Source organism: Mobula birostris, chromosome 27 (assembly GCF_030028105.1).
Source record: "Mobula birostris isolate sMobBir1 chromosome 27, sMobBir1.hap1, whole genome shotgun sequence".
In the NCBI taxonomy this organism is placed as follows: domain Eukaryota; kingdom Metazoa; phylum Chordata; class Chondrichthyes; order Myliobatiformes; family Myliobatidae; genus Mobula; species Mobula birostris.
In genome coordinates, this window is record NC_092396.1 from 31,426,596 (window position 1) to 31,492,655 (window position 66,060).

The 66,060-nt window shown below is 42.9% G+C and overlaps 3 protein-coding genes across 4 annotated transcripts; 1 reads left to right on the forward strand and 2 right to left on the reverse strand.

The window, feature by feature from the left end:
• Positions 1–4,482: 4,482 nt before the first annotated feature.
• Positions 4,483–23,397, forward strand: ap5b1 (adaptor related protein complex 5 subunit beta 1). 2 transcript variants are annotated; one of them, XM_072245116.1, is made up of 3 exons: positions 4,483–4,548; positions 15,644–15,805; positions 18,528–23,397. In XM_072245116.1, exons 2-3 carry the CDS (start codon positions 15,656–15,658, stop codon positions 21,156–21,158), a joined length of 2,781 nt encoding a protein of 926 aa, XP_072101217.1. In that variant the 5' UTR covers positions 4,483–4,548; positions 15,644–15,655; the 3' UTR covers positions 21,159–23,397. The 2 variants fall into 2 exon arrangements, with proteins under 2 accessions (XP_072101217.1, XP_072101218.1); XM_072245117.1 differs by lacking the exon at positions 4,483–4,548 and adding an exon at positions 11,546–11,721.
• Positions 23,398–29,973: 6,576 nt separating this feature from the next.
• On the reverse strand, positions 29,974–32,130 carry LOC140188512 (uncharacterized protein C1orf50 homolog). The gene is made up of 3 exons (XM_072244854.1): positions 32,095–32,130; positions 31,619–31,750; positions 29,974–30,825 (listed from the first exon to the last, which is right to left on the reverse strand). Exons 1-3 carry the CDS (start codon positions 32,113–32,115, stop codon positions 30,634–30,636), a joined length of 345 nt encoding a protein of 114 aa, XP_072100955.1. The 5' UTR covers positions 32,116–32,130; the 3' UTR covers positions 29,974–30,633.
• A 3,694-nt stretch (positions 32,131–35,824) lies between these two features.
• c27h1orf50 (chromosome 27 C1orf50 homolog) lies at positions 35,825–56,206 on the reverse strand. Its single transcript, XM_072244732.1, has 5 exons — positions 56,074–56,206; positions 50,670–50,785; positions 40,648–40,734; positions 37,470–37,601; positions 35,825–36,676 (listed from the first exon to the last, which is right to left on the reverse strand). Exons 1-5 carry the CDS (start codon positions 56,117–56,119, stop codon positions 36,485–36,487), a joined length of 573 nt encoding a protein of 190 aa, XP_072100833.1. The 5' UTR covers positions 56,120–56,206; the 3' UTR covers positions 35,825–36,484.
• Between the last annotated feature and the right edge of the window lie 9,854 nt (positions 56,207–66,060).

A 66,060-nucleotide genomic window follows, 5' to 3' on the forward strand; every position in this document is an offset into this window, starting at 1 on the left:
CACACTCAAACTGTCGGACATGTAAGTACTTGTACAATAACAGAATGTACTATTAAAGTTGAAATGAATCAATGCTTCCCATGAAATTCCAGCAAAATTAGTGTGCAACTTTGTACTTATTTGAATTAACTTGCAATGAGATTAAACACTTATCGTCACTCTTCCAATGGGTTAGCATTGTTTTAAATTGATTGAAGAAGCAAATGTTTCTAAGTTAGTTTAGCTTTACAATTATGAAACATCAATTGGTTAACTTCTCGTTTAAATATATGACTGCATTCTCTGTTATCTATTTTTTTCCGGCTGAACTGTTAATGGATCATTATCTCTGCGGGCAATTGAGCGTGGTATGGACTAACTTAGGCTGCAATTTAACCAGAAGGAAATATTTCGAGGTACAACACAGCAATGTGAAAACAGTGAAAAATTAGAGTAATCAGATCAATTTGCAAAATGAGCCTTTGCAACGGGAACCATAGAACCATAGAACACTACAGCACAGAAAACAGGCCATTTGCTCCTTCTAGTCTGTGCTGAAACTTTTAGTACAAATGTTTAGCCCGAAAATACATTAATCTGAATTAGTTTGCGTTAGAGCTCAAATGAGAAAAGTCCACTGAAATTAAATGATCACATTAAAAGAAAACACGAGGAATTCTGCTGATGCTGGAAATTCAAGCAATACACATCAAAGTTGCTGGTGAACGCAGCAGGCCAGGCAGCATCTCTAGGAAGAGGTACAGTCGACATTTCTGGCCCAGACCCTTCGTCAGGACTAACTGAAAGAAGAGCTAGTAAGGGCTAGTAAAAGAAATACCTGTAAAGAGAGATGTCAACCATGATTAGGCTATTCCTGATATCACTGTGGTGTCATCTATTATTGTTCAAGAGTCACAGAATAGCAGCAAGTTAAGAGGCTGCAAATTCTTCTGTACCAGGAGTGGGTACAATGACTTCAACAAGTTTGGAATTTAGGTCAAGCCAATTAAGGAACCTAACTGTTGTTCCTTTGGTGCATCAGGAGGCAACTTTGCATTTTTTTGCCTTTTTTTTTACAGGGCGGAGTCCCTCATTCTACGCTCAACCAACATGGATGGAAAGTGTGTAAGGAGCTGGCCAGACTCAAATCTGGGACCACTCTTCTCAAAGTCTGGTGCAGATGTCAATACATTACACCACTACCCAGCTACGGAACCTAATAAAAAGACCAAATCTATGATGTCTGTGTATAACCACAGTAAGTGTTCACAGACAATTCCTTCAAAGAGAAAAAGCAACGTAGTGTTGATATTTATGTAAATAAGGCACAATTAGCACAGCAATAATCCTCATTAGCATAAAAAGGGTAGTACGTACTAAGTGTGGCAAATTCCTTATTGTTTCAATTATAATCAACACGCTGATTCAAAGACCTTGTGTTCTGCAACTGCTTTGCTATAAACACCAAAGGTTGTGCAGATACTAGAAACCTTCAGAGACACACAAAACCTGTTGTAGGAACTCAGCAAGTCAGGCAGCACCTATCGAGGGAATTAAACAGTCGACATTCCGGGCCGAGACCCTTTATCAGGAATGGCAAGGAAGGGATTTGTATTTCAGAATGCGAAATCACTGGCAAGGACAGTATTTACTGCCAACCCTAATTTCCCTTGATGTGACCCCTCTGGATCATATCAGAGTATATTTACAAGTAAACTACTTTTGTGCCTGGAGTTACATATAGTACAGCAGATTTCTACCCCCTGGAGATCACTAGTGAACTAAATAGGATGATACAACGATTAGTATTATTACTAAAGACTTTTTTGAAAACTAATTGTATTTACACCGCTGTATAATGACCTTGAACTCTGATCCCTACAACAGGATGTAACATAGAAACATAGAAAACCTACAGCACAATACAGGCCCTTTGGCCCACAAAGCTGTGCCCAACGTGTCCTTACTTTAGAAATTACCTAGGGTTACCCATAGCCCTCTATTTTTCCAAGCTCCATGTACCTATCCAGGAGTCTCTTAAAAGACCCTATTGTATCCGCCTCCACCATAACTAACTAACCATCCCGCCGTGCCCTCTTCTCAATAGACGCCTCCACTAATACTGTGGGTAGTATTGCCTTAAATGTGTTTACAGCTGCTCTTCCTACAGATGCAGCAAACTCACTGAATAATTCCAGAACTTGCTTTTAGTTGCAGAGTTGTCTGATACTTTTTTGCCTCAACTACTATCATAGGCTACTCAATTGTATCAAAATCAGTAGGAATAAAATCCAACAGACCACCAGGCTCTGGCCTAAAGCACAATAAAGGCTCACACAGCCCAATCAATCACACAAAGTCCTCCTCATTAACATCTAGGGAAATTGGTGCCAGTACTGGGGGAGTTGTCTCACAAATCAGACAAGTAAATGACATACAGTCATACTCAGAAAGTGCTGGGAATAGGAGTATGTCAACACAGAAACAGTTCTCAGGCTCTCAAAAGTGCAATAACTATAGTCATGAAGAAATAGTTTGAGGAAACTTTTGAAGGTAGCAATTCAATTCAGGGGTGCAATTAAGTGAAGTACAAATACTGAAAGGTTGGAAGGACATCAAGGTGCATGCACTAAAGGCCAGAGTCAAGAACTCACCTATGGTTTTAATGTTTAAACTACTGTTGGTGTTGATATTGAGAAAGATAGTCTTAGATTACAGATTGATCAGTTGGTAAAAAGGGTAGAGGAATGGCAGTTGGAATTTAACCCTGAGAAGTGCAAGATAGTGCACTTTGGTAAGACTATTAAGACCATAAAGCCATAGGAGCAGAATTAGACCATTTGGCCCATTGAGTCTGCTCCACCATTCAATCATGCCTGATTTATTTTCCCTCTCAACTCCATTCTTCTGCCTTCTCCGCATAACCTTTGATACCCTTGCTCATCAGGAACCCATCAACCTCTGCTTCAAACATACTCACATACCTGGCCTCCACAGCCACCTGTGGCAATGAATCCCACAGATTCCCCACCTCTGGCTAAATCAATTCCTCCTACTCTCTGTTCTAAAGGGGTGTCCTTTTATTCTGAGGCTATGGTGAAAACCTTTCTCCATAAAAGAGGTGTCAAAAGCCAGAGGGTGCTTGCTTAGCTAAGGAGGAAGTTTAAAGGGGATCTGAGGAAGAATTTTTTTCATCCAGAGGGTATTGGAATCTGGATCCTAGTACTTGAGTGAGTTCTTCAAGCAAGTATTCTCTCAATATTTAAGTACCTGAAATGCCAAGGCAGAGAAGGGAATGTACCAATATAAATGTGATTAGTATAGTTGGATTAACAGTAGCAATTTACTGACAGGAGTACTGGTTAGCAAAACTGCAGTACTTCTCAGTGAGGAGTATATGGTTAGTAAAGGATGGTGTTGGAATTTAACGGATAAAATCTCCAAAGTCTCAGTTACAAGAGATGAAGGTAAAGGTTCTTGGCCCAAAACATTACCTGTACTCTTTTTTCCATAGATACTGCCTGGCCTGCTGAGTTACTCCAGTATTGTGTATGTACATATGTACTACTAGGGAGAGGGTTGAGTGTGTGAGAGTAGGTACTATTGGCAGAATTGGGGAAATCTGGAGTTAGGAAATCATGCGCCAGGCACAAAGGTGAATATAGGGGGACCCAAAAGGCTACACAAGACAAATCATAAATTAAAAAAGATTCTGCTGATACTGGAAATCTTGAACTAAAGAACACTGGCTTTAAGAACCCACAGGAAGTCCTCTACATTGGGTGCATGCAGTTTTCAGATTTGGAAACAAACTTACTGCCAGCATCAAGGTGGGCATATCTAAATTTAGCATGTCAATAGCCAGCACAGACTTGATGAGTCAAAGGGCCTGTTTCTGCAATGTGTGACTAACAATCGCATCAGACATCCTAAATTTCTCATCAAATGGAAATGGTAATGCACTACAGAAACAAGCCCTTAGGCCCATCTCGCCTATGCCGACCTGATTGTTGCCTAGTCCCATCTACCGCAACCAGGCGATAGCCGTCTCGTCCACGTACCCATTCAAACTTCTCTTAAATGTTGCAGTTCAACCCCGCCCACCAGTTCTGCTCGCAACTCGTTTCACACCCGAGGAGCGAGTGGATGAATAGCTCTCATTAAGAGTTTAAATAGATTATTCCCAGCTGGGTTTCAGTTCTGCTGATCAAGAAACTGCGGTAAAGATTGCAAATCTATCGTCCTTTCTCTGCAGGTAAACACATATTCCAAATAGATTAGACTAAGGTTTTTAAAAATCACGATAATTCTGACTACCAAGAAAGACCGGTGGGAGTTCGTTGCCAACTCGTATCATATTGAACTCCAGGCAAATCACTCCACCAGAGGCGATAATTCGAAATTAAGTGCTCACTTAACATCACCACCCTGAAGATGCCGCGCTGCAACACCCTCCTGGTTACCGAGGGAGCAACTTGCCCTGATGACATCATTTCCGCGAACCACCCTCGCGTCATGTGACCGCAGCGGAGTCACGTGATTCGGGTCTGCCTTGAGCTACTTTTCCGGGTGAGCAAAGAAGCTTGGGGAGATAAGTTTTGGGGGGAAGGGGTAAAGGGAATCGTCTTCAGGTGGCCAGAACTGGGCGGCAGTGATAAGTGGTGGTCGGGAGGGGGCCTCAAATTATTCTGCATTATGTCCGGGAGGTCCTGGGGAAACGAGTTCTAGTCCATGGTCATGGGGTCACTTGGGTTGAGGTTCTTGAGGTGATCAGGAGGGAGGAGTCGGTTAAGTTCCGGCTGAAAGGTCTCGGCCCAAAACATCGTCTGTACTCTTTTGCATAGATGCTGCCTGGCCTGCTGAGTTCCTCCAGCATTTTGTGTCTGTTAGTAGGTTCTAATCCACTGGCCTGGAACAACGGCAGAGCCATCGAGTCATTAAGCACTGACCCTCAGAAAAAAGTCCTTCGGCCCGTCTCGCCTATGCCGACCTGATTTTTGCCTAGCCCCATCTACCCGCACACCCGTCTCATCCACGTACCTATCCAAACTTATCTTAAATGTTGTAGTTGAACCCCGTCCACCATTTCTGCTCGCAACTCGTGGAGCGAGTTGATAGAGTGGATGGTATCGATCATTAAGCGTTTATTTTGATTATTCCTAGCTGGGGTTTCAGTTGTGTTGATCCTTCAGTGACAGGTTACTGTGTTGCATTTTTGCAGGAACTAACAGGAAGAGGTTAGTTTTCTTGCAACGAGTTGGAAGTTTTTGAGTTTTACACCTTACGTCCTTGGAGGTGGAGTGTGTCATACGGGTCCACATTCTGACAAGTATCCGTTTGGCTTATTCAGTAACATTGATAAAGCCATTCTGGAGCCTATAATTAAGACGGAGATCCCCGCTGAGGGGGATGGGAGGGAGGTGAAGCACATAAGGAAATACAGATTCTTGTTGCAAAAAAAATCTGTTGTGTTTTCGTGACCGTGACTAAGTACTGCTCCAACAATGTATTCAAGTTTGCTGTGATGCCTCTGTTGTGGGTTGTATCAAAGGTGGTGATGAATCAGCATTCAAGAGGGAAATAGAAAATTTCGCTGACTGGTACCGTAACAACAACTTCTTACTCAATGTCAGCAAGACCAAGGAAATGATTGTAGACTTCAGGAGAGGGAAACCAGAGGTCCATGAGCCAGTCATTATCAGAGGTAGAGAGGATCAATAATTTTAAATTCCTGGGTGTTACTATCTCAGAGGACTTGTCCTAGACCCATTATATAAATGTAATTGCAAAGAAAGCACAACAGTATCATTATTTCACTAGGAGTCTACAGAGATTTGGAATGACATCAAAAACTTACGCAAACTTCTATAGATGTGTAGTGGAGAGTGTATTGACTGGCTGTATCGTGGCCTGGTAATGGGAACATCAATACCTTTGAAGGGAAGAGGTGGTGGATTCAGCTCAGTACACCACGAGTAAAGCCTCCTAATCTTTGAGCACATATACATGAAATGCTGTCATAGTGAAAACAGCATCCATCGTCAAAGATCCTCACCACCCAGGCCATGTTCTCTTCTCACTGCTGCCATCAGGTAGAAGGTACAAGTGCCTCAGGAATCACACCACTGGGTTCAGGAGCCTCAGCCATCAGGCTCTTGAATAAAAGAGGATAACTACACTCATCAGTTGGGATGTTCCCACAACCAATGATCTCACTTTAAGCACTTTATCTTGTTATATCATGCTCTCATTTGTTTATTGCTATTTATTTATATTTACATTTGCACAATTGGTTGGCTTCTATGCTCTAGTTGATCTTTCATTGATCCTGTAACTATTCTATAGATTTGCTGAATATGCCACAGGAAAATGAATTTCAGGGTTGTATGTGGTGACATAATGTACTCTGATAATAAAATTTACTTTGAACTTTGAACCTTGAGATCCATCCACCAGTTGCAGGCCACATTCCCTGCAAGAGAGTCTTCTGAAAGTGAATTAGGAAAGGTACTGGATGATGCTGTAGAAGGGTTCAGGGACTGCATTGGAAAACTCAAACATATCAAGGGCAAAATAGTGTTAAATGAAAATGTCACACTCAAGTTTTATAGAACCCATCTCGTTTCTTATAGTATCTATGATAAAGCCGCCAGTGAGCTAGATCGCACGGAAGTTAAAGGAATTCTCCCCAAGGTTGAGTGGAGCCCATGGGCAACACCAGTGGCTCCAGTAGCCAAGAGGAAAGGGACTGTTAGGATCAGTGGTGAGTGTTAGGTCACCATCAGACCAGTACTGGAAGTAGATCAATACCCTGTGTTCAGTATAGAAGATATCTTTGCAAATCTTTCTGGAGGAAAACACTTCAGTAAAGTCTACCTACAGATGGAGATGGAAGAAGGACTCTAAGCACTCACAAAGGACTTTATCATTATAATAGGCTTATTTTTGGAGTAGCTTCTGCAACTGCACTCTGGCAGAAAGCTATAGACCAGCTGCTGCAAAGTTGCCCAGGCACTCAGTGTTACCTGGATGACATCCTTGTTATTGGTAAGGATGACAGGGAACATCTCCAAAATCTCAAGACAGTGTTAAAAATATTAGAAGATTACGGGCTCAGAGCCCAAAGCAACAAGTGTGAATTCTTTTAGCAAGCGTCACTTACTGTGGTAACACCATTGATGCACCAGCATTACACAAGTGTGCTGAGAAAATTCAAGCAGTGATGGATGCCCCAAGCTCTAAGGTCATGCCACAGTTGTCCTTTCTAGGATCTGTTAATTACTATAACAGATTCTTGCTCCACCCCTTGAACTGATCACTACAGATCGGAAAGAAATGGCAATGGACAAAGCAGTGTGAGGTGGCTTTCCAAAAGGCAAAGGAAATGGTGATGTCAGACACTGCACTCTCACATTATGATCCACATTGTCCAGTGAATCTTGCCTGTGACGCCTCGCCTTATGGTGTAGTTATGCCACATGTTATGAATGATGGGAGGTGAATGCCCCGTAGCCCTTACCACTGCAGAGAAAAATCGCACACAGATTTACAGAGAGGCCTTGAATCTGGTTTGGGGTGTAAAATGTTTCAACCAGTGCTTGCATGAGGGAGAGTTTACCCTCTATTGATCATCAACTACTAGTGGCCATTTTAAGAAGGGCGCTCGACTCACAGCAGCAGCACAATTGTAGAGATGGGCTCTGTTTCTTGGAGGACACAATTCCAAAATCAAATTCAAGAGGGCAACTAATCATGGAAATGCTGATGGATTGTCCTGTTTACCCTTGGTAAAGGAAATGCCTGAAAAATCTACAAAAGAGGACACTCATTTTGATGTGTTCTCCCTAATGCAAAGTGAAAGTATCCCTATTACGGCAGAGATATTACGACAAAGGGAAACCTAAAAAGTCCCCACACTGCTTTAGGTCTACATGACAACAAAATGACTGAGATGTGCAGCGGAAATTCCAGTTTCCCCTTTTTTTTTTACCAGCATCACAATGAACTTGCCCTTGACAGGGGTTGCCACGTGGGGATTGAGCGTTGTTGTACCATCTAAGCTGAGAGCCATGTGGAGCTACATGCCAGTCGTCTAGGTGTGTGATCAAAATGAAAGCGTTAGCTCAAAGCTTTGGTGGGCTTGGGATAAATCAGCAGATTGAGCAGTTTGCCATGCGCTGTTTGGGGTGCCAGCACACCCAGAAGAAAGGTGTCCAGAGCTGCCAGTCCTATTTCCTGCAATCCCAGAGTCAACTCCTACAACCAGCACAGAGGAGGCCCCAGAACCTGAGATTTTTTCACAACCACAAGTATCACCTGCCAAGTAGAGTGACCCCACCCCATGTCATGAAAAGCATTAATCGACAAGTAAATAAAAAAAACCTTCACAATGATTAAATCTTTAGACATTGATGCCAGGACAAATAGGTACAAGAACAGTTTCTTTCCGTATGCCATCAGTCTTATGAACACTTGAATTTTAGTCTATTATAAACCAAGTCCCCCTGTACATACACAGGTATACCTCATTGTATATAGTTCACGATTATTTGCACTATTGTTTTGCTTTTTGATTCTGTACAGCAAGAGCTCAGGGAAACCAGCATCAAATTCCCTGTATGTGTCCACATACTTGGCAATAATAAAGGATTCTGATTCTGATTTAGAGACAATAAAAAAAATCTACTATGCTGTGGATGTCTAATATTAGTTGTAGTATATGGTATATATAGTATATTGTGGAGATGTATATAATGACTAGAGAGCAATACGTTTCATATTTGAGTTGAGATGCATTCTATATTGAGTTGGAGTTTATTGCTAAGCACAGAGGAGTGTTGTGTATTTAATATTTCAGTCATATTTGAGTAATACTGTAAATATGTTATTTGATGAAGCAATATTTGTGGTTTACATAATTCATTACTGGTATAAGATAGGGCGGCATGGTAGTGTAGTGGTTAGCACAACGCTTTACAGTACCAGTCACCTGGGTTCCATTTCCGCCACTGCCTGTAAGGTGTTTGCACATTCTCCCTGTGACCACGTGGATCTCCTCTTGAGTGCTCCAGTTTCCTCACACATTCCAAAGACATCCCAGTTGGTAGATTAATTGGTCTTTGTAACTTGTCCCATGATTACGCTAGGATTAAATCAGGAGAATGCTGGGTGGCGTGGCTCGAACGTCAATAAGAGTATGTGAATGGCGTACATCATCACGCCACCACATCATAAGTGCGTGTCTCGTTTAAAGTAAAAACAAAACTAAGCACACACATCTCCCAGCTCCATGTTTTTCTTTCAATTAGTTTTATGTTTCGGAGTTACAGGACATAACACCCTCTTCAGTCATCAATACAACTCGGTTGGATTTAGTCTGCGGTTGATTGTAGTTGTCTTTAACACTGTACTGCTTGAAATCAACTATCATCAGTAAGTCCACAGTGAAAGCTGCATCATTTATTTTAACCTTGTCTTGAGTTACAACAATAGTGTATTTATTGATAGAGGGTTAGTGGAACTTGTGCAATCATCTTGAGTTACAAGATATTCATAGGATCATTGAAGGACCCCATATTTCCTGTGCTTATTCTGTGAAAGTGCTATGGTCTGGTAAAGTTTTGGGGCACTTTCTGTGTATTTTGAGTTATGATCATAATTGAAATGGGCTTTTAGAATTGTCAAATTATTCATTGATCATGCAATTTTCCTCATGCTTCCGGTAACATAAATAATGTCTTATGGTCTTTATAATCTCATGACATGTCATTTGATCCATCAGGTCTGTGCCAGCTCATGAAGTCATATAGCACAGAAACAGGCTCTTTGGCCCACTGACCATCAAAGTTCAAAGCAAATTTATTATTAAGTACCTACAAGTCATCATATGCAACCCTGAGATTTTTTTGTGGGCCTACTCAATAAATCCATAGAATAATAACCATAACAGAATCAATGAAAGACTGGCCAACTAGAGTGATCAACCAGAGTGCAGAAGACAACAAGCAGTGCAAATGCAAAAGAAGAAATAATAATAAATAATTAAGCAATAAATATCGAAAACATGAGATGAAGAGTCCTTGAAAGTGAGTCCATTGGTTGTCGGAACATTTCAATGATGGGGCAAGTGAAGTTGAGTGAAGTTATCCCCATTGGTTCAAAAACCTGATAGCTGAAGGATGGTAACTGTTCCTGAACCTGGTGGTGTGAGTCCTGAGGCTGCTGTATCTTCTTCCTGATGGCACCAGTGAGAAGAAAGCATGTCCTGGGTGGTGGGATCCCTGATGATGGATGCTACTTTCCTGCGACAGTGTTTCATGTAGATGTGCTCAATGGTTGGGAGGGCTTTACCTGTGATGGACAGGGCCATAAGAAATTTTTGTATGATTTTCCAGTGAAGGGCATTGATGTTTCCATACCAAGCTTTGATGCATCAGTCAGTATGCTATCCACTACACATCTATAGAAGCAACATACACAAAATGCAGGCCAGACAGCATCCATAGGAAGAAGCACAGTCGACGTTCCGGGCCGAGTCCCTTCGTCAGGACTTTCCTCGTGTTCACATCTATAGAAGTTTGTCGAAGTTTTAGATGTCATCCCAAATGTCCACAAATTCCTAAATAGAGGTGCTACCATGCTTTCTTTGTAATTGCACTTATGTGCTAGGCCCAGGGCAAGTCCCCCAAAATGATAACACCCAAGAATCTAAAGTTGCTGACCCTCTCCAGCTCTGATCCTCTGACGAGGACTGGCTCATGGACCTCTGGCTTCCACCTCTTAAAGTCTATAATCAGCTCCTTGGGTTTGTTGACTTTGAGTAAGAGGGTGTGGTTATGGCACCACTCAGCCAGAGTTTCAATCTCCCTCCTCCATGCTGATTCATGCCTACAACAACAGTGTCGTCAGCAAACTTAAATATGGTGTTTGAGCTGTGCTTAATCTCACAGTCATAGTGTAAATTGTCAATTATCTAATTAAACTAATCCTATGTTATTCCTTTATTAAATTCACTCTGTAGTTGTCCTTAACACTGCAGTGCTGAAATTACTAACATCACTAAGTCCATAGAATCTGCTGTCAACCATCACACTAGGGTTAATTTACAGGGATCGCTTAACCTTTCGACCTACACATCTTTGGATTGTGGGAGGGAAGCAGAGCACATGAGCATAACCCACACTACCTTATGAAGAATGTGTAAACTCCATATAGACAACACCTGCAGTCAGGATTGAATCTGGATCTCTAGTGGTTACGAAGTAGTGGCTCTACTTGCTGTATTGCTGTACTGTCATTTTTTTCTGGTAGTCTCTGTGGTCTCATCAGTCCCTTTCCTTTGTTCATCACCCTGTAATTCATTCTCTCTCAAGTGCCTGTCAATTTCTCCCAGTTCTGGGTAGGTCTGTAGTCTAGTGTAGTTTTGTGTTGTTTTATGTAGTTCAGTGTAGTTTTTGTATTGTTCATGTAGCACCATGGTCCAGAAAAACCTTGTCTCATTTTTACTGTATACTGTACCAGCAGTTATGGTCGAAATGACAATAAAATGTGACATGACTTGACTTGACCGAGCTACACAAGTTCCGGTTTAAGATGGTGCTGGTGATGCCCGGTGACTACTTATCGACGGCAAATTCCAAAACAAAGAAAACTACTGAATACGTTATTAATAACACTTTATTAATAACGATCACCACTAACAATGGAGAGGCAAGCGGAGGCGGGAGCAAGGAAAGTCCCGATGTCTGATCGATTTAAACAGCTGGCCGAATTGGAAAGGTCAGGTGCGAGCTGGATCATGGCGGCAGTGTCCGCGTCCCAGAGCTGTCCAAGGGCGAAGAACAACCCAGTGTTTGGACGATCTTCTTGGTTCTGCTCATTCTCCGCAACGTTGACTCCGCGCTGCACTGAGCTGAGTCTGTGGCCTGCTCAGGCTGCAGGGAGGCCCGGCTGATTGTCTGTGGTCCCGTGGCATTTACTTGGCTCTGCACTGAACTGAAGCTGTATCCAGCTCAGGCTGCAGTGATGCCCGGCTCCGTGTCCTTCGTAAAACCTCAGTCCTGAATGCTATTTGCTTACTTCTGTTGTTAGCACGATTTTCTTTTCTCTCTGCTCACTTGGTTTGATAGTCTTTATCTAATGGTTCTTTTGGAGTTTCTTTGTCTTGCAGCTCTCAGTAAGGAGACGAATCTCAAGGTTGTATAATGTATACATACTTTGATAATAAATGTACTTTGAAACCAGGGCACCCATGATAATTTGATTAAATTCAACAATATAGTGCTTTTTAAAATAATCCTTTTATATGACGCCTCCTTAGATCTCTGAAACACCTAAAGGACATATAACAAATTCCCTTTAAAAAGACACACACACACACAAACTATATATGAACACACATTTGAGCAATTGATAAAATATTTTAGGTAATTGCTCCTATGATGGTCTCTTATACATTAAACAGTAATTGGTGGAATTAGACAGGCATCATCCAGCATCTGGAAAAAGAGGAGAAATCCCAGCAGTGTGGATAAGATCCTATGAACCAAAATTCATATCTCAATTACATGCAGCTTGAGGCATTAATGAATCAGAATCCTTTATTATCGCCAAGTATGTGGAGACATACAGGGAATTTGATGCCGGTTTCCCTGAGCTCTCGCTGTACAGAATCAAAAAGCAGACAGAATCGTGAACTATATACAATAAGGTATACCTGTGTGTGTACAGGTGGACTTGGTTTATCATAGACTAACATTCAAGTGTTCATAAGACCGATGGCATATGGAAAGAAACTGTTCTTGTACCTATTTGTCCTGGCATACAGTGATCTAAAGCGCCTACCAGAAGGAAGGAGTTGGAACAGGTGATGTCCAGTAATGAACATGTAATATTGGAGATTACCCAATGTGAAACCAGAAGTAGCCTAACATGATGTCTGATGTCCCTCCTTGATCAATCACAGAGCCCACACTTGCTTGTTCCTGCAGCAGACCCTGTAAGCCAAATCGTTGAGTTATGGAAGCATACAGCATGGAAGTGGGCCATTCAGTCAAACTGGTCCTGCCGACCCGCAGGCAGCCCTCTGTATTTAATCTCCCAGTACTAGGCTTTCTCTGCCTTGGTGACTCAACTACTCATTCAGTTGCTTCTTAAATGTTGTTAATGACCCAGCTTCAACCATTGAGTCAGAAATGCATTCCAGGTACTTTCCACTCTCTGGGGGAAGAAGATCCCCTCAGATCTCCACCAGATCTCTTCCCCTTTACATTGTAAATCTAATACCTTTTAGGTTCATCTGTCTCTGATACAGGGAAAGGTTTCCTGCAGTCTACCCTACTTATGCCCTCATAATTTTATTGACCTCAACCATGTCCTTTTTTCTGCTCGTAACGGAATTGCACCATCCCAGGGAACATCCTGGTCAATCTCTTCAGCACCTTCTCCACATTATCACATCCTCCTATAACATGGTGACCAAAAACTGCACACTGAGCTGCAGAGATCTGGGCAATGTTTTATGAAGTTAGAGCATAACCTCTCCCTGCTTCTTGTATTCATTGCCCTGACACATGAGGGCCAGTATCCCACATACATTCCAACCTTTGCATGCCTGTGTTGCCATCTTCAGGGATCAATGAATGTTGCCAAAACGAAACAGTGATCTGAAAACAAAACAAAAGAACTATAAATACAACAAATTGGAAGTAAAAACAGAAAATGCTGTCAACATTCACTATCTGTGGAGAGAGACATAGAATTACTGTTTCTAGTCGTAGTACCTGCATCAGGATGGGATTGGCCTGATATACTAAAAACAGAAATTAGTCTTCAGAATGCACGTGGAAGTGGACAGTGCATTGGAGCAGCACGGTCGTGTAGTGGTTAGCACAACGGTTTACAGTACCAGCGACCCAGGTTCAATTCCCACTGCTGCCGGTAAGGGATTTTGTATGTTCTCCCCATGACTGGCATTACACAGTCCAAAGATGTGCAGGTGGTAGGTCATTTTAAATTGTCCTCTGATTAGGCTTGAATTAAATGGGTTGTTGCAGGTCAGTGTGCCTCGACCTATTCCACGCTGTTTCTCAATAAAAGTAAATATTTGGAGCATAACAAATACAAATTCTTAGAGATAATTGCATTATCTGCTAAAACCACTTGTAATTGTCTCTGTTCGCTCAACGTAGTGTAATCTGTTGCCCAACCTATTACCGTAGTTCCTCAGAAGAATGATAAGGTGTTTCCAACAACAGATTGCTTGTCTGTGTAGCAGCAATTACATTGTGACCAAGCTATTTCCTTTGAATTGCGCTTTTTTTTAAACCCCGTTCTCACCACTTTAACATTGCATAATCAGATCCTGGCAGTCTGAAAATTCAATGCCTGTTTGTGTAGCTTTAATTATGTGTGCACGTGATAAGGGGCTGCTTTACTCCTTTGGAAAGCAAACTCTAAATTGGTGCTGTTGATCGTCACTTTGAATTGTGTGAAATCTGCAGGGATTATGTGTTTTCACTGTATTTGAGGACCCAAGGGAGAAGGGAACTTGTGTTCCACAAAGACAATACTTGAGTTTAGAAACATGAGAGGTGATTTCATGCCTCACATGAAGCTCGGCAAGGTAGATGTGGAGTTAATGTTTCTGCTAGCTTGATTGCTTAGGCTTGGGGTCACAGATCAGACGTTTGAGACAGACAAGAACCAAGGGTGATTGTCTTTGGAATTTACTGCTCCATTGGGCTGTGGAGGGTCAGTCACTAGATCCTTAGTCACTGAAAGACGTACTGATGGAAAGTTCAGACATCACTTTGTTCAATGGGTGGAGTAGATGGGGTGGAGAGGCGACAGGCAATTTTTCCCCCACTGTTTCTTAAGTTCTTAAAACTTGGTTCCCCTTGGGTTATACCTGTATTGCAGACCCCCTGTGAATGTTATTCCACAATACTCAGCTGAGAATGAGTGATAGAATGTGTGAGAATAGTGATAGATGGCCCAGTACACCACGAGTAAAGCCCTCCCAACCATTGAGCACATCTACATGGAGCACTGTCGCAGGAAAGCAGCATCCCTCATCAGAGACCCCCACCACCCGGGAAATGCTCTCTTCTCGCTGCTGCCATCAGGAAAGAAGGTACAGGAGCCTCAGGATTTGCCCCACCAGGTCCAAGAACAGTTACTACCCCTCAATTATCAGGCTCTTGAAAAAAAGAGGATAATCACACTCACCTATTGAGTTGTTCGCACAACCAAGTTCTCACTTTAAGGACTCTTTATCTTGTTATTTCATGGTCTTGTTATTTATTGCTATTTGCACTTACACTTTTTGTTATCTTCTGTGCTCTTGCTCTTTCTTGATCCTATTTACAGTTACAATTCAATAGATTTGCTGAGAATGTCCATAGGAGAAAGAATCTCAGGCTTGTATGCAGTGACATATATGTACGCTGGCAATAAATTTTTCTTTGAACATAGTCATACCTTAGAATGGTCATATTAGGCACTTAAGTAGCCTGAGCACTTAAAGATTACTTAGCAAACTATTAAAATTACTACCCCCCCACCCTCTCTTTCCCTGGAGATAATTGCGCGGTATCGTGGGTGAGGACATCGAGGAGGAGGATTTCAAATGTGTTTGTCAGCTGTAACTTCCTCTCTGTTGTAGCTATTTGGTGCCATGGCAGTGTCACCTCATTCCGAATGGGCCCAGAAGGTCGCTGCATTCCGTGCCAGCCCAACACGTTTTCTTGCCAGTACAGCAGCTGAGAACTTTGTGCAAGATCTACTGAGAATCCTTACGGATGAGAAAATGGGTGAAAATATAAAGGTACCACATAATTCTGTCCTAAACTAGAAAGGCTCATATATCAAATGTATACAGACTAACAAATTACTGTATTTACTAATGCATTTATTTTATTCTTAAGATATTAATCATTATTGTAGTTTCACCATCATGGACTGACTTCTGAAACTTCACCCAAGTGGCTAATGGTAACTCCTCTGCAGATTCGGCAGGTTGAGATGTCATCTGATGTCCACACTTGTACAAACTGCAGCTGGACAAAATTTGGGATAAAGGGAAGTGAGGTTAACTTTCTGCCCTATTTAATAATTAGTTAGTTACTGTTTGTTACACTGCTGGCATTCAGGACAGCAATGAAGGTCCTCCTGTTTGTCTGTCATTGGCCATCTTCTCTATTGTGCCCCGGTGTGTGGTTCAGGGTCCTCATCTCTGCCTCTACGGTATGGTGCCGAGTTGTCTTTGGTCTCTCGCGTTTCCTCCACCCTTCGGGGTCGTACATTCCAAAAACCACTTTTGGCCTTGGTCTAGGTGGTGTTCGGGGCTTCCTTCATCGTGCCAGTAGCTTCCTCGCAGTTTTCACTATGATCAGTCATGCAGATCCCAGGAAGACCGTTGCACACAGATATGGCATTTTTCATTGCTGTATCTGTAACAGTTTTTTTGAACAGTCAGGGTTGTTAGCCCTGAGCTGAACCCCTGAACCTGGAGGACCAGTGGACCACTCTTAGTCTGGCCCCTACCCTTTAATCTTTTTGGCATGGGTTACCCTACCAAGAGTCAAAGCACAAGGCCCCGACTCCAACCAACATAGCTCTCCAGTTCATTGAGACACGCAAGTCTCTAAACTCTACGACAAGGCTGTGGTCCTCTTGGAGAATCCCCTAATTAATAACTTCTGTTAATTTAGCAGTAGTCAAGGATTAATCCCAGAGCTTTATCAATTTGACTTCTTTGTTCATAACTTTTTAAGGAAAGACATTTGTTCATAAGTCCACTCACCCCAGGAAACAGAATATAATATATTTTCACCAAGGTTAACACTTTGCAGTCAGTTCAAGTTCAGATTTTCTCAGAGTTGCAACCCACAGAAGATATGAATCCTGAAAATAAAAAGCAGCAATGTAAAGTTAACCACATCATTATCTCTGCTGTCTTTCAATGTTGCCAACACGAGGAATGCAGAATCTAGAAATGGACGAACCATTGTCCTGCAGTTAACTTCCATCTGCCCTTTTGTAGTTTTTAAACCCAAGTTAATTGTGTTTTTTTCTGCACACCTTAATCTCCTGCCCTAAGTGTTGACCCCTCTCCCCACATCCTCAACATGTTGAAATCAAGATGCCTAGCAACATTTCACACTTGCTTATCCCCAGAACCTCTTAATGGTACCAACAGTCACTCCTTACTTTTACAGTATACAGCCTTTTGAAATACAAGTTTTTCACATCCAGTTGATGATTCCTGATTTACCTAATTTATGTCCTAGTAATATTATATAAGATTGTTCCCTTTTTCCAAGGTCCAGAACTTTTAGTTATGCTCCTTGATGGTTCTGGATAAAAATGTTCAATGGACTTGTGAAAGAACAGTAGAATTTTATGGAAGATGCAACATGGTTTCATGTAGCACCATGGTCCTGAAAAACGTTGTCTTGTTTTTATTGTGTACTGTACCAGCAGTTATGGTTGAAATGACGATAAAAAGTGACTTGACTTGAACAGAACATATCAAAACAAGAAACGGGCAGAAATAAGCCTTTGAACATTTTTTTGTCAATTTAGTGGATTGATCCAATCTTGGACTCAGCATCACCTCCCCATGCTCTCTCATACCTTCTACCTCCCTTATCTATCTGTCGTTTCCATCTTGAATTATTTGATGAATCCACCTTCACAGTTCTGAAGTAGAGAATTCCAGAGATACACTACCTACTGAAAGAAAAAATCCTCCTCATCTCCCTTTGAGATCGACAGCCCTTTATTCTGAAGCTGTGCCTCCTAGTTCCAGTTAACTCCATAAGGAGAACAGCCTCTCCAACAGCCATCCTGCCCAACCCATTCAAATTTTTATGTTTCAATACGATCACCTCTCGCACTGTGGTTAGCACAGTGCTTGACAGTACCAGCGGCCCTGGCTTAATCCCACCACTGCCTGTAAGGAGTTTGTACGTTCTCCCTGTGACCACATGGGTGTCCTGCCACAGGCAAAGACGTAGCAGTTTGTAGGTGATTGCAAATTGTCCCATGATTAGGCTTGGATTAAATTGGGGGTTTGCTGGGAGGCACGGCTCAAAGGCCTATTCAGTATTATCTCAATAAATAAATAAATAAATTTCTTTTGTACTCCACTGGCCCATCTCCCTTCATTGCAGCAATCAACATTGAAATCTCTCTGTGTGCTGCTTCCAATGCTTGTATATCCTTCCATGTGTATGGAGACCAAATGTGTACAGAGTATTGTAGGTGAGGTCTCATTAGCGCTCTGTAAGAGGTCAACGTTCCAATAGCCTTCACAAGTACTTGTGTCTGCATTCAAACTTGTGATTTTTAAGATAACTGTGTATATTTACAACACACGAAAAATGCTGGAGGAACTCAGTAGGTCAGGCAGCCTCTATGGAGCGGAATAAGCAGTCGGTGTTTTGAGCTAAGGCCCTTCATCAGGACTCAGTATTTCGTGTGTGTTGCTCTGGATTCATGCATCTGCAGAATTTCTTGTGTTGACGTGTTTATTTCCATTTCAGGTGCAGATTCTGGGCATTCTTCAGGAGTTTCCAAATTCGTTGTTCACCAGCTCGCAGTCAGCAGAAAGGGCAGTGGAATCAATCTTCAACATCTATTTGCAGCTGCCGCTGGTACTTAAGTTACTTAGTCTGAAATGCCATCTACTGCTGTCTGTAACCACCGTGGTAATTTCCACCGACCATCTGATTAGTGATCAGAAGGTATTGAAGAACTTGATGAAGCAGCTGTTCAATGTGGTGTGCGACTCAAACGATCACAAAAGCGGTGTGAACTTTAGGCCTCTCAGGGCCATGGCATGCAACTGCCTTCGAGAATTTGAAACTTGCTATCCAGGTCTCCTGTCGGGGAAACTGGAGCTTCTGTCTACCCTGCGGAAAGAAGAGGTGACTCCTTTGCACCAAGCCTACACACTGCTGTACAGCCAGGCATTGAAAAATGCCATTCACACCGTCTCACAGGTGCATAATGCTTCTGAGGGGGCCATTCGTGAGATGCTGGTACGGAATGAGGAGATCAAGTGGAAGGTGATGGAGAAACAACGTGATTTGGCAGCTGTCACTATAACAACTAATTTCTCGTTGATGACTTCTGCTGATGAGACAAAGGAGTTGAAGTCTTGTATATCATTACTGCTGGAAGAATGCTTCCTCCTGACTCCAGTATCTCAAGCTGTCTTGCTTCGAGATTTGGCCCAGGTCGTAATTATGGTGCACTCACTTTCTCCAGCAATTTTCAGGTCACAGATATTGCGTCTGTTTGGGACAATGGATATATCCTTACTGCACACCATATTGTACATGAAAACAACCTTCACTGACAGCCTTTTCACAGGTGAGGACGAGAACCTCCTTTTGAAACGGCTAGTCGTAATGGCCCAACACCCACTGCTCAACGTTCCTCTCAAACTCTTCTACATGGACTGTCTGCTCCACTTTCCTGAAAACCGTCCCATTAACTCTAACCTGGAGGAGAACCTTCCGGTTACATTCACCTCAAGGATGGCGAATTGCCTGTTCCCCACCCTCTTTAACGACAGCAGTACAATGCTGGCTCGTCTCAATCTGTTGAGTCTTGTGTGCCTTGAGAGTACAGATGAAGAAAGAGGGGTCACTGAGATCTTTGATTATCTGATGTCTTTGTACAAACTGGTGGACATTAGTGGAAATAGGGAGCGAATAGTAACATTTTTCCAAGCCATGTACATATTTGTGGGGCATTTCTATTCTAATGAAGAGTACATGTCACAGTGGACTAACCATATGGTCCAGTTGTACAAAAAACATTGCAGCTTAGCTCCACATATGATAAACCTTTTAGATAGTACCCAGAACCTATTGGAAGATTGTAAGTGGTCTGTTTCACTGGCAGGGGCCCTGCAGAAGCTAGTAGTGGAACTCCCGTTTCAGCACTTGACCCCTTCTAATCTCATGTGGCACCTCAAAATCCTGGCTAGAGTGGCCAAAGAAAGCACAATAGCACAGAAGGCAACCATTCAGTTCCTGCTGAGAGTTGTTCAGGCGTCCGACTTGTGTGAGCGGGGGGACTGGCGAATGGGGAATGCCATCCTGTCCGTGTGTAGGAACATCTTGCACTGTCAGAATCTGGAGCCCACCTTCAGGGACCTGGCAGACCTCTTGCAGCACATCCACCTCTGGTTCCAAGATATCGACATCCAGGACCACGCTCACTTATATTATGCGCTACTCACTTGTCTCTCTGGCGAGAAGCTGGCAGGGGTTGTGGCGGCGGGACCAGGCAACTGTAGTCAGGCCAAAATGCGCTCACTTTCCCTGATGGCAGAAAGTGCAGGCTCCTCAATCTCCATTCTTCCAATTAAGCACCCAGTACTACAGCTGACTCCTTTTCCAGAAGACAATTCTCCCACTGTCAGTCCTCCTGGAGAAACCAGTGACCAGGACCTCGAAATAGATTACTTTGAGCAATACTTGGATCAGTTTCATGATCCTGGATTTGTTTCTACAATTGAACAGAAATTTTATTTGAGTTTTACAGAGGAAGTTGATCCTCATTTTCACAAGCTCTTTACCATACATGTACACTTTGACTTGCAGAACTCCCACTATGAATCATTGAGTGATCTTCATGTACCCTGTCTTCTCTTCAACAAAGAGCCTCATGTTTTCTCCCTGGTGTTCAAGCCTCGGTTACCCTTCCCTTTCACTTTACACACCAACGCCATCTTTACCACAGAGGACGGTGACACTTACTGCAGTCAGCTTGAGCCTGCTGACATTGATTTCCCACGGCTCTTCCTGCCCTTTCCAGTGCCTCTCAGTTGGCCATCGGATGTCAAGGCTAGCCTTTTTAACAAGCTGTGGGCATCATTGATCCAAACTGAATCCACCCAATCTGCTCTCAGTCGTTTCTGCTTTAAGACGGTCCAAAGATCTCTTTGTGAGCTTGTACAGTCACATTTTCAGAAGTACGTGGTCTCACAACGTACAGAACCAGAATCTTACAAAGTTTTTCTCTTCCTGCCCCCGCGCATCAATATTTTATTCCAACTAGAACAAATGGATGATATTGTGAAGGTTGATATAGTCACAAATGACTGGAAACTTTTACCATTCATTAATTCTTACCTTCTGGACGTGACGTCTGGAAATTAGCACACAGGCTTGCTGCAAAACTGGTCATCTGAGTGAGACATTGCAGTAAACTAGTTTTAGTGCTATTCTGGGTGCAAACATTTTTATTCAAAGTATAAAAATAACTGTGAAATATTGCTGAGTGAAAGCTATCTGTTATAAGGCACTGCAGGCGAGACATTTTCAAATGCAAGATTCAACATTATTGCAATTCTGTTTTGGTTATTACAAAGGAACATGTATAAAGGTCTAAGGATTTACTAAAAATGCTGGAAATTTTATTTTTCAGACCAGAACTATTGCTATTTTAGTGCTTTATCTGATTTATTAATCGTAACTCAGATAATGATAGACATGCTTTTTGCTGACAGATGCACTTTAAGTTTCAGTTCCTTATCCCTGTATAGCAGGGGTTCCCAGCCTTTTTTATGCCATGGACCCCTACAATTAACCGAGGGGTTTGTGGACCCTGGGTTGGGAACCCTGCTGTACAGCAATTTCTTCTGAATGTTTCGAGATACCAGCAGGTTATTTAATCAGTCTTGGCGCTGATGCCCATGCAAATGGACTGTGGAGAATAAATTACTTTCAGGAAAGGAGGAAGGAAATGATGTGTGAAAAATAGTTAGCTCAAATTCATTATGTTCTGGCAATAATACTGATCAATATATGTGGCTTTCTTTTTAACTTACTTGATTCAGCGTTGCATATAAAGAGAATAAAAATAACTTATTTTTATACAGGGTTCAGTACTCTCCCAACATTGAAAAGGATTTAATGTTTTCATATGACATAAAGCAGGCCATTTGGCCCATCGCTGTCCCTCTAAACGTTCCCATCAGTGCCAATTCCCATAACCTTTTCACTCTCATATGCTCCATAAATCCGAACTGGATTTCCTTTGAAATTTCAGACTCTTACTTACTTTAGATTAGATTATGAGGACAGTCAGTCCTCGTTTATTGTCATTTAGAAATGCATGCATTAAGAAATGATACAATGTTCCTCCAGAGTGATATCACAAAAAAAAGGACAAACCAAAGACTAACACTGACAAGACCACATAATTATAACATATAGTTACAGCAGTGCAAAACAATACCATAATTTGATAAAGAGCAGACCATGGGACCGGTAAAAAAAAGTCTCAAAGTTCCGATCGACTCCCGATAGTCCTTGATAGCAGGCGGCAGAAGGGAGAAACTCTCTCTGCCATAAACCTCCAGGCACTGACAACTGTCGATGCATTGGAAGCACCCGACCACAGCCGACTCTGAGTCTGTCTGAAAGCTTCGAGCCTCCGACCAGCCCCTCTGATACAGCCTCCTGAGTCCCATCCTCTGCCGAGCGCTTCGACCCCACCCCGGCCGCCAAGCAACGAGCAAAGCCGAGGACTCAGGGCCTTCTCCTCCGGAGTTAAAGACTCTGAATGGAAGAAAAGGCAAATCAGCAGTTTCTGAGGGGCTGCTACTAAATATGTTTAAGACTAAAATTCACAGTGCGGAACAAAATAAGAACAGACAGTTCAACATAAACTTGACGCTCATGCCTTTCTGAAGGTGACAAACAAATGCTGATAGCACTGGACAACACATTTTTTCAAAAGTGTTGCTTCCTCAGAATTGTTTTTTCTTTATGATAGACCACTTGAAGCTGAACACAAATATAATTTCAGTCTACTTGTATCACGTAGGAATTGGGAGAAACAAGTAATTAACTTTTATTGAATATAATGTGTTTAATTGTATAACAGTGCTGACACTTTCCAATAGTTCAACTAAGCTGAAAATGTTTTGTTGATGATTTTCATTTGTACTCAGTGTCTGAGGATTCTCACTTAAGTGTCCAACAAAAATAAGCCGGATTGATGGATTCCAGTTGCCCTGATAAACCGTTTCTCCATGACCATAATCTCCTGGTGAAACCTTTCACCATCCTCGTAACTCACTGTGCCAAGCTTTGCAGGAAAGAAGTCTAAATGGAAATGCAGAAAATGAGTCATTAGTGATATCTTGTACTTCATGGTTTTGTATGCTTGAAGGAGATTGTCGATCAGTTGCATGTAGCTTGGTGCTCTACAGTTGCCAAAAAAAATTTCAGCAACTTCCTTGAATGCCTTCCATGTGATTTTTTTTCCCCCGGTCCTGCTAGAAGTTCTTCACATTGCCCATCATTGATGAGCTGCTTGATTTGTGGACCAATAAAAATGCCTTCCTTAATCTTGCCCACAGATATTCTGACTTGGATTGAAACTAGGTGATTTTTTTTTTTTAAAAATGCTGTGTGATAGGGAAATTTCGTGGTAGTTTTCCTGATTTTCAAAATCCATATGATATACCCAAAAGTGTTCAGGAAGCAAAATCCAAGAATGGTGAAGGAACAATAATGTACCTCAAAGGTAGAATAGTGTGCGGGTTGGAGGGCAACGTCCAAGTGACGGGATTCCCGTCCTTTTGCCACCCTTGTCCTTCAGGCTACTGGAGGCCATGGGCTTGGAATGTGCTGTTTCGGAAGTCTTTGGGAGTTGCTGTAGTACATCCTGTAGAGGGTACCTACTGCTGCTACTGTAGAGGAGCCAGTGGCAAAGCAAGTGAACGGTTGTAGATGGGGTGCATCTCAAGTGGACTGCTGTGTCCTGCATGGTGTTGAGCTTCCTAAGCATTAAAAACAAAGCCCAAGAAGAGTTTACGCATTCTTCTGCATTGTTGAAGTTGCACTCATTCAGATAAGTGGACAGTGTTCCAATACACTCCTTGAGTCTTGTAGATGGGGAGTACAAGCTTTGGGAAGTTAGAAAGTGAGATTCACGCCACACAGTTCCTAGCCTCTGGCCTATTCCCATAGCCACATTGTGATTGTGGCTACTCCAGTTCAACTTCCTAACCCCCCTAACCCCCACCCCCCCCCCAGCTGTTTGATGATGGAGAAAACTTTTCTGTTTACTATTCTGCTCAGATTTGACAGCAGCTTTGTTGAATGAAATTTGCAGATCATTTTAATCCTATATTTGCAATAGTATTAGATGGAGTGCAGAGTTTTACACACAAAGAAAAAGAAGTCTTGCATTTAGGTAACATCATCTTGGTCTGGGGATGTCTCAGTGCACAGAAAGTATCTTATGAACTGTGGTTACAGTCTTAATATTTCTCAGCTGTTTCTTGGGATTGAGGATGATGTGCTTCCACTTCAGTTCTGTGTAAGATAATGAGACCAGCATGAGATGTGCAGGCTGCTTAATGGCTGGGCAGGAGATGGTAGCGGTGATGGGTAGTGTAGGAGGTGGTGTATTCCTACCCCTGCATCTTTCTGATCTTCTGAGTGTTCCCAGTGAAGATCCTTAGAATCATAGAAATCATTTATGAAATGGAAGGAGGTGGTTCAGACCTCTGCATACATGCTGATCAAAAATAAGCTCTTCAGCCTAATTCCACCTCCAAGCACTGGATCTGTAGCTTTGTAGTTCCTGGTTTTCCAAGTACACATCCAATTACCATTAAGTGTGTACTTCTGTGTCTACCATTGCTTCCCACCCACCCCCTGGATGAAATTTATTTTCAGTCACATAAATGCCTTTCAACTATTCTCCCTTTCATCCTTTTAAATTTGCCTCTCCAATTGTGGTGGTTGCCCCCATTTGGTTGTCATTTCAACCTATTTAGCCTCGTTTGATAAGAATCTCAGAGCATCCAGGGTTCATCATTCATTGGGATCAATCATGGTCCTGCTTTCCATAAATCAGGAAGGATGCTGCATTTTTCTTACTAAGAGTTGAGATCTTTGCAGAGACTTTGGGTAATCTGTTATTTCTGGTACTCCTTTTTCAATCTTTTTATTAGTATCGTAATGATAAAGATTAACAACATAAAAATCTTACAAAGTTATTGGGATTACATTGTTGTAATTGTCATATATAAATATAAACCCCATTAATACATGGATATTAAACCTCCCAATCTTACAGGATACAAATATTATATATAGACAAATTAACATGAAAGGAGAAAAAAATATATATATCCCCCCCCAAAAAAAACTAATCTAACAAGATAGACCAACTAAACTACAGAAAAAAAAGACATGGGCTGTTATGAAACATAAAAAAAAAAGAGCCATTAGTGTCATTGACTCTGTTCCCCTCAACATATACCAAAAAAGAAATAGAGTAGGTTTGGTATTTCTGGTACTCCTCTTGGAAATCTGTTGCCATGAGGGAGATCAGAGTACAGTACCTATTTTGAGCATCTGGTGTTGCACAAGCCAGATGATAAAAACCTACTCATTCGAGCTGGCTGAGTGTAATCCAAGTCTCAAAGCTGGGAGAGGACAACTTGTTATTTCACTTATCCTGCTGGTGGATTTGGAGGATATTATTGGTGTGTCCAGTGCCAGCTCTTGATAGTACATGAGTCTGCAGATAAGAGGGAAGAGATCACTCCCCAGAAGATCATGAGTTTCAGCCTAGGCTGATAATCTTGATCTTTGAGCATTCTTTTCCTGGAACAGACGGTATCCCTGATGAAGTTCGAGAACTTGGCAGAGAAGTGCCTCTGACACAAATTTAGAAGGCCAAATACTGTGTAGGCACACTGGAGACAGAGGTAACTTTCATAATTAATGAAAACCTCTTACTGAGAGGTTGCTCCCAAGGTATGGAAGATAGTCCACGTTTGCTAGAGCTCTGGCTGGATCCTTATTGTAGAACAGGTGGTAGGGAAGCACCTTGCTTTGTGTATAGAGCATAGAACTGTATAGCATAGGAACAGGCCCTTCATCCCACAATGCTTAACTCCCCTCCACTACTACATGATCTTATCCATGTGTCTGTCTATATTCGTAAATGCTGTTATCATGTCTGCTTCCACCAATAGTTGTGGCATGCCATTTCAGGCACCCACTGCGCTCTCTTGTTTTAGAAGAATACTTGCTTTGCACGTCTCCTTTAAACCTTCCCCCTCTTGCCTTAAATGTATGCCCTCTAGTATTCAATATTTCTATCCAGGGAAAAATGATTCGTGTAACACCTATTGCTTTGTATGCTTCAACTCTACTTGAAACATGGACTGAGAATACACATGTTCACGTGTATCATCTGCAGCTCACTGGCTGAAGCTGGAGTGATCTTAGTTCTGGAGTGGATGGAGGTAATGACGGTTGCGTGTTTATTTATTTAGAGATACCACGCAAAATAGGCCCCTCCGTCACCCAGCATTTAAGCTAACCATCGGACAATTTACAATTAACCTACTAACCGGTAGGTCTTTAGACTGTGTGAGGAAACCAGAGCACCCGGAGAATGCACAACCTCCTTACAGAGGATGCCGGGATTCAACCTGAAATGTCGACAATTGCCCTCTTCCCTCAGGTGCTGCTTGACCCGCTGAGATCTTGCACCACACCTGCTGTGCCTTTGACTCTAAACTGGTTTGGTGCATCACCATGTTCTAACATAATTTTCCAAAAAAGTACGGGCTGTGCAGGTGATGTTGATAAACATTAAAGAATGTCATGCATTATGTGTGATCCTACCTGTTCACTACTCACTGAATGAACAGTAAGAATGAGCTCACCAGTGGCACGAGACTATCCAGGACCAGAAGACATAGGAGCAGAATTAGGCCATTTGGCCCATCAGGTCTGTTGCACCATTCAATTATGGCTGATCATTTCTTTCCCCCTCCTCAGCCCCACTCCCTAGCCTTCTCCCTGTAACCTTTGATACCATGTCCAATCAAGAACCTATCAAGCTCTGCCTTAAATACACCCAATTATCTGGCCTCCACAGCTGCCTGTGGTAATAAATTCCACAATTTCACCACCCTCTGACTGAAGAAATTTCTCCACATTTTAAATGGATGTCCTTTCATACCGAGACTATGCCCTCTTGTCCTAGACTCTCCCACCATGGGAAGCATCCTTTCCACAACTATTCTGTCTCGGCCTTTCAACGTTCAAAAGGTTTCAATGAGATCCCATGGACTAAACTCCAACGAGTACAGAATCAGAGCTATCAAATGTTCCTCACATGATAACCCTTTCATTCCCAGAATCATTCTTGTGGCCTCTCCAATACCAGCACATCTTTTCTTAGATGAGGAGCCCAAAACTGTTCACAATACTCAAGGTGAGGCCTCACCAGTTCCTTATAAAGCCTCAGCATTACATCCCTGCTCTTGTATTCTAGACCTCTTGAAATGAATGCTAACATTGCATTTGCCTTCTTCATCACCAACTCTATCTGCAAGTTAACCTTTAGGGTGTTCTGCACATGGACTCCCAAGTCCCTTTGCATCTCAGATTTTTGGATTTTCTCCCCATTTAGAAAATAGTCTGCACATCTATTTCTACTACCAAAGTGCATGACCATGCATTTTCCAACTTGGTATTTCATTTGCCAATCTCCTAATCTGTCTAAGTCCTTCTGCAGCCTACCTGTTTCCTCAATACTACCTGCCCCTCCACCAATCTTCGTATCATCTGCAAACTTGGCAACAAGGCCATCTATTGCATCATTGAAATCATTGATATACAGCATAAAAAGAACCCCCACAGAACACCACTATAATCACTGGCAGCCAACCAGAAAAAGATCCTCTTATTCCCACTTGCTGCCTCCTACCAATCAGCCAATGCTCTAACAATGCCTGCAAATTACCTGTAATACCATGGGCTCTTAATGTGGCACCTCGTCAAAGGCCTTCTGAAAGTCCAAATATACAACATACACTGCATCCCCTTACTCTATCCAACTTGTAATCACCTCAAAGAATTCCAACAGGTTCATCAGGCAAGATTTTCCCTTAAGGAAACCATGCTGATTTTGTCCTATCTTGTCCTGTGTCACCAAGTACTCTATAACTTCATCATTAACAATTGACTGCAACATCTTCCCAACCACTGAGGTCAGGCGGACTGGTTTATAATTTCCTTTCTACTACTTTCCTCCTTTCTCAAAGAGTGGAGTGACATTTCCAAATATCCAGTCCTCTGTCACCATGCCAGAGTCCAAATGATTTATGAAAGAACACAATCTTTACCGTTACCTTTCAGAAATCTTGTGTGCAGTCTCCCTGGTCTAGGTGACTCATGTACCCTTAGGTCTTTCAGCTTTTTGAGCACCTTCTCCCTTGTAATAATAACTGCACTCATTTCTCTTCCCTCATACCCTTCAACATCTGGCACACTGCTAGTGTCTTCCACAGATGCAGGCTATTCATTTAGTTTATCTGCCATCTCCTTGTTTCCGCCCCCCTCCCCCCACACTGATTATTTCTCTGGCCTCATTTTCTACTGGTCCTATATCCACCCTTAGCTCCCTTTTTTATTTTAACTTGAAAAAGCTTTTACCATCCACTCTGACATTGTGTGTCAGCTTGCTTTCATATTTTGTTTCCCTCCTAATGATTATTTTGGTTGCACTCTGTGAGGTTTTAAAAGCTTCCCAATCCTCTGTCTTTTTACTAATTTTTGCTTTGTTGTATGCTCTTTCTTTTGCTTTTACATTAGCTTTGACTTTCCTTGCCATTTGAGTACTTCGTAATTTTTGGAATACATCTATCCTGCACCTTCCTCATTTTTCCCAGAAACTCACACCATTGCAGCTCTGCTGTCATCCCTGCCAGCATCTCCTTCCAATTTACTGGCCAACTCCCTTCCCATACCACTATAATTTCCTTTACTTCGCTGAAATACTGCTACATCAGACTGTACTTTCTCCCTATCAAATTTCAAGTTGAACCCAATCATATTGTGATCACTGGACGTGGGTGCACTGTTACCCTATAACTGACTGTGTGGATAAATATGTTGCTTTGACTACAACCAGATTTGAAGTATTGACAACAAATACTCAGCTGTGATCCACCAGGCTCCAAGCCCTAGATCTATGCTGATACATTGCTGAGCCTGGCAACTGTCACACCAAAGCTGAGTTGCTTAGGTCAGGGGACATCTGTTTTCAGAATGGTGGAAAGGCCTACACAGAACAGTTGATGTTACGGCAGTTATCCAGATAGGGTTTTTTGAAGATGTGCAAAATAGTAGACGTAAGATGGGAAGGACAACATCTGGAAGGGAGTACAAAGGAAAGGATCACAGACATCTGGAAAGATTGCTGGGATGAAGGATATAGTAAGCCCTATTTTCTTCAGAATTAAACAAGTAATTAAAAGATATAAATGATATTAAAATGCTCCTTTTTAATATTAGAGCAAATGTTTGGTAAGTGCTCTGTCCTCATTGGGCTATAGGATGCTTGTACCAGGGGTTGGAACTTGCCATTTCACACCTCCATCATCAGCTTCAGACTTGCTCCGTAAGGCTGCAGAATAAAGTCTCTGCACCTCAGCTCTTTTTTTGTATTGTGTCACCTATGACCCTGGGGAAGCACTAAGCACCAGGATTTTTTTTTTCCCCAGGAAGAGCAGGAATGTTTTTGAAGATCTGCAGACCACTCTATATTTGGTAAATCACAGGCAGATTCTATGCCAGTGTTGACTGAGACCTGTCCTAAAATTTTACATTGAATGCGGATCTACCACCCTTTAGAGAATCACCCTCTGCTTCATAACTATTAGATCTATTGTCTCTGTCTTTTATTCACAAACATGAGTTCTCTTATTTATTGTCAATCTTTAACACAAAGTTTATTTTTACTGTCTTAAGGACTTCTGTAATCCAGTGGCTAGGTGAAACCCACACAGTGTGGCCATTATAAGCAACAACAGGGAAAGAGGGATAACTTTGATTTGAAAGAAAATAGGAAAACACTAGTCTGAAATACTAACGATTTAAGTGGAGAACACTTCCTTCAACAGAAATTTTATTTTCCAAATCAAAATTGAGGAAAAATCAATTTTTATTCATCAAAGATGTTAAAACCTGTGAAACAAAGACAGACTTGTCGAGCCAAATTGTATGTTAGCCATTGTAGAATGGGCTTGAAAGTGCAAATGGCCTGATACTGTCCCAGTAAGGGACTAAAGAAAGCAAATTATGAATCACTAAAGTCCATTTCCAATTGTAAATAATTCCAGTTACCACCTTACACATAAGAAATTCATGAATTCAGTCACAAATTGGAATATTGCCACTAAATATGGTATCTTGAGAATCACTTAATCTCATTCTTTGAGTCTATCCAGGAAGATGAGATTATATGCTGATTTCAAATATGAGTGCTGATAAGAGGCTACTGGTTAAGGAAATGTTTTATTTATGGCCTGATGTTAGCTGTTAATGATTACTGAATTATGTTCTTTTGTTATTTTGTCTTGTGCTATTTTATGTGATCTATAATTAATTTAGAGAATGCTATTTGCACTAAAGAAATGACAGATGAACAAGTCACGGACAGCCATTTCTTGGCTCTAAGGTAGTGTGTGAAAACCAGAACATGAAAGAAACATTTCAAAAAAGTGGCGAGAAAGCATGGTATTTCTTAACCAAAGGTCTTTGTCAGGACCCGTTGAATATTCAAGACTGTTCTTGATGGGAGGCATTAGTTCATCAGTGGGTTAGTCCCTGTAATTTCTGCCACGAGCTCTGCCTGGGTCGGGTGTTGAGTCAACAACTTGTCAATAAGACCAATTTCTGCATCTCTTTTGTTGATATCTTTGTATTCTGTCCACGACTGGTCATGTTGCAACTTGTAGGCCCCGAGGAACTCATGTGGGCAGCTTGGCCCCCACTCCTGTAATGAACAGCCAGAAATAATAGGTTTACAATAATAGGCCAACATAGAGTTCAACACCCCAAGACATGCTGAAGTACCTCGTGGACAATTGTATACTTTGGTGTATAACTAAGATTCAAGATTGTTTAATGTCATTTCCAGTACACGACTGTAAAGGAGAATGAAATAATTGTTACGCTAGATCTGATGCAGCACAAAAAAACCAAGAAGATAAAGAACACAAGAAAAACAATCAATATAAATACATAAATAGCTTACATGCATAGATTTGGGAGCTTTATGAAAAACTTGTGAATAACTTTGGAAACAGGGAGCCAATTGCATACAGCACATTCCATATAGCTGAGATATTGATGGAATGTTAGTCATGGCAATGTTGGCTGAGGCACAAATATTGTCCAGAACTAAACAGAGCAGAACCTGCTCTTCACCATGTAATATTTTACCCCTAAATGTAAATCCATTCCATTTTACATGGAACATCTTATACCCACCAGAGAGGACAAGCTGAGATTCAGCTTAACAACTGAAAGACAGTGTTTCGATCCCTAAATCCAGCTCTAAATGGCAGGGTGGATTATTACTTATGGCTCTAGAGTGGGGTCTAATGCAGAGGTAACGGTGCTGCTGGCCGATTCATGATGAAACTTCTCAGAGTTTGCCCCTCGGTGGCCGAATTAAGTCCCTGACCTTTTTCTCAACCACATCACAATGGTAGCACCACTGTGAAGTAGTTAAATATAGCTGCCTTTCATTCTCTGAGGATCCTTAAATATCTAAACTTGCTAACCTTTGGAGAAAGGATGGAGAAATATCGCTGTCCAGACTCACGTCTGTACATGAAATAAACTGTTCCAGGCTTCTTCACAATGTTGCAGGCAATGTGATGGAGATCGGCATCTTTCCTGGCCTCTTCCAGAACCTGAGCAAGAAGATCCAGCAACGTACAGATGAGGAAAGGACACAGGACTGAATTAAAAAAAGCACAATATTGACAGATTGGTATTTGGTGGCTAGCATAGACATAGTGGACTGAAAGGCCTCTTTCTGAGCTGTATGATTGACAATAATGGAGTTGGACTCTAAATGGACAGCACTTTTTCTACTTTAAATATTGACTGAATTGTAATTTGTGTAAAATTGAGTGTGCCAGTTTTCAAAGCTTTTAATTCTTATTATTCCCCTTCTGCCAGATGAATTCAACAGTCAAACACATACTGACACAAAGCAGATACAATTTTCAGAGATGCAAATTAAGTAACTTACTTGAGTTTTGAAGTCACTCATAACCCACTGAAGCAGGAGTTGAGCAAGCTGTGTAGATTTTGGCTTAAACCTCAGTGTTTTAAATTCAATTCTCTCGAGTTGAAGGTAGTGGCTGCCATCATTGTCTATGAGCAGCTGGTGATAAGCTACTCCTTTGATCTGTTGTAGAGTCAGTGATACCCGGAGAATGCACAACCTCCTTACAGAGGATGCCGGGATTCAACCTGAAATGTCGACAATTGCCCTCTTCCCTCAGGTGCTGCTTGACCCGCTGAGATCTTGCACCACACCTGCTGTGCCTTTGACTCTAAACTGGTTTGGTGCATCACCATGTTCTAACATAATTTTCCAAAAAAGTACGGGCTGTGCAGGTGATGTTGATAAACATTAAAGAATGTCATGCATTATGTGTGATCCTACCTGTTCACTACTCACTGAATGAACAGTAAGAATGAGCTCACCAGTGGCATGAGACTATCCAGGACCAGAAGACATAGGAGCAGAATTAGGCCATTTGGCCCATCAGGTCTGTTGCACCATTCAATTATGGCTGATCATTTCTTTCCCCCTCCTCAGCCCCACTCCCTAGCCTTCTCCCTGTAACCTTTGATACCATGTCCAATCAAGAACCTATCAAGCTCTGCCTTAAATACACCCAATTATCTGGCCTCCACAGCTGCCTGTGGTAATAAATTCCACAATTTCACCACCCTCTGACTGAAGAAATTTCTCCACATTTTAAATGGATGTCCTTTCATACCGAGACTATGCCCTCTTGTCCTAGACTCTCCCACCATGGGAAGCATCCTTTCCACAACTATTCTGTCTCGGCCTTTCAACGTTCAAAAGGTTTCAATGAGATCCCATGGACTAAACTCCAACGAGTACAGAATCAGAGCTATCAAATGTTCCTCACATGATAACCCTTTCATTCCCAGAATCATTCTTGTGGCCTCTCCAATACCAGCACATCTTTTCTTAGATGAGGAGCCCAAAACTGTTCACAATACTCAAGGTGAGGCCTCACCAGTTCCTTATAAAGCCTCAGCATTACATCCCTGCTCTTGTATTCTAGACCTCTTGAAATGAATGCTAACATTGCATTTGCCTTCTTCATCACCAACTCTATCTGCAAGTTAACCTTTAGGGTGTTCTGCACATGGACTCCCAAGTCCCTTTGCATCTCAGATTTTTGGATTTTCTCCCCATTTAGAAAATAGTCTGCACATCTATTTCTACTACCAAAGTGCATGACCATGCATTTTCCAACTTGGTATTTCATTTGCCAATCTCCTAATCTGTCTAAGTCCTTCTGCAGCCTACCTGTTTCCTCAATACTACCTGCCCCTCCACCAATCTTCGTATCATCTGCAAACTTGGCAACAAGGCCATCTATTGCATCATTGAAATCATTGATATACAGCATAAAAAGAACCCCCACAGAACACCACTATAATCACTGGCAGCCAACCAGAAAAAGATCCTCTTATTCCCACTTGCTGCCTCCTACCAATCAGCCAATGCTCTAACAATGCCTGCAAATTACCTGTAATACCATGGGCTCTTAATGTGGCACCTCGTCAAAGGCCTTCTGAAAGTCCAAATATACAACATACACTGCATCCCCTTACTCTATCCAACTTGTAATCACCTCAAAGAATTCCAACAGGTTCATCAGGCAAGATTTTCCCTTAAGGAAACCATGCTGATTTTGTCCTATCTTGTCCTGTGTCACCAAGTACTCTATAACTTCATCATTAACAATTGACTGCAACATCTTCCCAACCACTGAGGTCAGGCGGACTGGTTTATAATTTCCTTTCTACTACTTTCCTCCTTTCTCAAAGAGTGGAGTGACATTTCCAAATATCCAGTCCTCTGTCACCATGCCAGAGTCCAAATGATTTATGAAAGAACACAATCTTTACCGTTACCTTTCAGAAATCTTGTGTGCAGTCTCCCTGGTCTAGGTGACTCATGTACCCTTAGGTCTTTCAGCTTTTTGAGCACCTTCTCCCTTGTAATAATAACTGCACTCATTTCTCTTCCCTCATACCCTTCAACATCTGGCACACTGCTAGTGTCTTCCACAGATGCAGGCTATTCATTTAGTTTATCTGCCATCTCCTTGTTTCCGCCCCCCTCCCCCCACACTGATTATTTCTCTGGCCTCATTTTCTACTGGTCCTATATCCACCCTTAGCTCCCTTTTTTATTTTAACTTGAAAAAGCTTTTACCATCCACTCTGACATTGTGTGTCAGCTTGCTTTCATATTTTGTTTCCCTCCTAATGATTATTTTGGTTGCACTCTGTGAGGTTTTAAAAGCTTCCCAATCCTCTGTCTTTTTACTAATTTTTGCTTTGTTGTATGCTCTTTCTTTTGCTTTTACATTAGCTTTGACTTTCCTTGCCATTTGAGTACTTCGTAATTTTTGGAATACATCTATCCTGCACCTTCCTCATTTTTCCCAGAAACTCACACCATTGCAGCTCTGCTGTCATCCCTGCCAGCATCTCCTTCCAATTTACTGGCCAACTCCCTTCCCATACCACTATAATTTCCTTTACTTCGCTGAAATACTGCTACATCAGACTGTACTTTCTCCCTATCAAATTTCAAGTTGAACCCAATCATATTGTGATCACTGGACGTGGGTGCACTGTTACCCTATAACTGACTGTGTGGATAAATATGTTGCTTTGACTACAACCAGATTTGAAGTATTGACAACAAATACTCAGCTGTGATCCACCAGGCTCCAAGCCCTAGATCTATGCTGATACATTGCTGAGCCTGGCAACTGTCACACCAAAGCTGAGTTGCTTAGGTCAGGGGACATCTGTTTTCAGAATGGTGGAAAGGCCTACACAGAACAGTTGATGTTACGGCAGTTATCCAGATAGGGTTTTTTGAAGATGTGCAAAATAGTAGACGTAAGATGGGAAGGACAACATCTGGAAGGGAGTACAAAGGAAAGGATCACAGACATCTGGAAAGATTGCTGGGATGAAGGATATAGTAAGCCCTATTTTCTTCAGAATTAAACAAGTAATTAAAAGATATAAATGATATTAAAATGCTCCTTTTTAATATTAGAGCAAATGTTTGGTAAGTGCTCTGTCCTCATTGGGCTATAGGATGCTTGTACCAGGGGTTGGAACTTGCCATTTCACACCTCCATCATCAGCTTCAGACTTGCTCCGTAAGGCTGCAGAATAAAGTCTCTGCACCTCAGCTCTTTTTTTGTATTGTGTCACCTATGACCCTGGGGAAGCACTAAGCACCAGGATTTTTTTTTCCCCCAGGAAGAGCAGGAATGTTTTTGAAGATCTGCAGACCACTCTATATTTGGTAAATCACAGGCAGATTCTATGCCAGTGTTGACTGAGACCTGTCCCAAAATTTTACATTGAATGCGGATCTACCACCCTTTAGAGAATCACCCTCTGCTTCATAACTATTAGATCTATTGTCTCTGTCTTTTATTCACAAGCATGAGTTCTCTTATTTATTGTCAATCTTTAACACAAAGTTTATTTTTACTGTCTTAAGGACTTCTGTAATCCAGTGGCTAGGTGAAACCCACACAGTGTGGCCATTATAAGCAACAACAGGGAAAGAGGGATAACTTTGATTTGAAAGAAAATAGGAAAACACTAGTCTGAAATACTAACGATTTAAGTGGAGAACACTTCCTTCAACAGAAATTTTATTTTCCAAATCAAAATTGAGGAAAAATCAATTTTTATTCATCAAAGATGTTAAAACCTGTGAAACAAAGACAGACTTGTCGAGCCAAATTGTATGTTAGCCATTGTAGAATGGGCTTGAAAGTGCAAATGGCCTGATACTGTCCCAGTAAGGGACTAAAGAAAGCAAATTATGAATCACTAAAGTCCATTTCCAATTGTAAATAATTCCAGTTACCACCTTACACATAAGAAATTCATGAATTCAGTCACAAATTGGAATATTGCCACTAAATATGGTATCTTGAGAATCACTTAATCTCATTCTTTGAGTCTATCCAGGAAAATGAGATTATATGCTGATTTCAAATATGAGTGCTGATAAGAGGCTACTGGTTAAGGAAATGTTTTATTTATGGCCTGATGTTAGCTGTTAATGATTACTGAATTATGTTCTTTTGTTATTTTGTCTTGTGCTATTTTATGTGATCTATAATTAATTTAGAGAATGCTATTTGCACTAAAGAAATGACAGATGAACAAGTCACGGACAGCCATTTCTTGGCTCTAAGGTAGTGTGTGAAAACCAGAACATGAAAGAAACATTTCAAAAAAGTGGCGAGAAAGCATGGTATTTCTTAACCAAAGGTCTTTGTCAGGACCCGTTGAATATTCAAGACTGTTCTTGATGGGAGGCATTAGTTCATCAGTGGGTTAGTCCCTGTAATTTCTGCCACGAGCTCTGCCTGGGTCGGGTGTTGAGTCAACAACTTGTCAATAAGACCAATTTCTGCATCTCTTTTGTTGATATCTTTGTATTCTGTCCACGACTGGTCATGTTGCAACTTGTAGGCCCCGAGGAACTCATGTGGGCAGCTTGGCCCCCACTCCTGTAATGAACAGCCAGAAATAATAGGTTTACAATAATAGGCCAACATAGAGTTCAACACCCCAAGACATGCTGAAGTACCTCGTGGACAATTGTATACTTTGGTGTATAACTAAGATTCAAGATTGTTTAATGTCATTTCCAGTACACGACTGTAAAGGAGAATGAAATAATTGTTACGCTAGATCTGATGCAGCACAAAAAAACCAAGAAGATAAAGAACACAAGAAAAACAATCAATATAAATACATAAATAGCTTACATGCATAGATTTGGGAGCTTTATGAAAAACTTGTGAATAACTTTGGAAACAGGGAGCCAATTGCATACAGCACATTCCATATAGCTGAGATATTGATGGAATGTTAGTCATGGCAATGTTGGCTGAGGCACAAATATTGTCCAGAACTAAACAGAGCAGAACCTGCTCTTCACCATGTAATATTTTACCCCTAAATGTAAATCCATTCCATTTTACATGGAACATCTTATACCCACCAGAGAGGACAAGCTGAGATTCAGCTTAACAACTGAAAGACAGTGTTTCGATCCCTAAATCCAGCTCTAAATGGCAGGGTGGATTATTACTTATGGCTCTAGAGTGGGGTCTAATGCAGAGGTAACGGTGCTGCTGGCCGATTCATGATGAAACTTCTCAGAGTTTGCCCCTCGGTGGCCGAATTAAGTCCCTGACCTTTTTCTCAACCACATCACAATGGTAGCACCACTGTGAAGTAGTTAAATATAGCTGCCTTTCATTCTCTGAGGATCCTTAAATATCTAAACTTGCTAACCTTTGGAGAAAGGATGGAGAAATATCGCTGTCCAGACTCACGTCTGTACATGAAATAAACTGTTCCAGGCTTCTTCACAATGTTACAGGCAATGTGATGGAGATCGGCATCTTTCCTGGCCTCTTCCAGAACCTGAGCAAAAAGATCCAGCAACGTACAGATGAGGAAAGGACACAGGACTGAATTAAAAAAAGCACAATATTGACAGATTGGTATTTGGTGGCTAGCATAGACATAGTGGACTGAAAGGCCTCTTTCTGAGCTGTATGATTGACAATAATGGAGTTGGACTCTAAATGGACAGCACTTTTTCTACTTTAAATATTGACTGAATTGTAATTTGTGTAAAATTGAGTGTGCCAGTTTTCAAAGCTTTTAATTCTTATTATTCCCCTTCTGCCAGATGAATTCAACAGTCAAACACATACTGACACAAAGCAGATACAATTTTCAGAGATGCAAATTAAGTAACTTACTTGAGTTTTGAAGTCACTCATAACCCACTGAAGCAGGAGTTGAGCAAGCTGTGTAGATTTTGGCTTAAACCTCAGTGTTTTAAATTCAATTCTCTCGAGTTGAAGGTAGTGGCTGCCATCATTGTCTATGAGCAGCTGGTGATAAGCTACTCCTTTGATCTGTTGTAGAGTCAGTGATAAAGGTACTGCAAAGTTCCTTTAGAATGGGTCATTATCCAGTGAAAATGCAGCAAATCAGGATAGCATCCACATTGAAAGGGGCTTTAAGATGGCCATGTTATGGTCAATGGACCAGACTTTCCCAAGTAATGAAAATTGCTGGGTGAATCTTTATGTCACTGTTGCACTGTACATACACTGTAGCACAGATGGTGGAGGAAGTTAAACATTTAAGGTAAATTGATGTTTAACCCACTTTGACCACCAAACAGAAAGCATTTCACTCTTCAGATTTTAGGATCTGTTAAGAGCCGCAGGGTGCCTGACATCTCGACAATGATTGCAATCTAGAAAAGGATGCTCTTAAGTGGCCCATTTCCTGTCATGTGATCAGAGCACAAGGCAACGACTGCAGGAAAAGCTAACAACCACACGAAAGTAGGTCTCTAAAACTGCCGCTGGAGATAAAGTTCACAGCTTTTATGTAACCAGGGAGCAGGCTACATGCTCAATCAAATAATTCGGTTTGCAGCTACTTTTCAAAAGCAAGTAACAATGATGAATTTCAGATTCCAGGTGTCTAATACAACCACCATTGATGGAGAAGGAACACAAAATGCCTCTGACTCACATAGAAGACACTTAAGGAATGGAGGAAGCCGAGGGTGTGACCTGATAGAGGGATGTAAACTTACGAAAGGATGTTTTTCCCATATTAGGGGGTGGCTACGACAAGACAGAATGGGTTGAAGGTGCGAGATAGGAGGCTTTAAAGGGGATCTGAGGAGGAAATTTTTCACAAAGTCTAGAGCACACTGCCTGAAGAGGTGGTGGAGGCAGATACTCTCTGCATTTAACAAGCATCTATTTGAATCACCAAGGCATAGAATACTATATTTCAGGGGTTCCCAACCTTTTTTATGCCATGGATCAATACCATTACGCAAGGGGTCTGTGGACCCTAGGCTGGGAACTCCTGCTATAGATGGATCTAATGTAGATAGGTACACAGGAAGCGTGGACACGATAGGCCTGTTTCTGTGCTCAATAACTCCCTGATATTTCTATATTTATTTTGTTGTAGAAAGAGGCCATTCAAGCCATTGAATCTATGCTGGGTCACAGTGCAATCCCATTTGCCAACTATGTTTCTATGTAACCTATTCCCCCTGCATTCCTGTACCTCATTTACACCCACCCCCTCCACCCCGAGATCAGTGGTATGCCTTTAGGATGTGGGGTGAAATTGGAATACTGGTGGGAAACTCACATGATTACAGGGATAATACGCAAACTCCACACAAACAAAACCAGAGGTCAGGATTTAACCCAGGTCACTGGAGTTGTGAGGCAGTTCTACGATCTATACCACCGTGCCACTCCTATCCTGATTCTATTCTGGTCATAGACAGCCTGAGAACCCAACCTATTCTTTGCCCTGAACCCAGTATTTGTGGAACTTGCGCTGAAATCAGGAAGGTTCCTAGTTCGAAATTCAAAGCCATATTTAATCGCAATGATCTAAATTCCACTCTGCAAGGTACGCAGGCTGAATTTTCTTCACAGGTGGACAAAGGAATTGTAAGTAAACAGGAACTTCCAAAGCAGAAGCAGCTACGTTAGCAGATCTCAGTGACATTCTCTCAATTTGGAGGTTTGCAAAGCTGGAAAGGAGCTTTGACAACCACAAACTGTCAACCAGATCAGCTATCTGTGTTTTTCAGAGCAAATCTGTGGCCATGGAAAACTAGGGTGAGTCCAAAACAATGAGGAAGCAGTGCAAAGGTATTGCATAACTTTAAGGCTGCTTGTACCTTTCGACACACACAAACTGCTGGAGGAACTCAGCAGGCCAGGCAGCATCTATGGGAAAAAAGTACGGTCAACGTTTCAGGCTGAGACCCTTCAGCAGGACTGGAGAAAAAAAGACGAGGAGTAGATTTTAAAGGTGGGGAAGGGGAGAGAGAAACACAAGGTGATAGGTGAAATGAAACTGGGGGGGGGGGGGGAGGGTGAAGTAAATACCTGGGAAGTTGATTGGTGAAAGAGATACAGGACTGGAGAATGGGGAATCTAAGAGGAGAGGACAGAAGGCCATGGAAGAAAGAAAAGGGGGAGGAACACCAGAGGGAGTGATAGGCAGGCAAGGAGATAAGGTGAGAGAGGGAAAAGGGAATGGGAACTAGTGAAGGAGAGGGCAGGGGACCCATTACCGGAATTTCAAGAAATCGATATTCATGCTATCAGGTCGGAAGCTACCCAGACAGGATACAAGGTGTTGTTCCTCCAACCTGAGCATGGCGTCATCACGACAGTAGAGGAGGCCATGGATTGCATATTGGAATAGGAAGAGGAAGTGGAATTAAAATGGATGGCCTATCACCCAGAGTTTTACCCTCGCCTCCCCACCCCCACCTTTTTTAAATCTACTCCTTTTTTCCCTCCAGTCCTGCCGAAGGATCTCGGGCCAAAATGTTGACTGTACTGTTTTCCATAGATGCTGCCCGGATTTCCAGCATCTGCAGATTATCTCTTGTTTGTACCTTTCGAGCTTTGTCTTGGAGATATTGGATTTGCTCGGCTATCATGGTCAGTTTATTAGTAGCGTTGGCACGGACGAAATCATCTGCCTGGAATAAAAGAAATTTCAAATTTAGTGAAGCGAAAATCACAAAGTAGGCGAGACTTCAGGGCTTCACAGAATTTAAACAGCATGGAAACCGACCTTGTGGCCTACCAAATTCAGGGTGGCTACTGAGATCCCAGGCTATGCCGATCCCAGTTTGTTATTCTCTCCATGTTCCCATCAACTCTCCATACATTCTACCACTTATCCACACACCAGATGCAATTTAAACCACCCAGTTAACTTACCAGCCCTCATTTGTTTGTAATGTGGGATGGAACCCAGAGATCAGGAGAAGAAACAGAGATTAGGATTCGGCCCGTGACACTGCAGCTGTGGGTCAGTAGCTCTGTCAGTTGGCCCATGTTCACTACTGATCTGTCAGTCAGATCAGAAGACCGTACAACATGTGAATCCGAAACCCAACTTCACCTTACGTCTTCAGTCCCATATCCCCCATTCTCTCGCCTAAACTTTCAGTTGCCCTCAGGAATTTTATGGGAAGACATTTCCAGATTGTCCAAGGAAGCATTTCCATGTATCACCCCATCCACCAGCTTCAGCTTTTATGTAATTTTAAAGCTTATGAAGTGAAAGATTTAGCTGTGCACTGGAAGTATCAGTAAATTCCCTTCTTGGTTTCAAACATGTCTAACAGTAAACACATATAAAAAATACTGCTACCATTCCCCCGATGAGTCAATAGGGAAACTACTGCCAAGTGGGGAAGTTCATTTTAAATTTATTCACTATTTTGAATGTAGGATCACTGGTCAGACAAGCACTGATGGCCCTTCAGAAGGGAGTGGGTGAACTATTCCTTTAACCACTGTGGTGCTTCTGGTGAATTTACTATCACAAAGCGGTTGGTAGGAAGTTCCAGGAGTGCCAAATTGAACTAATCCCTTTTGCTTCCACATGGTCCATATCCTTCCATTCATTGCAGATGTTCTTGGTGATAGATGTCACACATTTGGGAGATACCAATGGAGGAAGAACTGCAGTGCACTTTATGGACAGCACACAGTTACAGACAGTAACTGTGCACGTGCAATGGATGTCTGAAGTGATGGAAGGGATGCCGGTGAAGTGGACTGCGTTCTCCTGGACAGTGTTGGGGTTCTTGAGTGTTGCTGGATCTCCATTCATCCGGGCAAGTGGAGAGCATTTCAATTCACTTGTGTCTTGTAGATGATGGAAAAGCTTTGGTAAGTCAGGAGTAAGCAACTTGCCACAACGTACCAACCCTCTTATCTGCTTCTGTTCCCAATGTGTTTGTTTTTTATTTATTTATAGATACCATGCAGAATAGGTCCGGCTGGCCCTTTGAGATGAGCTGCCAGCAACCCACCAACTTAATAGCCAAACCACAGGACAATTTACAATTAACCTACTAACCGGTATATCTTTGGACTGTGGGAGGAAACCGGAGCACCCGGAGGAAACCCACGCATTCGTTTGGAGGTCTTACAGAATACAAGGTATTGTTCCTCCAACCCCAGTCTGGCCTCATCGTGACAGCCATAGCCACCCATTTTAATTCCACTTCCCATTCCCATTCAGATATGTTACACCTTATTTGGATAGCCTCCAACCTGATGGCATGAACATCGATTTCTCAAATTTCCAGTAATGCCCCCCACCCCTCTCCTTCACAATTTCCCATCCCCTTTCCCCTCTCTCACCTAATCTCCTTGCCCACCCATCTCCTCCCTCTGGTGCTCCTCACTCCTTTTACTTTCTTCCCTGGCCTTCTGTCTCTTTCACCAATCAACTTCCCAGCTCTTTATTTCATCCCTCCCCCTCCAAGTTTCACCTATCATCCTGTGTTTCTCTCTCCCCTCCCCACCTTTTAAATCTACTCCTCGGCTTTTTGTCCCTCAGTCCTACCAAAGGGTCTCGGCCCAAAACGTCGACTGTACTCTTTTCCATAGATGCTGCCTGGCCTGCTGAGCTCCTCCAGCATTTTGTGTGTGTTGCTCGGATTTCCAGCATCTGCACATTTTCTCGTTTGTAGCAGAATCATATTTGAAAGAAGTAGTAGTAAAAGAAGCAGTTTCATGAACTGTCTGAAGGACGTTGCCTTTGGTCACATTGTTTGCTGGTGCCATCTTCTTCCGTTCTTGGGCCTGGTTTACTCCTGCTGTTGTAATCCTGCTAGCACAACTCGCAGCTTGGCTAGAGGCATGGCCAATGCTAAGGTGGACATTTTTTGTGTTACAGACAGCATCTGCTTTCATGGACTGGATGGTTAGATTAGCTCTCAGCTGCTTTTTTATAATGTGTGGAACTGAATGGACGGCAGCCATTCAAGTATCAGGTCCAACCAAACAATCCTAGTTTCAGTCCCTCAGTTGCCTTGAATTAATTTATTTGAATCAGTGCAAGAACTGAAATGTTACAAACTGGTGGTAGTTCAGCTGGTAAAGCTGCTGCCTCACAAAATGACCTGAGGGATTCAATCCTGACCCTGGCTACTGTCTATATGGTGTTTACATGTATAGCCTGTGATTATTTGTGTTTTTCAAAAATATCAGAAACATTCAGATGTGATGAGATTGATTTAGAGGGCCCTTGACTTAGTGATGTCAACACTCAGTGCTTTAAGAAGACAATCCACTACTGTATTCCCTGGCCAATAAATCCCCAGTCACGTTCACAAAATAAAAGATTCATCAGTTCCTCCAGTATTTTGTGTGTGTTCTTCAAGATTTCCAGCATCTGCTGAATCTCTTGTGTTAACTATCGATCTTCTCCAAAAAAAAATGGGACTGATAGATGTCCTCCTTTTTTAAAGGAAGGGGCTTCCCTTCCTCCACCATCAACTCTGCTCTCAAACGCATCTCCCCCATTTCATGCACATCTGCACTCACTCCATCCTCCCGCCATCCCACTAGGAATAGCAGACATCCCACCCTGCAAAAACTCATTTCAGGGAGGTAGCACCATCAATTTGCAGGAGACTCCTGGAACTTGCGGGAGAGCTGGGATGTCTGCAATAGAGTAGCTCCTTAGCAGCTAGCCAGCTAGTTTAAATAACGTTAGCTATGCTAATGAACGAATGACACCTGTTAAACTCACCTCAACATGTCTTTTACAGTCTAACCCACCATGGGCAATAGAAACCAGCAGGCCAGGCAGCATCTCTAGGAAGAGGTACAGTCGACGTTTCGGGCTGAGACCCTTCGTCAGGACAACTGAAGGAAGAGCTAGTAAGAGATTTGAAAGTGGGAGGGGGAGGAGGAGATCCAGGGGGAGATCGTTTCGCTGAACACCTACGCTCTGTCCGCCAGAGAAAGCAGGATCTCCCAGTGGCCACACATTTTAATTCCACGTCCCATTCCCATTCTGATATGTCTATCCACGGCCTCCTCTACTGTAAAGATGAAGCCACACTCAGGTTGGAGGAACAACACTTTATATGCCGTCTGGGTAGCCTCCAACTTGATGGCATGAACATTGACTTCTCAAACTTCTGCTAATGCCCCACCTCCTCCTTGTACCCCATCTGTTATTTATTTATATACACACATTCTTTTTCTCTCTCTCCTTTTTCTCCCTCTGTCCCCCTCACTATACCCCTTGCCCATCCTTTGGGTTTTCCTCCCCTCCCCCTTTTGTCCCATGATCCTCTCATATCCCTTTTGCCAATCACCTGTCCAGCTCTTGGCTCCATCCCTCCCCCTCCTGTCTTCTCCTATCATTTCAGATCTCCCCCTCTTCCTCCCACTTTCAAATCTCTTACTAGCTCTTCTTTCAGTTAGTCCTGACAAAGGGCCTCGGTCTGAAACATCGACCGTACCTCTTCCTTGAGATGCTGCCTGGCCTGCTGCGTTCACCAGCAACTTTTATGTGTGGGACTGATAGCTGTTCTCCAGGCCTTGAATCTCTGATCTAGTTTGAGGTTTGGGTTACAGAGAAAGAATATTTCCACTGGCACTCGACTGTAAGTGAGATGCTAACCATAACTTCCTTAAATGATCTTTGCAGCTTTAACATTCAGAATTCTGTCAAAGACTTGAACATGTTCCACAACAAATGTGGTCAATTTAATGTGAAGTCCTTTGCAACATCATCCTGAGGTTACATAAATGGAAATCTTCATATCTAACTTGCTGGTATGGGACACAGATTGTCCGACGCATCTACCAACTCACTTCATATGTAAAGTGTTGCACTTAGCAACATCCTGAACATAAGAAAGAAAATATTTTAATTCCGATTTTTTACCCAACTGTCAGACCTGATTCACACATTGTAATTGTAAATAAAAAAGTTTCACTTCTCGTTAAGAGGACGTTTCAGTTCAGCATCCGCCCAGCCAGACAGATGCACTCTCCTCACTTCCAACGGAAATGTACTTAGACCTTTTTATTTAGAACTTAGATCTTGAAAACCACAAGAAACCAAGGGGCTGAGATAGTGTTTCTATTTTCATGGTCCATCAGTAGCTTGAGGGCAAATCGCAATTTCCCAATTGTTCTCTCAGCAGGTTTTTGGCCAAAGAGAACTTTTACTGCTTTTCCTGGCAAGATGCTTGGATTCCTCCCATTGGCAACCAGCTGTCTCCCCCGGTCCAGTTCGAAGAAACCAAGTGTCTGCCTCACTAAACAGAATCGTACTGAACAGGCTGCCTGCATCACTCCAACTCACCCCAATCAACCATCTCCCCAGGACAGTTTCCACACCCAGGCCTGCTCCAAGATATGCCAAACAGCCATCTGCCCATCTCCACCCACAAAAATTTGCTCCCATTCTGCCTATGATACACATGAACCAAACTATTTACTTCAACTTGTACCACGTGGCCACCCACCACAACCCATTTATTATTCCAACTCTAACCATTCAACAGTTTATCCCACTCCATCCCTCCCCAGTTGGTTTATCTATGTACTCTGTATCAACAAACCCTCCTGAATGCAACAAACATATGCTACTCCTTCTAAGCCTTCAGCAGCTTGTCAATGAGCAGATTCATTCTCAGCCAGCCAGTTTACTACACTACACACTCCATGCCAACAAGTTGTCTAGCTCACTTCATCTCTTATCAACCAGTTTCTGTCCTCCACCTCTGCCCCACCCAACCAAACTGGCAGCTGCTGCAGTTTACCCCATACTAAACCGCTATCTACCCCAGTTTATTTCCTACCAACCAGCTCTCTGCCCCAATTCCCATCACACCAACCAGCACTCTGCCCCACTTCCCATCACACCAACCAGCACTCTGCCCCACTTCCCATCACACCAACCAGCTCTCTGCCCCAATTCCCATCACACCAACCAGCACTCTGCCCCACTTCCCATCACACCAACCAGCTCTCTGCCCCAATTCCCATCACACCAACCAGCACTCTGCCCCACTTCCCATCACACCAACCAGCTCTCTGCCCCACTTCCCATCACACCAACCAGCTCTCTGCCCCACTTCCCACCACACCAACCAGCCTTCCCCAATCACTGCCACTTCCCAGTCCAGCCACCACCGACAAGCCACTTCTCCCACAGCACCAGCTGTTTGCCCCACAGCACCTGTACCAACCAAGTGTTTATCCCACACAATCCCAACAAACCAAGTGAATGCCCCGCTCCAGGCTGGAATTGGGGTTGAGAGGAAAAATGGATCAGCCATGATGAAATGGCGGAGCAAACGCGACGGGCCAATAGCTCAATTCTGCTCTTGTGTCCTCTGGTATCAATCATCCACTTCTTACTTTTGTCCCAAACTAACCAGCTATGAGCTTTACCCCACTAGAGACCCACCTGTTATCTACCCCTTCCCACTTTAAATCTTTCAGCGGACTCCCCACTCTTCCCCAGCTGTCCCTTCCATTCTCTCCACTGCATCCATACTGACCAATCTGCCCATCTCTGTTAATCCCACTTGTCTGCTTTAGGCACTTACCCCTCCAACAAGTACCAATTCAATTGCCATTTAAACATCGTCATTGCATCTGCCTCCACTGTCTCTTCAGTCAGCTTGCTCCAAATATTGTGTGAAAGACTTGCCCTTCGGATCTCCTTTAAATTTCTCCTCTCACGTTAAACCTGTCCTCCTCGTCCTAAACTTCCCCTTCCTGGGATAAAAGATTCTGGTGACCTATCCCATGTATGCCTACATAAGCAAACTAAGTAATCTTTTCACTCCACTACCCAGCTGTATCATCACATTCAGAAAACTATGGACATGGATCACAAGGTCTCTCTGTACATCAGCACTTTCTAAGGTCCCTGTGTTTACTTTATACAGTACATCCCGTCAGAATTTGACCTCTCAAAGTGGATTACCTCACACCCATCTGGATTAAATTCCATCCAATATTTCAACTCACTAATGTGCAATGTTATCCTTAAATTCTCTTGTTCATTACTACAGCTCCACTAATTATTGTGTATGTGCAGACTTACTAATCATATTCCATGCATTTTCAGGTTACTGGCCGTGTGAATACCCGTTGTTTTCAAAGTTCAAGTAAACTTATTATCGAGGTACATATATGTCAAATACAACCCTGAGATTCATTTCCTGTGGGCATACTCAATAATTCCATAGAATAATAACCATAACAGAAACAATGTAAGTAAGTACGTGTTTGGGACAGCATTGTGGGCTGAAGGGCCTGTATTGTGCTGTAGGTTTTCTATGTTTCTTTCTTTGTAATGAAAGACCGCACCAACTTGGGCATTCAACCGCTGTGCAAAAGACAACAAACTGCGCAAATACAAAAAGAAAGAAATAGTAACAACAAATAAGTAAGCAATAAATAGCGAGAACGTGAAATAAAGAGGTCTTGAAAGTGAGCCGGAAGGTTGTGGGATTGGTTCAATGATGGACAAGTGAAGTTGAGTGAAATTATCCCCTTTGGTTAAGAGCCCGATGGTAGCAGCATGAACAGAGCACGTCCTGGGTGATGGAGGGTCCCTGATGATGGATGCTGCTTTCCTGCAACAGCGTTTTGTGTAGGTATGCTCAATAGTGACTTTACCTGTGATGGTCTGGGTTATATCCAATACTCTTTGTAGGATTTTCTGTTCAAGGGAATTAGTGTTTCCATACCAGGCTATGATGTATCCAGTCAATATACTCTCCACTACACATCTATAGAAGTTTGTCAAAGTTTTAGATGTCATGCTAAATCTTTGCACACTCCTAAGAAAGTAGAGGCACTGCTGTAATTGCACTCACATGCTGGGCACAGGTTGGGTCCTTGGAAATAATACTGAGGACTTTAACGTTGCTGACCCTCTTCACCTCTGATCCTCTGATGAGGACTCTGGTTTCCTATTCCTGAAGTTTAGGAGCATGCTAGAGGGAGAAAAACTTATGGGGCTCCAGGCAAAGAGCTGGTGGATAGGATTGACCAGATAGTCTTACAGGGAGCTGGCTTGATGCGCCAAATAAACTCTTTCCATATTGAAAAAAGATTGCCAAACTCTTAACTGCTCCCATCTGATTGATGTTTGCAGAACATACCTGACTTCTGTCATTGAAACTGCTGGAGTCCTACACACAGGAGCCAGAGCACCCTTCAAAAATGCAGGCAAATTTGAATAAGGTGACTGGGAGGGGAGAATGGAAAGATAAAGGTGGAAATGCCAATGAGAGAGAACAGAGGAATACTGTGTGATAATGAAGACAGTAATACTTCAGTGGTCTACCACTGATTAATTATATACCCTGATGCTTTGGCCAATTCCATCAAATTATCCACACACACCAGCCTCTTGATCCATAAGTATAACCATCCAATATTTTCACTTGTGATTCCCCACAACACTCAGATTATAATAACCCTACTCTGTATTTTATTTTATTGAGGCATGGCAAAGAGTAGCTCCTTCTGGCCCTTCGAGCCAATTACCAATTAACCTACCAACTGGTACATCTTTGGACTGTGGGAGGAAACCGGGGCACTCGGGAAAACCACATGGTCATGGAGAGAACATACAAGCTCCTTACAGGGCGCGGTATTAGTATTGGTTTACTATTGTTACCGTGATACAGCAAGAAAGCTTGTCTTACATACTATTTATAGAAATCAAATCACAGTGCACTGAGGTAAATCAACAACACTGCAAAATAAAGTTTAACAGCTGCAGAGAAAATGCAGTGCAGGTAAAAACTAAGGTGGAAGATCAAGGAATCTCTCTGGTTGTACTTGACGCACATGGGTATTTTGAATCTGCTTGCATCAGCAACCACTGGTGCCCCAAGCTGTGAATTGGCACGTCTTAATGGGTGAGGGACAGGAGAATGGTTACTTTAGAATCAGAGCCTCAGGGAATGGGTGGATTGAGCAGAAGGAAGGTGATCTCCAACAGCAGAGAAAGAATCTATAATTGAATTACAGGGAGGTGGAGCGAAGTTAAGATGGCGGCAAACGGTGACTCCTTTACTTGCATCTTCGGAAACAGCTCTATTTTCATCTTTAATATCTTTATTTTTCCCTTTCAGGGTTCTTTTGAAGACCCAACCTGGAGTTACACGCTGACTACGGTTCTTTGCGGGAATGGGACCCGCTCTCGGGGCTTCAGGACTGGCCATTGTTTGGCATGGCAAGGGTTTGGCCTGACAGTCCAGCTTGAATTCGGAAGCCTAAGATCTCAGGACTCTGGGGACGGCTGGATCAAAGGTCGGTGTCACGGCAGGAGACGCATGTGTCGTTGGGGGAGTCGGAAAACCTACTGCTGTGGGCCTGAAGATCCGGGATCTTTGCGATTTTCAGGCACAGAGCTCGAAAAAAGTGATGTAACGGATTTTTAACATCGGAAACCAGAGAGTTACTTGTTACATCTCCCCGCTCGCTGGGAAAATGGAGACACCTCTTTCTCCCTTATTAGGGAGAGAGAGAATCTGCGGTATGTCAAATGCCGAGTGAAACTCAAAGTCTTTGGGGTAAATGCAAGTCTGTGTCTTTGCTATTGTTTTGCTCACGCTTGAGTGCTTGGTGGTGGGTGCTGATGCTATTTTTTGCTGGTGGGGGGAAGGGGGGGGGATTATTGTTCCCTGCCGCTTACACACAGGAGGGAGGGGAGTTGGGGAAGGGGGGGACTTTGGGGTTCTTACATTTGACTGTCGTTTATTCTTTGGGGCACTTCTCTGTTCTCATGGATGTTTGCGAAGAAAAAGCATTTCAGGATGTATATTGTATACATTTCTCCGACAGTAAATGTACCTTTGAATGACAAGAAGAGGTGCACTCTGTGCACAAACATCGTAGAATCGGGCACTACAAAGTGTTGCATTAACATCAGGTCCTTCAGCGCAGCACAGTGACGCAGCCAGTGGAGCTGCTTGCTTCCCAGCTCCAGAGACGCAGGATCAATCCTGACCCAGTGCTGTCTCTGTGGAGTGTGTACATTTTCTCTGTGATTGCACAGGTTTCACTTGGACGCTCTAGTTTCCAGTAGATTAACTTGCCACCGTAAATTGGCCCTTGTGCAGTTTAATAGGAGAATCCGGGAGAAGTTGGTGGAAATGTGAGGAGAATAAGTTACAGGAAAAATTAATGGGGGGCTGAGACTGCTCTTTGAGCTGGTATAGACTTGATGGAACAATTAGATGCCTATATAGGAAGGAAATATTGAAATAATATAGATCTGTCAGGTTTCAATAGCCATCTACTATCATTTCACTAACGGCTATAAGAGGGAATGCTATAGGTGTTCCTCAGCTTGGCTCCCATTCTTCATTTTGTTCCACAACATTGCCTAGAACTGTGCTTGTATGAAGGTTGGCTGAAGGTCCATTGGGTTCATTTAGCAGGCAATAGGGTTCACCTGGGCAATGATGCCCTCTACAGTTGAGTGGGCCATTGCCACTAAGTGCCACAGTTCCTGCCTGAAACTCTACTCTTGTGAATGACTTACATCATCCGTGCAGAATAACCAGAGGCCTGGATGAGAGAGGGACTCTGCATTATCAGGGAAAGTACATACCTTTTGGATTTGTTCTGCCAGAACTACAAGGTCAAGGGGGTCTCCAAGCCGATTAGTCTTGTAGGAGCTGACCAGCTGCAGGCCTACAGGGTTGGCATTGCTTTCCACCAGTGCCACTGTAAACGAGACAATAAACAATGAGAAGACACAATCACCCTTTGCCAACTGCACTGGAACCAAGAGAAATGGACTGCCACTGTCAATCTCTTTGGGGTAACAAATTAATGTTCCAATTAGCCTTGGCACCCAGTGATTTTGGAGGTGTATCAAGTTAGCCTCACTTCTAACCTTTGATCCCTACTAGTAGACAGTGCATGGGTGTTTATCACCTGCTGGGAATTACTCAACGTATTTCTGAACATCCATGAACACCACCTCACTATACTGCAGATGCTGGAAATCCAAAGCAACACACACACAAAATGCTGGAGAAATTCAGCAGGTCAGGCAGCATCTATGGAGGGAAATGAATAGTTGATATTTTGGGCCAAGACTCTTCATCACAATTGGTTAAAAAAAAGAGGAAATATAATGCAGAAAAATGAGAGATCATCCAAAATATAAAAGCAGAATATTTTTGAAATGGTGAGAAATTAAAAGGTATTTGTTTTTAAAGGGACTGGGTTATCCTTATGTAATTGTTTATTTGGGTGGCGGGGTGGAGGTACATCTCTACCAAAGGAGATGTAAGGTGCTCCTTCCCTCCACCAGCCTGCAGGTGCCCCTTGGGCAAAGTGTAGCACCTGCTTAGCCCTCGATCAGGGTCACATGAAGCCCTGGACGCAGGTGGTGGACGGTCGTATGAGCAGCCAGTGCATATCACGTCTTGGTTATGCGACCACCGCCAGACAATCTCTGACGAGTATTGATAATGGCTGGGGCCACTCGTCTTGTGAAGACACTGCCCAGAAGAAGGCAATAGCCAACAATCTCCGTAGGAAAATTTGCTAAGAACAATCAGAATCAGAATTATTATCACCGGCATGTGACGTGAAATTTGTTAACTTAGCAGCAGCAGTTCAATGCAATACATAATATAGAAGAAAAAAAGTAATAACTAAATCTTATTCAGTATACTTTATACAGTATACGTATATTGAATAGATTAAAAATCATGCAAAAAACAGCAACATTATATGTATTAAAAAGAAAGTGAGGTAATGTCCAAGGGTTCAATGTCCATTTAGGAATCGGATGGCAGAAGCTGTTCTTGACCATGATCACCTATGTCATACAACACAGCACATAACGATGACAATGATGAATGATTTACTAAAATTTTACAGGCAATTTAGAAGCCTAATGGGACATTGGCGCTTAGTCCAATGGAATTTAAATTGAAAAATAAAGATGTATAAATACAATTATTCAGAGCTCTGGTGAAGCTGCATATGGAATATTGTGTTTAGATAGTCAACGTGGACTCAGATGGATGAAGGGTCCCTTTGGGTGCTTATCCTTCTGTATGGCCTCCTGATCCTAGTGAGGGATACATCTGTTGTACAGGGTGTACAGCGATAGTTCACCATTTGATTCCTGAGACCAGGGTTTTATATTATAAAAAGAGAATACCCAGACTCGCCTCATAGTCTCCAGCATTTTGAACAGCAAGATCTCACTAAACGGCACAAATTCTGACGGTGCCTGATGGAGCGTGTGCAAGGGTGAGGATTGAACTGACTGGCATGTCCAGAACCGGGGGTCACAGTCTCAAACTGTAGGGTTAGCCACTCTTTCTCAGATGAGAAGGAATGGGTCTTTGTAATTTTTAACCAAGAGGGCTGTGGAGGATTAGTCGCCGAGGTTGATAAACTTTTGGATATTAAAAGGATCAAAGTATAAGGGGTCGGTGCAAGAAATTCATGCCCAGGTAGATAAGCAGCTATGATCTTACAGGACATGCAGAAGGGGCAGAATGGCCTGCTATGTTTACTTCTCATGTTTTAAATGTTGTCTATGCTTCCTTCTCACCTGCACCCTTGCCCTCCATACCCCTACCATCCATGTACCTAACCAAACTTCCCTTAAACGTTGAAATCGAGCTTGCATACACCACTTGCGCTGGCCGCTCATTCCACACTCTCATGACCCCCCTAGTGAAGAGGTATCCCCTCATGTTCCGCTTAAACTTTTCACCTTTCACACTTAACCCATGACCTCTGGTTGTAGTTCCACCCAACCTCAGTAGAGAAAACCTGCTTGCATTTACCTCATCTATACCCCTCAATTTTGTATATAACCATATAAACATATAACAATCACAGCACGAAAACAGGCCATCTCTACCCTTCTAGTCCGTGCCAAACTCTTACTCTCACCCAGTCCCACCGACCTGTACTCAGCCCATAACCCTTCATTCCTTTCCTGTCCATACATCTATCCAATTTAACCTTAAACGACAACATCGAACCTGTCTCAACCACTTCTGCTGGAAGCTTGTTCCACACAGCTACCACTCTCTGAGTAAAGAAGTTCCCCCTCACGTTACCCCTAAACTTTAATAAGTGTCATAAGATGAAGAAGGTCTTCAGCTATGACACAGATGAACAGAATTATGTGAATCAAGCACAGATGTGCAAGAGGGATGGAGCATCTAATAATCAAAGTGGTAAGTGATGTGATTCACATATGGCCATCAAACCTGACTGCCTCAGATCTTGCTGTATAATGAATTTACTTTTTGTGAAATACTTGGGCAAATTTGTTGAGGGATATTGGAAACTTGGTTCGGAAAAAGAGAGGGATCTTCAATAAATATAGGCAGCTTGGAGTTAATGAGGTGCTCGAGGAATATAAAGAATGTAAAAAGATTCTTAAAAAAGAAATTAGAAAAGCAAAAAGAAGATACGTGGCTGCTTTGGCAAGTAAGGTGAAAATAAATCCAAAGGGTTTCTACAGTTATGTTAATAGCAAAAGGATAGTGAGGGATAAAATTGGTCCCTGAGAGAATCAGTGTGGACAGCTATGTGTGGAGCAAAAAGAGATGGGGGAAGATTTTGAACAATTTCTTTTCTTTGGTATTCACTGAGGAGAAGGATATTGGATTGTGTAAGGTAAAGGAAACAAGAAGGGTAGTTATGGAAAGTATGACGATTAAAGAAGAGGAAGTACTGGCGTTTTTAAGGAATATAAAAGTGGATAAGTCTCCAGGTCCAGACAAGATATTCCCTGGGGCCTTGAGGAAAGTTAGTGTGGAAATAGCAGGGGCACTGACAGAAATATTTCAAATGTCATTAGAAACGGGGGTGGTGCCGGAGGATTGGCGTATTGCTCATGTGGTTCCATTGTTTAAAAAGGATTCTAAGAGTAAACCTAGCGATTATCGGCCTGTGAGTTTGACGTCAGTGGTGGGTAAATTGATGGAAAGTATTCTTAGGGATGGTATATATAATAATCTGGATAGACAGGGTCTGTTTAGGAACAGTCAACATGGATTTGTGCGTGGAAGGTCATATTTGACAAATCTTACTGAATTTTTTGATGAGGTTACTTAGAAAGTTGACGAGGATAAAGCGGTGGATGTTGTCTATGTGGACTTCAGTAAGGCCTTTGACAAGGTTCCACACGGAAGGTTAGTTAGGAAGGTTCAATCGTTAGGCATTAATATCGAAGTAGTAAAATGGATTCAGCAGTGGCTAGACGGGAGATGCCAGAGAGTAGTGGTGGATAACTGTGTGTCAGATTGGAGGAGGGTATGTAGCGGTGTGCCTCAGGGATCTGTACTGGGTCCAATGTTGTTTGTCGTAAATAGTAATGATCCGGATGATGGGGTGGTAAATTGGATTAGTAAGTATGCAAATGATACTAAAATAGGTGGCGTTGTGGATAATGAAGTAGGTTTTCAAAGCTTGCAGACAGATTTAGGCCAGTTAGAAGAGTGGGCTGAAAGATGGCAGATGGAGTTTAATGCTGAAAAACGTGAGGTGCTACATTTTGGTAGGACTAATCAAAATAGGACTTACATGGTAAATGGTAGGGCATTGAAGAACGCTGTAGAACAGAGGGATCTAGGAATAATGGTGCATAGTTCCCTGAAGATGGAATCTCATGTGGATAGAGTGGTGAAGAAAGCTTTTGGTATGCTGGCCTTTATTAATCAGAGCATTGAGTATAGGAGTTGGGATGTAATGTTGAAATTGTATAAGGCATTGGTAAGGTCAGATTTGGAGTATTGTGTACAGTTCTGGTCACCGAATTATAGGAAAGATGTTAATAAAATTGAGAGAGTACAGAGGAGGTTTACTAAAATGTTGCCTGGGTTTCATCTCCTAAGTTACAGAGAAAGGTTGAACAAGTTAGGTCTTTATTCTTTGGAGCGTAGAAGGTTGAGGGGGGGACTTGATAGAGGTGTTTAAAATTATGAGGGGGATTGATAGAGTTGACGTGGATAGGCTTTTTCCATTGAGAAAGGGGAAGATCTCTATCAAATCTCCCCTCAATCTTCTACATTCCAAGGAATAAAGTCCTAACCTATTCATTTTTTTCCTTATAACTCAGGTCTTCTAGACCCAGCAACATCCTTGTAAATTTTCTCTGTAGTAGTCTGCAAGGTTGGATTGACGCAATCCAGCAAGAGGTCACTAAGTGGTTTGACAATAGGAAGAAGAGGATGATGGTTGAAGGTTGCATTATGGACTGGAGGGCTGTGACTAGTGGTGTGCCACAGGGATCAGTGCTAAGCTCATTGTTGAGAATGCGCACAAAATGGCTACTTAGCAGATGACACCAAACTAGTCAGTAACGTAGACATTGAAAAAGGTTCTCAAAAAATGACAAGATCTTGATCTGCCAGGCAAATGGACTGAGGAGTGGCAAATAGCATTTGACTCAGATAAGTGCAAGGTAATGTACTTCAATCAGTCAAACCTTGGGAGGATTTTCACAGTGAACAGTGGGGTGCCAGGGAGTGCTGTACAAACAGAGGGACCCAGGAGTACAACGTATAATTCTCTAAGTTGGACAAAGGTCCTGGTCCCATACTCTGTAACTCTTCAGTGGACATCTGAGCTAGTTCCATATGACCACATGTCATCCACATCCCTCTAAACATTTCCTATTCATGCCCTTGTCCAGTTATCTTTTAGAAGTTATTTTTATACCTGTCTCACCCTCTCACCTTAAATCTTTGCCTCTAGTTTCTGATTTCCTTGCCCTGTGAAAGGACTGAATGTATGCCACTTATGATTTTGTACATCTCTATACGGTCACCCCTCCAAGAAGTCCTAGCGTGCCCAACCTCTCCCTATAACTCAGACCCTCTTCTGAGTGTATATACCTTATGTAACCACAAAGCAGGATAAATTCCTTAAAGATTAAGATACTTTACTGTTACCTGGTTACATTGCCTGCGCTTCAGGTCACTAGCAGTAACAACTAAATATCAATTAGTCAGTCTCCTTCTTACCAGCAGCGCTAGGCGACTTGTCATTTCCAGGATCGCAGTCACTCATGATGTTAGTGGAGTCTCTAACCCACTCTGAATTCTCATGACACTGACTACCTGCAAGCGTTTTTATCCCAGGGGCCTTCCTCGCTCCCCAGCGCGACTGTCCGCCGATCTTCCCGGACGAAGAGGCGTCCACAGGGCCCCCGCCGCCGAGCCGGGCCGTGCGCCCGGCTGTGGTTTCAAGCGTCAGTCGCGGAGACCGAGCTGAGAAATCTCGGGGGCTCGCCGAGGGGCCGAGACGCTGGCGGAGGGCGCACGTTGTGATCGGGCAAGTGCGGTGGCAGCTCGCTGGCTTTGCCAGCTTGTGTAACAGCGCCTGTTTTGTCACAGCAGGAACTGCACCGTCGCCCAGAGCAAGCAATACTTGTGTAACCCAGTGATGCAGTTCCAATCTCTTGCGACATTTAGTCCACCGCTATTTATTGTGCTCGAACGGCCACTGAAGATGGAGGGAAAGTGATAGGTCCCACATCCAGAGCAAATCTAACCCCCGTAATATTGAGGCGAGAGTGTTGGCTAAGACCGTGGGGAGAATTTGTCAGCTCTTTCATTGGTTTGACTGCTATACCCGCCAGAGACGGTGGTTGGTCTCTGCATTAACATTTCACCCACGCACTAAATGGATGGCTGAGTGGATATTAGGCTCAATGAACAATCCGCTGGAAGAGCTCAGTGGGTCGAGCAGCATCTGAGGAGGGAAAGCAATTGTTAACGTTTTGGCTCTGAGAGGGGAGATGATCAGTATAAAGACCATCCCTTCCCCCTCTTTATACTGGCCATCTTCCCACAGTCACAATCAGAATCAGGTTTATTATCACCGGCATGTGTCATGAAATCTGTTAACATAGCAGCGCAGTTCAATGCAATATATAATATAGAAGAAAAAATAATCATAATAAATAAGTAAATCAATTACAGTATACGTATATTGAATAGATTAAAAATCATGCAAAAACAGAAATACTATATATTAGAAGAAGTGAAGTAGTTCAATATCCTTTTAGGAACTGGATGGCAGAAGCAAAGAAGCTGTTCCTGAATGGCTGAGTGTGTGCCTTCAAGGCTTCTGTACTTCCTGCCTGATGGTAACAGTGAGAAAAGGGCATGCCCTGGATGCTGGAGGTCCTTAATAATGGACGCTGCCTTTCTGAGACACTGCTCCTTGAAGGTGTCCTGGGTACTTTGTAGGCTACTACCCAAGTTGGAGCCGACTAACTTTACAACCCTCTGCAGCTTCTTTCAATCCTGTGCAGTAGCCCCCCCGCCCCATACCAGACAGTGATGCAGCCTGTCAGAATGCTCTCTACAGTACCTGTACATCTATAGAAGTTTTTGAGTGTATTTCTTGACATACCAAATCTTTTAAAACTCCTAATGAAGAATAGCTGCTGTCTTGCCTTCTTTATAACTGCATCAATATATTGGGACCAGGTTAGACCCTCAGAGATCTCGACACCCAGGAACCTGAAACTGCTCACTCTCTCCACTTCTGATCCCTCTATGAGGATTGGTATGTGTTCCTTCTTCTTAACCTTCCTGAAGTCCACAAACAGCTCTTTCGTCTTACTGATGCTGCGTGCCAGGTTGTTGCTGCAACACCACTCCACCAGTTGGCATATCTCGCTCCTGTATGCCCTCTCCTTACCAACTGAAATTCTACCAATAATAGTTGTATCATCAGCAAATTTATAGATGGTATTTGTGCTATGCCTAACCACACAGTCATGGGTATAGAGAGAGTAGAGCAGTGGGCTAAGCACACACCCCTGAGGTGCACAAGTGTTGATCATCAGCGAGGAGGATATGTTATCACCAATCCGCACAGATTGTGGTTTTCCAGTTAGGAAGTTGAGGATCCAATTGCAGAGGGAGGTACTGAGGCCCAGTTTCTGTAACTTCTCAATCAGGATTATGGGAACGATGGTATTAAATGCTGAGCTATAGTCGATGAACAGCATCCTGACATAGGTATTTGTGTTGTCCAGGTGGTCTAAAGCCGCGTGGAGAGCCATTGAGATTGCATCTGCTGTTGACCTATTGTGGCAATAGGCAAATTGCAATGGTCCAGGTCCTTGCTGAGGCAGGAGTTCAGTCTAGTCATGACCAACCTCTCAAAGCATTTCATCACTGTAGATGTGAGTGCTACCGGTCAATTGTCATTAAGGCAGCTCACATTATTCTTCTTAGGCACTGGGTATAATTGTTGGCTTTTTGAAGCAAGTGGGAACTTCCACTCATAGCAGTAAGAGGTTGAAAATGTCCTTGAATACCCGCCAGTTGGCCTCTGAGACAGAGATCACAGGGTCATCAGGTGCAGCAGGGATCTTTATAGCTGTAGTTATATTCTCCCTTTCAAAGTGTGCATAGAAGGCATTGAGTTCATCTGGTAGTGAAGCACCACTGCCATTCATGCTATTGGGTTTTGCTTTGTAGGAAGTAATGACTTGCAAACCCTGTTGTCATGCCGCCGATGTCACCTCCAACCTCATTCAAAATTGTCTCTTCTCCCTTGAAACAGCCCTCTGCAAATCATACCTGGTTTTCTGGTATAGACCTAGGTCTCCAGATTTAAATGCCACAGATCTAGCCTTCAGCAGATGACGTACCCCTTGGTTCATCTATGGCTTTTGGTTTGGGAATGTACAGTAAGTCTTTGTAGGCTCACACTCATCCACACAGGTTTTAATGAAGTTGGTAACAACTGCAGCATACTCATCCAGGTTTGAAGATGAATCCCTGAATACAGTCCAGTCCACCGATTCAAAGCAGTCCTGTGCTTCCCTTGTCCATACCTTCTTGATTGCTGCAGTCTTCAGTCTCTGCCTATACTCAGGGAGTAGAAGTACAGCCAGGTGATCAGACTTCCTGAAGTGAGGGTGTGGATTTGCACAGTAGACATTCTAGTTGGTGGTGTAACAATGGTCCAGTGTGTTGTTTCTTCTGGTATTGTAAGTGATCTGCTGGTGGTAATTGCTTAGTGATCTTTTTTTAGACTGGCCTGGTTAAAATCCCCCAAAACAATGGTGAAGGTGTTAGGGTGCGCTGTTTCGTGCATGTTGATCCCATTGTTCAGATCACCTAAAGCCTGATTGGCACTGTCAGTTGTAAATTAGGTTTTCGAACTGAAACATCGACTATTCCTCTACCCGCAACAGATGCCACTTGACCGACTGAGTTCTTCCTAAAGATCATTTATCACTCCAGATTCCAGCAACAACAGTATGGGTATGAGGCTCTTATTTCTTCTGGGTTGTACTTGAACTCACAACCTTCCTGGTTCAGACTCAGGAGTATTGCCTACTCACCGTGACACTGCAGACCATTCAGCCCATCAAGTCTATGATGTCTCCTAGCAGTGTAATCCTGACAGTCTCATTACTCACGTAGTTTTCTGTAACCTGTCCTCCCTCACATGCTCGTTAACTTTCCTTTAATTCTTCTTGCCACTTAGCGACACTGAAGGCTAAGTCACCTACCAGCACATCGTTGAACTGTGGGAGGAAACTGGAACACCCAGCAGAAACTGATGCAGTTACAGAGGGAATATGCACAGTCCACACAACACCCAAAGTTTGAAGTACGTTTACTATCAGTGTATACGTTATACAACCTTAAGATCTGTCTCCTTACAGGCAGCCACAAAACAAAGAAACCTGTAAAAAATGACCAACAAACACCCAATGTGCAGAGAGAGAGAGAGAGAGAGAGAGAGAAACAAACCATGCAAACAATAAAAGAAGCAAATAGCATTTAGGACAAAAGTGAGTCCTCAGCTACAAAGCCCAGAGCAACTGGAGCAGTCGACAGCCTCACCCTCATTTCAGTGCAGAAAGGAGTAAATGCCCCAGAGCCCACAGACATGAAGCCCGGAACCAGCCGGACCAGGCCACCTCAGCCTCATTTCTTGGGAGTCCTTGTGCAGGATACCCTTAAGGTTAACCTCCAGGTTGAATCGGTGGTGAAGAAGGTGAGTGCAATGTTGGCATTCATTTCTAGAGGAACAGAGTATAGGAGCAGGGATGTGATGTTGAGGCTCTGTAAGGCCTCACTTGCAGTACTGTGTGCAGTTTTGGGCTCCTTATTTAAGAAAGGATGTGCTGATGTTGGAGAGGGTTCAGAGAAGATTCACTAGAATGATTCTGGGAATGAGAGGGTTAACATATGAGGAACGTTTGACCACTCTTGGACTGTACCCCTTGGAGTTTAGAAGAATGAGGGGAGACCTCATAGAAACATTTCAAATGTTAAAAGGCATGGACAGAGTGGATGTGGCAAAGTTGTTTCCCATGATGGGGGAGTCTAGTACGAGAGGGCATGACTTAAGGATTGAAGGGCGCCCATTCAGAACAGAGGTGTGAAGAAATTTTTTTAGCCAGAGGGTGGTAAATCTGTGGAATTTGTTGCCACGGGCAGCAGTGGAGGTCAAGTCATTGGGTGTATTTAAGGCAGAGATTGATAGGTATCTGAGTAGCCAGGGCATCAAAGATAATGGTGAGAAGGCGGGGGAATGGGACTAAATGGGAGATTGGATCAGCTCATGATAAAATGGCGGAGCAGACTCAATGGGCCAAATGACGGACTTCTGCTCCTTTGTCTTATGGTCTTATGGTCTTATTTCAGTGCAGAAAGGAGTAAATGCCCCAGAGCCCACAGACACGAAGCCCGGAGCAGCTGGACCAGGGCACCTCACCATCAGGGCAGCAAGCAGACCCAGCCCCATCCTTGCCTCTGGACCTGACACCCTGCGTCTGGGCCTGGACCTTGCCGCCACGCTGCGGCCCGTGCCCGACCTTCCCAAATCAGCCCGGCGCGCGGATCGATCTCACGTTGCCAAGGTCGACCACCATTGGTCACTGGAGATAGGAGACAGCAGCACTAACTGGTGTACCACCAAGCCACCTTCACTCAATTGATCCATTCCTGAGATTACAGTATTGGGTAACACTGGTACGCTCGTGGTACCTCTATACAAACCCTGACGTGTGAAATATAGAATCAGACAGGCTAAGGAGATCCCAGCTTTGTTCTCCAGTTACACTGGGGCAAATGTTGTGATGTTTGCTCAATCCCAGTGCTGTTAAATTAAGGAGAAAAGGGAATAGGACGGCTGAATTCAAATATCCCGACTAGGAAGGTACGTGCATAAAAGCAGCTTGGTTGTGATTCTCCCATGGTGTAAAGTTAGATGGCTTGTTCGTCACTGGCACCTCCATACATTTGGACCCCTATAATTATCAAACAGGAGCCTGGCCTGCTGAGTTCCTCCAGCATTTTGTGTGTGTAACCTGGTGAATGGATGTTTACTGCAAAGCCATATATGTTGACATCATGGTAGGCTGATTCAGGATATTAAGATGTATGGAATCCAAGGTGTGGACTTAGAATTGGCTTGCCCATAGAGATAGAGGGTAATGGTGGAAGAGTTATTCTGGTGGAGATCTGGACCAGTGGTGTTCCACAGGGACCTGATGTTTGTGATATATATTAAGCAAGATCTCTCCTTTTGCACTATTTACTTAATTTAATTTTATATATATTTCTTAATGTAATTTACAGATTTTTAATTATTATGCATTGCAATGTGCTGCTGCCACAAAACAACAAATTTCACGACATATGCCAGTGATATTTAACCTGATTCTGATGATTTGGAGGAAGATCTAGATCTAGAATTTTGCAGTCAACACAAAATTGTGGGCAGTGAAGAAGCTTGTCAAACAATACAGAAGAATATAGAGCAGTTACAGATATGAGTGGAGAAATGGTGGATGGATTTTAATTTGAGGTATTACACCTTGGAGATCTATTGTTCGGGGAAAGTGTACAATTAATTGCAGGACACCTGACAATAATAACAGAGGGTTCTTGGAGTCCAAGTCCATAGAATCAGATTCTACATGATGTGAAATTTGTTGTTTTGTGGCAGCAGCAGAGTGTAAAGACATGAAATTATTATTAATTACAAAATAAATTAGTATTGCTAAGAAAGAATAATGGGGTAACGTTCCTGAGTACATGGACCATTCAGAAATATGATCCTGGAGGGGAAGAAGCTGATTCCGATTCAGATTCATTTATTTATCACAGGTATAAATAAAGTGAAATGTATCATTTGCGTTAACAACCAACACATCGTGAGAGTATGCTGGGGGCAGCCCGCAAGTCTCGCCACACATTCCGGTGCCCACAGTGCTCGACAGAACAACACGGAACACAACAAATCAAAATACAACGAGCAACTAAACAAAACCATCAAGTAAGATCCTTTCCTCCCTCCCACCCACACAGTCAGACCCCCCAATCCCAGGACAGGGCTTAAGCCTCCAGTGGACTCGCAGACTCAAGGACAACCGGCCTCCGATTTCCCCAGTGGACTTTTCTCATTTACTGCAGATACATCTCAGAAGAAGACAAAGCTGTCTCTGAGTCATTGAGCGTGGGTCTTCAAGGCTCCTGTCCCTCCTCATTGATGGTAGTATCGAGAAGAGGGTGTGACCCGGATGGTGAGATTACTTAGTGAAGAGGTGCTGCCTTCTTGAGGCACTGTCTTTTGAAGAGGTCCTCGATGGTGGGGAAGGTTGTCCCTTTGATGGGGTTGCTTCAGCTGCAGCCTCTTGTGATCCTGTGCTTTGCTGCCTCCATTGCAGGCTTTGACGTACCCGGTCAGAATGCTCTCCACTGTACACCAATAACATTTGCAAGAGTCTTTGGTGACATAACAAATCTCCTCAAACTCCTAACAAGTAGAGGCACTGATCTTCCTTCTTCATGAAGACATCAATATGTATGGCTCACGTTAGAACTCCATAGCTCTCTCAATGTGGCCATGCAGGTTGACAGGGTGGTAAGCTTGCTTGGCTTTATTGCTCGGCTCACTGAGTCCAACAGTACGGAGTCGTGTTCCAGCTATACAAAACTTTGCTTAGGCTGCAGTTGGAGTATTGTGTCCATTTGTGGTTGTCCCATCACAGGAAGGATGTGGAAGCTTTGGAAAGGGGCAGAAAATATTTACGTGGGTTAGCGGGTATGAGCTATAGGAGGGGCTGGACAAAATTGGGTCACTTTTTCTGGAACATCAGAGGCTGAAGGTAGACTGAATAGAAGGTTATAAAATTTTGAGAGGCATAGATAGACGGTCAATATCATTTTTCCCAGGGTATTGATAGAAAATCCTAAGAGACACACACTTAATGTTAGGGGGTAAATTTTAAGCGAGATATGCAAAACATGTTTTTTCACACAGAGAGTGATAGATACCTTGAACAGCCTGCCAGTGGAAGTAGATATGATTGAGATATTTAAGAGGCTTTTAGATAGACACGTGAATATGCTGGGAAAGAAAGAATATGAATAATGTACAAGCAGAAGAGATTTACTTTAATTTGACATCATGTTCAGCACAGTTAGTGGGCCAAGTGGCCTTTTCTATCTCCTGTGTAATATGTAATGGTTAATGTCATTCTGCTGAGATATTGTATTCATTGATTATTCATCAGATTTATCTACCTTATGTTCCAGGTCCAATTTTGCAGGACCCCTCTGTCCTTCTGAAGATTGGTAGTTGTGGTGCAGTGGGAAAGGTATGGTCACCTAGTGAACCAGTCACTAACCCCGTCATGACTCCATCTGTACCAGGGATCTAGGACTTTGTCCAAAACATTTGAACCCTACACCTTCATCTGCTACACAGCAGGTGTGGTAAAATGGTGTCCAGGTTTCAGTTCAGAGTTGGAGAGAGGACCACAGTCAGTCACAGACCTAGGAGAGGATGGGAGCTAACTAAATCTGTTGCTGGTTGAGTGTTTATTACTCGTTTACTACATCACAGAAAGAGACCTTTCATCCCATTTGGTCTATGCCAACCCCCAGCAGAGCAATCCCATTAAGCCTTACATTAGCTACGGCTCTTCTAACTGTGTCACTTGCTTTACAATAGAAGATTGTTTCATTTATCCTAAACTTCTGATTCTTTCTTAGGCACGGCCATGACATGCTGGGTCTTTGCCAGACCCCACAATACACTGGCACTGCTGCATCAATTGTCAAAGGAATTTGAACCAAGACTTCAGGGAAAGGCAATGCAGAAGATGTATGAGTTTGGTGAGAGGAATCTCAGCAGTAAGCCCCTCCCAATGCATCTTGGTGTCACCCAGGCACTGAAGCTGATAAACAGGTATGATGTCTCCAAATCTGGTATTAAGGCAGTTGGTATTGGTTTATCGTCATGTGTTTCAAGGTAGGGGGGCATGGTAGCACAGTGGTTAGCTCAACGCTCTACAGTACCAGGGACCCGGGTTCAATTCCCAATACTGCCTGTAAAGAGTTTGTACGTTCTCACAGTGACTGTGTGGGTTTCCTCCGGGTGCTCCGGTTTCCTCCCACAGTCCAAAGATTTACCAGTTGGTAGGTTAATTGGTCGTTGTAAATTGCCCCATGATTTAGCTAGGGGTAAATCAGGAGTTGCTGGGCAGTGGGGCTGAAAGGGCCCATTCTGCACTATATTGCAATAAAATTTTTTAAAAACTGTGAAAAACTTTGCTTTTGTGCCATGTATTTATTTTATTGTTAAAATAAAACAAAATGCAGAACATGGTCTTACAGTGACTACCAAAGCAGACAAATAAAATGCAAGGGGGAGGGAAAGGAGACTAGCTGGAAGGTGATGGTGAAACCAGGTGGGTTGGAAAGATAAAGGGCTGGAGAAGAAGGAATCTCCTAGCAGAGGGGAGTGGACAATAGAAGAAAGGGAAGGAGGAGGGGACTTAGGGGGAAGTGATAGGCTGGTGAGAAGAGGTAAGAGGTCAGATATGAGAATCGAAGAAGAGGGGAGGAGGAGGGAAAACATTTTTCTGGAAGGAGAAATTTATATGCATACCATCAGGTTGGAGGCTACCCAGATGGAGGCTCCTCCACCCTGAGGGTGGCCTCGTCTTTGCACGAGGAGGCCCTGGACTGACATGTCGGAACAGGAATGGGAATGGAAATTAAAATGTTTGGCCACTAGGAAGTTCTGCTTTTGGCGGTGGGAACAGAGATGCTCCATTCACTTCCATTGTGCCAAACTCAAATCCATTTTATGACACATGATCTTCCCAAGGAGAGTGAATCAGAAAAAGAGCTGCAGACTTGGTCAACGTGAGTGGTTTGTGAACAAAATGTGATCAAACATCACTTCGCAACTTCTGTTTAAAGCTTTGTTTTGACAGCACTTGCAGCTGTATAAAACTTAGGTGAGGTCCCGTTTGGAGTATTGCATTCAGTTCTGGCCGACCATTACATGAATAATGGGAAGGCTTTGGAGAGGGTGAAGAGGAGGTTCACAAGGACACTGCCTGGATGAGCTATAAGGAGAGGCTGGATAGACATGGGTTGTTTTCTCTGGCGTGTTTGAGGCTGACGGGAGACCTGATAGAAGTTTATAAAATGATGAGAAGCATAGAAAGAGTCTCTTTGCTAGGGTCAAAATATCAAATACTAGAGGATGTGTATGACCAGAGGTTAGAGGGGATAAACTTAAGGGAGATGTGAAAGTTAATTTTGTTCACATGGAGCGTGATAGGTGCTTGGAATGGGCTGACGGGGGTAGCAATGGAAGCAGAAAGTGGTGCTTAAGAACCTTCAACAGGGCCTCTGAATGTACATGAATAGGCAGGGAATGGAAGGATATGGATCCTGTATAGGATTCAAAGATTCAAAATACATTTATTATTCGTGTATGTAGTATACAGCCCTGAAATTCGTCTTCCCCACGAAACAAAGAAGAACCATGGAACCAACTCGTTCAAAGAAAAACATCAAACATCAAACCCCTCTCCCCCCGTGCACAAAAAAACACATAAACAGCAACAAAAAATTGAGCAAAAACTCAAAATATAAAAGACAAAGTCAAAAGGTGTATTTCATTTCAATTCAGCTCAGTGTTCATTATCTGCAGGCTGCCTCAAT

What these genes read in the sequence shown, in the direction of transcription:
- ap5b1 (XM_072245117.1), top strand. Translation starts at nt 11,572, where the DNA reads ATGGTGCTGGTGATGCCCGGTGACTACTTATCGACGGCAAATTCCAAA. An exon ending in GGAGCAAGGAAAGTCCCGAT is followed by an intron (nt 11,722 to 15,643) that starts GTCTGATCGATT and finishes TCTCTGTTGTAG; the next exon opens with CTATTTGGTGCCATGGCAGT. An exon ending in AAATGGGTGAAAATATAAAG is followed by an intron (nt 15,806 to 18,527) that starts GTACCACATAAT and finishes TTTCCATTTCAG; the next exon opens with GTGCAGATTCTGGGCATTCT.
- LOC140188512 (XM_072244854.1), bottom strand. Translation starts at nt 32,115, where the DNA reads ATGAGTGACTTCAAAACTCAA. An exon ending in TGAGTGACTTCAAAACTCAA is followed by an intron (nt 31,751 to 32,094) that starts GTAAGTTACTTA and finishes CTTCTTGCTCAG; the next exon opens with GTTCTGGAAGAGGCCAGGAA. An exon ending in TCTCCATCCTTTCTCCAAAG is followed by an intron (nt 30,826 to 31,618) that starts GTTAGCAAGTTT and finishes TGTTCATTACAG; the next exon opens with GAGTGGGGGCCAAGCTGCCC.
- c27h1orf50 (XM_072244732.1), bottom strand. Translation starts at nt 56,119, where the DNA reads ATGAGTGACTGCGATCCTGGAAATGACAAGTCGCCTAGCGCTGCTG. An exon ending in TCCAAGACAAAGCTCGAAAG is followed by an intron (nt 37,602 to 40,647) that starts GTACAAACAAGA and finishes CTTTTTGCTCAG; the next exon opens with GTTCTGGAAGAGGCCAGGAA. An exon ending in TCTCCATCCTTTCTCCAAAG is followed by an intron (nt 36,677 to 37,469) that starts GTTAGCAAGTTT and finishes TGTTCATTACAG; the next exon opens with GAGTGGGGGCCAAGCTGCCC.